The 71647-nt window shown below is 32.1% G+C and overlaps 7 protein-coding genes and 1 long non-coding RNA gene across 13 annotated transcripts; 4 read left to right on the top strand and 4 right to left on the bottom strand.

Annotated features, from left to right (window-relative positions):
- Positions 1-12492: 12492 nt before the first annotated feature.
- LOC107922659 (protein STRICTOSIDINE SYNTHASE-LIKE 2) lies at positions 12493-16666 on the top strand. The gene is made up of 3 exons (XM_041087552.1): positions 12493-12905; positions 13637-13909; positions 16039-16666. The coding sequence occupies exons 1-3, from the start codon at positions 12646-12648 to the stop codon at positions 16610-16612; spliced, it is 1107 nt and encodes a 368-aa protein (XP_040943486.1). The 5' UTR covers positions 12493-12645; the 3' UTR covers positions 16613-16666.
- Positions 16667-20336: 3670 nt separating this feature from the next.
- On the bottom strand, positions 20337-23851 carry LOC121213989 (uncharacterized). Of its 5 annotated transcripts, none has more exons than XR_005909591.1 (5): positions 22973-23851; positions 22637-22683; positions 22394-22532; positions 22233-22324; positions 20337-20629 (listed from the first exon to the last, which is right to left on the bottom strand). It is a non-coding gene; the product is annotated as an uncharacterized lncRNA (long non-coding RNA). The 5 variants fall into 5 exon arrangements; XR_005909590.1 differs by having other exon boundaries at positions 22637-23080; positions 23270-23851; XR_005909588.1 differs by having other exon boundaries at positions 22394-22546; positions 22637-23851.
- A 6255-nt stretch (positions 23852-30106) lies between these two features.
- Positions 30107-31691, top strand: LOC121213988 (zeatin O-glucosyltransferase). The gene has a single exon (XM_041087551.1). The coding sequence runs from the start codon at positions 30180-30182 to the stop codon at positions 31560-31562; it is 1383 nt and encodes a 460-aa protein (XP_040943485.1). The 5' UTR covers positions 30107-30179; the 3' UTR covers positions 31563-31691.
- A 3634-nt stretch (positions 31692-35325) lies between these two features.
- LOC121213987 (uncharacterized) lies at positions 35326-38115 on the bottom strand. 2 transcript variants are annotated; one of them, XM_041087550.1, is made up of 5 exons: positions 37889-38115; positions 37571-37706; positions 37131-37257; positions 36644-37045; positions 35326-35832 (listed from the first exon to the last, which is right to left on the bottom strand). In XM_041087550.1, exons 2-5 carry the CDS (start codon positions 37677-37679, stop codon positions 35694-35696), a joined length of 777 nt encoding a protein of 258 aa, XP_040943484.1. In that variant the 5' UTR covers positions 37680-37706; positions 37889-38115; the 3' UTR covers positions 35326-35693. The 2 variants fall into 2 exon arrangements, with proteins under 2 accessions (XP_040943484.1, XP_040943483.1); XM_041087549.1 differs by having other exon boundaries at positions 37131-37262; positions 37889-38113.
- A 2432-nt stretch (positions 38116-40547) lies between these two features.
- Positions 40548-40934, bottom strand: LOC107921951 (protein DOWN-REGULATED IN DIF1 11). Its single transcript, XM_016851747.2, has one exon. The coding sequence runs from the start codon at positions 40932-40934 to the stop codon at positions 40548-40550; it is 387 nt and encodes a 128-aa protein (XP_016707236.2).
- Positions 40935-42810: 1876 nt separating this feature from the next.
- LOC121213986 (S-formylglutathione hydrolase) lies at positions 42811-48808 on the top strand. Its single transcript, XM_041087548.1, has 7 exons — positions 42811-43084; positions 44226-44343; positions 46060-46107; positions 47140-47336; positions 47561-47659; positions 47759-47824; positions 48465-48808. The coding sequence occupies exons 1-7, from the start codon at positions 42938-42940 to the stop codon at positions 48639-48641; spliced, it is 852 nt and encodes a 283-aa protein (XP_040943482.1). The 5' UTR covers positions 42811-42937; the 3' UTR covers positions 48642-48808.
- Positions 48809-49716: 908 nt separating this feature from the next.
- LOC107921270 (glycosyltransferase-like At2g41451) lies at positions 49717-59013 on the bottom strand. Its single transcript, XM_041087547.1, has 11 exons — positions 58430-59013; positions 57712-57861; positions 57561-57613; positions 57070-57178; positions 56829-56963; positions 56667-56711; positions 52035-52222; positions 51283-51424; positions 50810-50856; positions 50571-50658; positions 49717-50423 (listed from the first exon to the last, which is right to left on the bottom strand). Exons 1-11 carry the CDS (start codon positions 58802-58804, stop codon positions 50169-50171), a joined length of 1587 nt encoding a protein of 528 aa, XP_040943481.1. The 5' UTR covers positions 58805-59013; the 3' UTR covers positions 49717-50168.
- Positions 59014-67412: 8399 nt separating this feature from the next.
- On the top strand, positions 67413-68258 carry LOC107921271 (probable F-box protein At5g04010). Its single transcript, XM_016851143.2, has one exon. It carries the CDS (start codon positions 67435-67437, stop codon positions 68170-68172), a length of 738 nt encoding a protein of 245 aa, XP_016706632.2. The 5' UTR covers positions 67413-67434; the 3' UTR covers positions 68173-68258.
- Positions 68259-71647: the final 3389 nt, after the last annotated feature.

Below are 71647 nucleotides of genomic sequence, written 5' to 3'. Positions count from 1 at the left end.
CCTTATTGACCAAAGCTCCATAATCAATCGGAGTTTTACTATAAGCTGTAGGTTAATATATCTGTTATGAATATCTTATTAAGTGAATGTTTATTAAGATTAATATGAGTTTTGATGTACTTTAAATTCTAATAGTCATTAAAAGTATATCTTTACTTTATTTATGTTTTTTATGTCTATAAATAGAGACTTTGGAGAAGCATTGTAAATATTTTGATTGATCAATAAAATACGCTCTTTCTTTTGCTATCCCATTCTCTTCGTTCTTTATTTTCTATCTTTTATTTTATAACACGTTATCAGCAAGATTCTCTTTTAATTATTTTTCTCCATAAGTCACAAAAATATCTCAAAAATTACTATTCTCAATTGCTTCCTAGAATTGCTCTATTTCTATTGAGGCCTACGCACTATGGGTAATTATTAGAGCCTTTAACCACTCAGGTACACATAAATCTTTAAATTTTTTTATGCCCATTTATGCAAAGAAATTTATATAATCATTACATTGTATGTTTTTCTCCTTTATTGATTGATTTTTGGTAAAATTATTTTATGAAAAAAATATTATTACTTTAAGGTTTCTTTTAAGCTAAGATTCTTTCATTAAATTATAGTATGTATGATATTTGGATGATTTAAATTTTTTAAGATTAAATTATTGTTATTAAATATGCTTGAAATTATTGTATTATATCTTTTAAATTGAATCTATAAATATTCAATTAGAGCATCATAAGATTCTATAACATATATGTGGTATTGAAATTTGGTACAATGTGTATCGGATAACTTTCAAGCATCGTACACGAAAATTTTGATTTTGTTTATTAAATGATTTTTTTACTATTATATTATAAGTGTTATTACGAAAACAAAATTGTTTTACTACTTGTAATAGTGCTCGTGATTATAGCCAGGTTGATAACAATGATGTTACAGAATCTCAGGTATATTTTACCATGATTTATTTATTATATCGTGTTTATTTTAATTGGAGACTAATCATGATAGATAGGTTTTGATTTGAAATCTACGCATGTTTTGTGATGGTGATTATGAAATAAAGAATCAATGGAAGCATTTAGAAGTCTGTCCTACCATATTTGTTGCATTCAAATATAAAGAAAATAAAAGATATAATCATAAATCACTAAAAGTGGGAACATAACAATAAATAAGAGAACAATAAGAGTTTTCAAGATAACTCTTCAGATGGTATAGATAATCTATGTTATCAATTTGATATGAAAGATTATTAGCCACATATGTGGTGTATGCTCAAATATTTTGTTTCTATTAATATTCTTTGAAGAAGGATATGAGAATGTAGTAATGAATTCTATCATTACAGATAGAAAATATTTATCTTATTTGATACTGAAACAAACAAATATTATTTCAATATTTGATAGTACAAAGTTAGTTGAAAGCTCCAGAAGTGTTAATATATTAATATATAAAAATTAAAAAATTTGTGATGGTTAATGCATTAGTTTTAAAAGGTATCCATTATAATGGATATCATATTGAGATTGTGAATGATGAAAAGATTAAATTTCATATGAATCACTATTGTAATAAATATCTATTTTGAAAGGATGAAAAAAAGGGAGGATTGAGTTATTGATTACTCTTGTTATTAAATTGGAATGATTGTTACTATCTCTGTGATATTCTTTTGTCATCATTCCGATTAAGGGGTTGAAAGCAAAATATTTGACTGTGAAAGATCTACTTATGAGCAATAGAATATGGTAATTCTATATAAAGCTCGTTATGGTTGGATGCACATTATGGTTGGATGCACATGAAGTTGCAAGTTTTTTTTTAAACTGTGAGTATAACTCTATAGTATTCAGAATAAGTTCTCAATTAAGATTGTGTGGAGAAATATTATCGATGAGAACTTGCAAGAGAGAAAACTTATGTATGAAAAGTCATTGGTTATGTACCCGTTGTACACCTAGAAAATAAGATCCACTCTCAAAGTTTGTTACTAATAGATTTTGGTTGGATTCAAAGTCTACTATTGAAGTTTAATTTGCTTACTTCTTAATAAAGTCATCAAGACTCAACGCAGAAAAAAAAAGTTCATCTTTAAATATTAAATCAACTTGATATATGGTTTAAATATTTGAGATTGCCTTCTTTTAAATTTTTGATTACATGAGTTACATATTGTTCTAAGCATCTCATTTGGTCATGAAAATGAATATTAATTAATTTATTTATGTTGCTATAGTAGGTTTTATAATTAAATAATATATTTGATTAAAACATATCTAGTATGCAAATTTGTGTTAATAAACCAATGAATTTTATGGTTATTCATATTTGATTTAGTTCAAAGAATTGTTAAAGGTAGTAGTTCATACGTTTTATATTATTCTATTTGTTAATTATTTAGAGAAATGACATGATCAATTGTAAGTGAAAAGCTCTATGAGCATGAACGATTGGATTTTGAATTAAATTTCATGCACGTTTATGATGATGGTTATGAAAGAAAAAAATGCTAATTTTTTATTATGTCATATTTTTATGTTTGAGATGTGACTTTTATTTATATATTTAATTTAGGCTTGTTTCTATAAATGACCTAGCCAGTTATTCTTGGTAGTTAATTGATTATTGCAAAATTCTTGTTAAAAGGGCTTTAAAACTATTTTGAATTGATTTCATATCTCCTTGTGGCTAAACAAAATAACGAGTTATTCACTCCATTGGTTTTGTTCCATTCCCCGAAGTTAATGTAACAATACATAATAATTACCTATTGTCATTACTGACAAATAGATAAGAAGAAGATGGATTATTCAAAATATTGCCAAATGTTTATTCTTAGTATATAATTTTCAATGATTTATATTAATTTATCATTCCTTGAAGCATATGATATCTTTATAATCTTATTGATAAGAAATATGATATATGTGTACATTATTATCTGAATTACTTTTTGCACATTCCTTGAAGTGAATGTCTGTAATAAACATAATAATTTCTTTTTGGATATTTGTAGATTTTGGAATATTCCCTAAAGCGAATATTGTATATAACTGTTTGTAAATTATATTTATTTTGTTGGCTTAGTGGCATTATAAATTTCATATTGATTTAGACATTTCTCATAGTAAATGTCACAATAGTACTTATATGTGGATACAAAGTAAAATGAATAACAGTAAAATTATCAATTTGTCACAATTTATATTGACATTATTAGTAAAATTGAAATGCATGTTAAAGTAAATCGGAAGTTTACTGATACAAATGCATTTAATACCTGGTGTGACCAGTTAGACCATCCTTAATCATATATGATACAAAAAAATAATTGAGAATTCATATGGACATTCATTAAAGAACCAGAAGATTCTTTAATTTAAAGAATTTTCATTTGTTGGTTGTTCTCAATGAAAATTGCTTATTAGAAACTCATTAGCTAAAGTTGAGATTTAATGTCTTCATTTCTGAAGTGAATATGAGCAAATTCATCCACCATGTGGATAATTTTGATATTATATGATTTTGGTATATGCATCTACAAAATAATCACATATGTGTTATCAACTAGCAACCTATCGTTTGCAAGATTGCTTATTTAAATAATTAATTTCAGATCTTGCAATTAAGACAATTCATCTTGCTAATACTGATGAGTTTATATCTTAGTCTTTTATTGCTTGAGTTTGAAATTTTTTTATAAAAGTTTGTTATTTATGTCCATAATGGTTTAGAGAAATTATTGATTGAAAGCCTCTGATTAATGTCTAAACCATTATTTATGAGAACTAAACTATCTATTTCAACATGAGATTATTGTAATTATGTGTTGTACGCATCAAGCCAATAAATTATAAATACTTCCTGTTACAATTGATTTTTAGTCAAGAGGTAAATATTTCCCATCTTTGAACTTTTGTATGTGCGCATATATTCCAATTGATCCACCAAAACATACAAAGATGACTGACTCCTCAAACAAAGTTGGGAATATATATTAATTACCAGTCTTCTTGTATTATTAGATGTTTCGAATGTATTGGAGATTCAAATTATGACATGATTTGTGATTACTATTTTGATTTGATAATTTTCTCGACATTAGGGATGAGAAATAATAACATGTAATGAGTTAGGGGGGAGAGTAATTTGAACTAGAAGTTCAACAAGGATAGCTCATTACTAGTTCTAAATATCAAAATTCTCATAAAAGAACATAATAAATCTAGATGGTCATATAGTGAAGGCAAGTGCTCCAGGAGACACTCAAAACATATCTAATAAGTAAAACTCCAAAAGAGATTCAAGTGCCTAAAATTGAATATTAAAATAGTGAAAATAAAATATCTCGATAAGTTATGTCAATTTAAAAAAATGTGGAATGGATAATAAAAGTGGTCGACAATGGTTTTGTATGCAATATTATTGTTGAAATAATGAAATAAAGGAGAATCTTGAATAAATATATTGAGAAATATAGATATGGAATAGATTGTTCAAAATAGAAAAACGCAACTCGAGTATAATTAAATTCGTGGAGTTTTTGGACCAGTAGTCCAAATATCGAAAGGTATAAAGCCAGTGAGGGTACAAATGAAGTAGTTTTACAAAAGTGGAATAAAAATATCATGTTTTTTGCTAAGTCCTAGCATTGATTATGGAAAAATATAATATTCTTTTGTGGTGGATGCAATAAACTTTAGTTATATTATTAAACTGACAGTTCATAAAAGATTTAACTCGCGTCTAATGGTTGTTGTGACAACCTTTTATGAATCACTATATAGTAAAGTTTATATTAAAATCCTTGAAGGATTTAGAATGCTAGAAGCATATTTAAATTCTCGGGAAATTGCTCATTTTTATGAATTGAAATAATTTGAATATATATGGTAAATTTGACTAAGTGAATAGTAGTTGAAGGAGGATAATAAAATGATCCAAAATACCTATTTATATTTTTGTAGAAGAATTATGATTAAAGTTTCCTATGATTATTATTGAAACTCCTGAAGAGATCAAAATATATTTCCCCAAAATTTTCCCTCATTTATGACTTTAAAAAGAATGATGATATAAATGCTTAGCGATACATTCAAATAGTCATTTGAAAAACTAGTATTCAAGATTGAATACGTAGAATATGAGATATTATGTGATGTTTTTATGAGGGGAGTAAATATGTGTTGTACTCTTTTTTCCTTAACTAATGTTTTGTCTCATTGCATTTTCCTGGTAAGGTTTTTAATGAGGCAACATATTATGCGTATTATAGATATGTGTGCTTTTTTTCCTTCCCTAAGAATTTTTTTCCATAGGATTTTTATCTTAGTAAAGTTTTAACGAGACACATTATCTACGAATGGACATGTAACGAGGAGTCTTATGAATATCTTATTAAGTGGATGTTCATCAAGATCAATATAAATTTTGATGTACTTTGTCGAAACTATTTTTTTGTAAAAGGGGTTGACTTTTATTTTTGAAAACAAAAATGAAAATAGGAGTCGCCACCAATCCTTTTGATGAGGTGTGATCGGGTCACCTCGTAAAATGGTTGTTTTTAATAAACGATTTGGATTTATTAAAACAGCGCTTTTGGTTTACGAAATTTGGAAAAATGAGTTCGGGAGTCGGTTACGTACGAGGAATGATTAGCACCCTCGTAACGCCCAAAATTGGTACATAGTTGATTAATTAATGTCTTAGTGTCGAAAATTGAGAACTTTGAAGAGATTTAAAATACGATCCATTATTAAAATATCGCTTAATTTTTTGAGAAAGGGGCATATTTCACGTTAACCGAGAAAGAGAATTACGTCCCGTAAGTTAGGACACAATGTTTTAAATTCCAGATACGAGAATAAACGCCGTTTTAAAATAAATTTGATTATCTCAGTTTTAGAAAGAAATCATATTCCGTAAGTTAGAACACGATTTTTTCTAATTCCAAAATAATGAAAATTAATCTCGGTTTAAAAAAATCTCCTTTTTGTGCATTGTGTGAAAACGAATAACATTTGAAATGTTGTGTACTTAATTTATTCGGGTATGGTATAAAAACGGTTAAAAGGTTAAAAATGTCATGCTTAGCGAATAATGATAGTGCAACATAAATTCGTAGTGATAATGACATAATAGGCTGAATAAAATATAAAAGATGTAATAGTAATAATAAATCTGATACCAATATGTATAACCAAATAATAGTAATAAATGCGATAATATAAATAACGATAATAAGGGCAAAAATAAAATAAGATAAATAAAAAAATAAAACAAGCCAATTAAATAAAAAGAAATAATAAATAAACAAATAAGAACTAAAAGAGGTTGAATTTAAAAAATGATACTAAGCAAACAAATAAATAAATAAAGAAATATTAGGTAAAACAGTTTTTTTTTTTAAAATGATAAAAATAATAATGATAATAATAATAGTAATAATGTTATAAAAATAAGATAATAAATAAGTAAATAAAACACATATACATAAGACTAGATTTAAGGATTATAAAAGTAAAAGAAATAAAAAATAAATTAGTAAAAGAAATATTAAAATTTAGATATAAAAAAGATAAATAATGGATATAAAAATAAAAATAATATTAACTTAAAGAAAAATGAAGAATAATAGACAGATTAATATACAAATAATAAAATAAATTAATCAAAGGACTATATTGAAATTAGAATGAAATTAGAGGCAAAATTCGTAATAAATTTAATGATAAAATCGAAATAGGACTGAAAATTAATGCGCTTAAAGAATGAGGGGTCATTGGGGAAATTATTCCCTTTCCTGAAACGACGTCATCTGCTTAGGGATTAAAACAAAAAGACAATAAAATCATGGGGTAAATTTAAAGAAATAAAAGAACTGAATGGAAAATTAGCTAAAAAGCGGAAAGACCAGGGGTGTAAATATCCCAGAAGGCGAAAACACACGGATCCCCTTGGAGCAAGTTGGGTCGCGCGTGGATAGGCCCTAAACGGCATCGTTTTGGCGCCTGGGTCACTAACCAAAAACGACGTCATTTTACTTCTTTATTTAAATCAAATTTTTTTCTAAAAAACTTTACTTTTCTACTTTCTCAAAAAAAAAACTCTAAAATGCTCTCAACCCCCTTCCTCTTCTTTAGAATCCAGCCAAGCTTCAGTCGTCGGCCATCGTGGGGCAGCCAGTCACCAGCGATGGCGCCGCCGTCTGCGGTGGTCAGAAATGCCAAAACCCCTTTTTTCTTTCCTCTTCTCGAGTAGAAACTGGATTTGGGGTTAAAATGACCCAAAAGACCATCGAAATTCAGAAAAGAAGAAAAAAATGATAAAACTAAGGGACTTTTCGATTCCCAATCGTCGCTAGTGGGGTTTGTGGCGAGCCTACTAACTCAGCCACCCTCAAGACCGGAGAAACCTCTGACCACGGCATTAAAGGTAACAGATTTCACCTTTTGTTTATTTGTTCAATATTATCTATTTATTTATTTCGAATTAAAAACAAAATAAAAAAAGCACCTTGATTTTCAAGCTTTTATAGCCGGATTAAACAACTTTTAGCTTCTATTTGTTGTTTGTTTCTTCTTGGTTCTTCTGCTGTTTTGCATTGATTTCTCTCTGCAGGTGCCAGACGCGCGTGGAAGAAGCGTGCGGCGGTGGCGACAGAAATAGTGGAGCAGCGGCGGTGGTAGGGCTAGGGGCAACAATAGACTTAGGGGCAGCAGCTAGGGTTTTCTTTTCTGTTTTTTTTTTTATTTCTTTTGTTGGGCTTTGGGCTAGGGTTTAGGTTTTAGGTTTGTGATTGGACAGTGAGCATTTTTTTTGTAATGGACTATTAATCTCTTTGGACTTTTTATTTATTGTTTTTTGTTTTATTTGTAATTTGGGCCTAGGCTAAAATTAGCCTATTACAGCTGCCCCTCTTTGCTTATTGTCGTGTAACGAGAATGGAGCAAAGACTTTAAAAGAGCCAATTTTGCCTAGTCTTTCGAATTTTGATTTTTTGGTGCTTATTTTCTTCAAATAGCCTTATTCCATCCCATTACATCTTCGGGGGGGTAAGGCTTGTGGCTTCACTCCACTCCACTGCTATTTCAGGGAGATAAGACTTGTAACTTCAATCTACTCCGCTGCAACTTCAAAGAAATAAAGTTTGTGTTTTTAGTCTGTTCTACTGCAACTTTATGAAGATAAGACTTGCTATGGTAGATTTAATCCAACTTACTACTACCTCAGAGGTATAGGATTCATCGTTTTAATCCGCTCCACTGCAACTTCAGGGAGATAGGATTGGTGGCTTCAATCTGCTCCACTGTAACTTCAGGAAGATAATATCCGCCATAATTTGTAGCATTAATCTATTCCACTGTAACGCCAGGGAAATAAGATTCGCTGTCTTCAGTTTGCTCCGCTGCAACTTCAGAGAGATAAGGCCGGTGGCTTCAATCTGCTCCATTGCAACTTTAGGAAGATAAGATCCGCCATAATTTGTAACTTTAATTTGTTCCATTTCAACGCCAGGGAAATAAGATTCGTTGTTTTCAGTTTGCTCCGCTGTAACTTCAGGGAGATAAGGCTGGTGGCTTCAATCTGCTCCACTGCAACTTCAGGAAGATAAGATCCACCATAATTTGTAGCTTTCATCTGTTCCACTGCAACGCTAAGGAAATAAGATTCGCTGTCTTCAGTCTGCTCCACTGTAACTTCAGGATGATAAGATCTGTCATAATTTGTAGCTTTAATCTGCTCCACTGTAACGCCAGAGAAATAAGATTCGCTGTCTTCAGTCTACTCCGCTGCAACTTATCAGCCTAAATAAGATAAGGCTGGTGGCTTCTGTAATGACACATTTTTGCCTGGGCCCAAAACTAAATAAACAAGACCCAAAAAATAAATAGTCCAAACAGTCCAAATTATCAGCCTAAATTACAAACCCAATTACAGCCCAAATAAATCAAAACACTAAAGCCCATATGACCCAAAAACTAAACTAATTTCCAGCAGACAAAAAAAGAGGCGGAAACCCTAGCCTCTTTGCGTCTCCGCTCCTCCTACACGCGCCACCACCGCCGCACATCACCACGTTCGTCTGACACCTACAAAAAAATTGAATGCAACAACAAAAAAAGAGAAGCATGCGAGCAATAATGGACAAACGATTGTATCCGGCTATAAAAGCCTAAATCTCAGCATTGTAATTTTTTTACGAACCTTTGATAAATAAAAAATAGAAAAGAAATTTTAAAGGTGATATTTTTTACATTTCAAATTCGCATTTTTTTTCTTTCTCGGTCCATTTTTTTATTTTTTATCCTTTTTTATATACTAAATAAATGGAAAAAAAAATGAAAGGGAGGGCTTACTTGAATCGGCCCACAGCCCTGCCGTCGGTAGCCCTTCGTCGTCGTCAGATTCGAGCTCAAAAGAGGGTTAAGGCCCCTTTTTCTTTCGGCCTCTCGAGTTGAAAAGGCCTGGCCTTTGGAACACGCTGCAAAGCGCTAGTTAAAAATGCCCTTCGCGCGACGCCTGCCACCAGCCACGGTGGCACTACGGCGGCGACCATGACCGGCCAAAGGGGAACCAAGAGAGAGACCAAGAGAGGCTGAGAACTCTCTGCTTTTTTTTTAAATGAGGTTGAACTATTTTTTTCTTCTTTTTTAATATTTATATGAGGCATAATACGACGTCATTTTGGACCTTAGCATTAGTGGCCAAAATGACGCCGTTTTGTATAAGACCCGAGAACCGACTCGGATGTGGCCAGGATCCGCGTGTTTTTCTTGGAGGGGCTAATTGCAAATTCAACCCCTCCGCTTTTGCGGCATAGCAAAATCTGGTCTTCGTTTTTTATATGTTGACCCTACAAATTTTATACTAGTTTCATTTTGGTCCGCGTTGAATAGCTACGCTTTAGGGCTGGGAATATTGCCCAGTCAGTCCCTATTTTCTTAAGCGCGTCCCAATTCAGTCCCTAGCCACCCCTTTTCATTTATTTGTGATTTAAGCCCCAGATTTTGGGGTTCGTTTTCAATTCAGTTCTTAGCCTGTTAATTTTTTTTCCATTATTATTTTAAAAAAACAGTTTTGTTTAATATTTCACTTAATGTTTATTTATTTACTTATTTTCAATTAATAATCAAACTTACATTAGTATTTATTTATTAGCTTGTTTATTTTATTTTGCCATCATTATTGCTATTTATTTGCTTTTTTTTTAAATACTTTCAAAACTTATTTAGCTCCCTTTTACGTATTAAACAACTTCTTTAAAAACATAATAAATTTAACACGTATTCAAATTTGTAAAAAAGGAAAGAAATCTCGACATAAGGAAATATTTTGCGTTTTGGGAATTCGAAAAACCGTACCCTAACTTACAGGGTTTCAGTTTTCTCGTTAAGCCTAAATAGCAAAACATCCTTTTAAAATTCCAAAACACAAAATTTCAATAAAATTTAAAGGCAAGCTTATTCTCTAAGGTTCCAAATATCGTGTCCTAACTTACGGGATATGACATCTCGTTATCTTGAGACGAGTGGGTCTTTAACTTTCTTTTCGATTTATTCAAGCTTTTTTTATAGCATTAATAAAAATGATCATATTTTAAATTTCCTTTCAAATTTTCAACTTTCGACAGTAAGACCTTAAGTAATCAACTAGGTACCAGTTTTGGGTGTATAGAGGGTGCTAATCCTTCCTCGTGCGTAACCGACTCCCGAACCCGTTTTCTAGATATTGTAGACCAAAAATTTGTTTTAGTAAATTTAAACTTTTATTAAAATGATTAAATTATGAGGTGATCCGATCACACCTAAATAAAAAGGATTGGTGGCGACTCTTTTTTTTTTAAAGTCGACCCTGTTTTCCAAAAAAATGGTTTCGACAGCTTCAATTTGCTCTACTGCAACTTTAGGAAGATAAGATCCGCCATAATTTGTAACTTTAATTTGTTCCATTTCAACGCCAGGGAAATAAGATTCGTTGTTTTCAGTTTGCTCCGCTGTAACTTCAGGGAGATAAGGCTGGTGGCTTCAATCTGCTCCATTGCAACTTCAGGAAGATAAGGTCCACCATAATTTGTAGCTTTAATCTGTTCCACTGCAACGCTAAGGAAATAAGATTCGCCATGATGACTTTAATCCATTCCACTGTAACTTTAGGGATATAGGATTTGTGGTTTCGCTGATCTGTTCTCTGAGGAACATGACCTGTAGAATCCATTTCATGGACCTATTTATGCCTAGTGATTAGGATGTTATGATCAGAATGAATCAAATGCTCCTAACTAGATGTATATGAATGATATTTACATGAATGCAGATTGTCATTTTTTGAGAATAATCCTATTTTAATGCTTAGGTTAACATTGCTCATTGTTCATCCAGGTTCTATCACTGACGCATTACCTTGCCTTCTTGTTCAGCTGATATTTTTGATAGAAAACCCGATGAAATAGCCATAATTTAGGCTGTTCTTTCTCAAATGTTTCCTACCCTTAGGTTTGGTTAATTCTAAATAATAGTCCTGTTTCAGGTTCTCATACTATTTAGAAGCTTTCAGAGTAATATGCAGAACTTGTAAGACAGAGGCAGTGGAGCAGCGGTGGTGGTAGGCCTAGGGGCGACAGTAGACCTAGGGGAGGCAGCTAGGGTTTTCTTTTCTGTTTATTTTTTTCTTTTGTTGGGCTTTGGGCTAGGGTTTAGGTTTTGGGTTTGCGATTGGGTAGTGGGCCTTTTTTTGTAATGGACTATTAATCTTTTTGGACTTTTTATTTATTGTTTTTTTTTGTTTTATTTGCAATTTGGGCCCAGGCTAAAATTGGCCTATTACATTATCTATCAATGGACATCCAATGAAGAGTGTTATGAATATCTTATTAAGTGGATTTTCATCAATATCAAGATAAATTTTGATGTACCTTAAATTCTAATAGTGATTAGAAAGTGGATCTCTACTTCATTTATACTTCTTATGCCTATAAATAGAGACTTTGGAGAAGTATTGTAAATATTCCGATTAATCAATCAAATACGTTGTCTTTTGCTCTCCCATTCTCTTTGTTATTTATTCTTTGTCTTTTATTTTATAATAGAATCAATTATCTTTTAAAATTAAATTTTATATTAAAAATGTGTATTTAATAATAGGATATATTTACATTTTTAAGAAAATTTTTACGCATACAATTAATAAAATTAAATCTTATTTATATATATTAAAATATATTTTTTATTTTTAAAAATTTTAATTTTATTAACATGATAGCCACGTCAATATCGTTAATAGTCATGTCACTAAATTAACAGTTAAAATTTTTTTTGATGAAATTTGTCAATTTGAGAATTCAATTAAATGCAAAAAAAATTACTTGATTTTTTTTAAATAGTTGAAGTGAAATAAATAAAAGGAAAAAAACACACTTGTGAATTTTTGAGATAAGCACATCTACAGTGTTAACATGTTTCCTCTTTATATATGTAATAGAGTTTCACATTAGGCCGACCAAAAAAAAAAGATTAAAATTGCAAAAGTAGTGGCATGAAAGCAGGTGTGTTATTGGCAACACATGAATGAATTATTCCTTTCATTGGCATTGCTTTTTGCTCACACCACTTGCTTCTCCTCCTTACTCATCTCAGCATGGCCTCAAAACCCTTCATCGCATTAGCCACCACTGTTCTCTTCTTCTCCCTCATCGCCGTCAATCATTTTGGGAAACCTTTCCACGGCAAACTTGGGGAAATGGAAATTGTCCCAATTACGGATGCCGTAGGACCTGAAAGTGTAGCATTTCACCCACTTGGAGACGGTCCCTACGTCGGAATATCCGACGGTCGGATTATCAAGTGGCAACCAAATGAGCATCGGTGGATCAGTTTTGGCATCACTTCTCCTAACAGGTACGTGTCTTACAAGTTATTGTTTTTCTCCCTCATAAGCAATCTAGTTTACGTTTATCCTCCATCAATGGTTTGGTTAGTTCGGATTTTTTATTTTTCCCGGTGGATGGTTTGGTTTGAATTTCAATTTTTTTATATTAAATTTTAGATTTTAATTTTTTTACTTATCCTAATAATAAAACATTATTTGATAAAATCATGAAGTCCTTTCTTCAAGTAAATAAAAAAATAATTTATAAGTCATTTTTTAATATTAATTTGATTATAGGTTTTTATCATATTTTTTTATACAATATTTAGAATTATCCATAGTTCCTCTTCAACCTTTAAATATGAGAATGATGCGCTTCAACACATTGAAACCTATGGCCTCCTGTACTAACAACAATAATAATGTCAAAACTTAATCGGCTATATAATATTTATTTTTATGCCATTAAAATTAATTACAAATTTTTAACTTATATTTCAAATACAGTATTTTCTGGGTATGGGCGAAGAAATTGATATTATGAGATGTTGTTCGTCTCGTATCATAGCTACTCACGTGTATAGGGTTAGAGATGTCTTTCCCTCGACAAGCTTGTGTGGCTTATATTCTGCATCGCACGCCCACCCTCCAAACTAGTGACATATTATTATTATTATTATTATTATTATTATAGTAGGGAAAAACCAACACTTGCTACAAAATTGTTAGTGATGAGACCGAGATGATGAGTTTTTAACAGAGAAGGGTGTGAAGGGACAGACGATCATGAAACAAGGGAACACATATGTGGACGTCCATTAGGCATATGCTTCCACGAGAGTACCGGTGACCTTTACATTGCGGATGCATACATGGGACTGCTAAAACTAGGTCCAGCAGGTGGCTTAGCCACTCCTATCCCAACGCATGCTCAACCTCAACCGATCCCTTCCACATTCACCAATAGCTTGGACATCAATCAATCTGATGGCTCCATTTATTTCACCCACACCTCTTCTCTTTATCACAGGAGGTACGTACCATCTCTAAAATTCTATCCACTATTAAATCATTACATAAATTGTTCCTACATATATATGAATTAAAGTAATTGCCTAAACATAGAGAGCTCATATAGTAATAGAATAGGACATGACTGTTAACTGCTCTATATTTTGGATTGATTTCTGGATAATCTTCATTTGCTGAAATCATGTAATGATAAAGAAGGGCACCCACGTGTATTAATGCTGGCCAAACTTATCATCTCTTTTTTTTAATGGTTAGATTTATTTAATGTGATTTGATTGGAGATGTACTAAATGGTTAGGTTTGTTTAATGTGATTTGATTAAAAATATTTGTGGACCATAATATATATCAATAAGTGAAAGCTTTCCCTAAGCAACATAGGATTGTTGAACTTGGAATTGGGAAAGCTTGTTTAGGCCACAACTAACCAAATAAAAAAGATTGTGATTTATTGGTATTAAAAGTATAATAAGTATGGGTAATTGAATTTAAGGCTTTTTAATATGAAACTAATCTTATACCTTCTTTTGCTTTCAATAAAATATATTAGGTATTTTTTTAATATATCTTCTTATACCTTTATAATTTGTTTTATGGATTTTAAATTTCCCTCTCATATTTGCATTATTTTCATATGTTTTGCATACATATTCATAATAATTGAAGTTTCAAACTATAAATCATTACACCAATCACACATTAATATAAAAAGTAAACTATCAAAATAGTCACTGAGCCGTTAACGGTGTAATAGAAAGCTAACGTGGGATGTTAAATCATCATTTCAAATAAAAATTTTAGGTTAAATTATACAATTGGTCCTTATATTTTTCTTTATTTTCCATTCTCTTTAGCTTCTCCTTCAGTTTTCCTCTCTTCTTCATTTATTTTAACGTAGGTTTTCTATGTTTTTCATTTGTTAAAACTAGTCCATAAGCTCGCTTCACTCGATAAAAATTAAATTGTTTAAAAAAATAAAAATATAGGGACTAACTTTAACAAATGACAAACATATTAAAATTAACCAAACTTGTATATATTAAAATTGTTTACCTAGGTAGCCAAGAGAGATTCGAAGTTCTTTAACTAATTGTGAAGTTGAATCAAGTTCTTTCACCAAAAGGATTCTTTTGTTTTCTTCTCATTCAATTTAATGTGTCTGCTAAGGTTCTATGATGTCAATCTCTCCTTTTATTATTACTAGATTTTCACTAGATTTCATTCTAAAAATATTTATATAAAAAATTTATGATTTTTATTATTATATATATGTATCTATTTTTTAGACTTATCGAGATGTAAAAAGACATAAATATCTTTAAAATAATATTTGTTACTTTGTAAAATAATTGAGTTTTTTGGTAATTTTTTAATTGAGTTGAGACTCTGTTGAAGGGTGACACCAACTCAGTCAACCTTATGAATGTGGGGAAAAAATAAAATTATATAACAAATATATTTTTAAAAAATATTATAAATAACAAATAAGGCTTTGGTTAAATGATAAAATATAAATTTAGAAAATTAAAGAGACATGGATTCAAATCTTATTATTGTGTATGTTTTTTTATAATGATTTATTTAACTCTTAAATTTACGTTATTTGTCAAATCACCTAAAATAGATAGAAAAATTAACATTTGTCAACTTTGTTGACGTGGCATGCACATGGATGCCATGTTAGCAATTAATCAATTTTTAAAATTTAGAAAATTCAAAAATATGAAATTATTTTTAAAAATTAAAAATGATTTAAAAAGTATAAAAATAATAAAAAATTAATTTTTAAAATTTAATTAATCGCTAACGTGGATTATCACGTGGATCTCATTTTGAGATAATTTGACGATTAATGCAAGTTCAAAAATTAAAAGAGGTAAAATGATTTGTTTTGTAAAGTTTGAAAACCATATAAATAATTATTTTCATCTTTTTAAAACAATGAAACCAACTCAAGAGCTTTAAAACAATGATAATTTATAGATTTTGTTTTGGCAATATATATTATAGATTATAGATTAGAAACATCCAAATCTTATTTATCATCGTCTTCTTCTCCTCCTTTTAACAAGAAAAATAAGTTCAAATGGTGTATGAAGAATATTGAAAAGTGGTACTAACTGTTTTGCAGGAACCATATAGCAGTGGTTCTAAGTGGGGATAAAACAGGAATGCTGTTGAAATACGAGCAAGAAAGCAAACAAATCACTGTCCTTCTAACCAATCTTTCGTTCCCAAATGGAGTGGCATTAAGCCAAGATGGCAGCTTTCTTGTGTTTGCAGAAACCACCAAATGCAGGATCCTAAGGTACTGGTTATCAACACCCAAAGCTGGAAACCTGGAAACATTGGCACAACTCCCAGGATTCCCAGACAATATCAAAAGGAGCCCCAGAGGAGGATTTTGGGTGGCCATTCATTCACGAAGATGCAAGGTTTTGTCATGGATTCTTTCGTATTCAAAACTAGGGAATGCTTTGATTTGGGTATTGCCTGTTGATGTCATTACCAAAGCTTATTCAGTGATGTCGAAGTATTTAGGAAGTGGGCTGGCATTGAGGATAAGTGAAGAGGGTGTTGTTTTAGAAACTTTGGAACTTGAGAGTGGGAATAAAATGAGTTCCATAAGTGAAGTGCAAGAGAAAGATGACCACTTATGGATGGGATCAATTAACATGCCTTTCCTCGGTGTGTATAGGTTATAAATTTTATTTACTTTTTAGTTCCAAAATAATAATATAAATATAAATAACTTGATATTTTTTAAAAAAAATTAAAAATATATAAACTTCTTAAAAATACATTTAAATGTGTGTTCAGATTCAAATATTTCTATAAAACCTCCATTCAAGTTTTTATTAGTTTATATGTTTTTAAATATTTCTTTTAAAATTTATGCTTGTCATGATGTACAGAGAAACTACTACGTGTCACCACTAAATTGGCTATCAGTGCCATGTTTGTACATACTAACGGTGTTAATACATACATACTAATTTCAATGACGAAATATAAGTTTAAGTACAAATTAGATTAAAAAAAAATAGATACCAACTAAATACAAATGGATTTAAACTGCAATATTATATATATTAACCTTTTTTTTTTTCTTTGATTGTAAAAGTCATAAAGGTAGTAACAAGTGTTGGGTGGGATGGTAAACTACATTACACTTTTAGGGAAAAGAACTTAAATTCGAACTTTGAAGATGATATTATTGAAAGAAACAATCACAACTCCGAAAAAATCTTTATGGACCGTAAAATAGATATCCTACCAAAAAAGTTATAAGGGTTAACAATAAGAAGATATTTGGACTTTATTTATTTAGCATGGGGATCATCCCGCAAGAAGACCATTCATTTGATCTTCATGCTCTCGAGCTAGAGATAGATATTGATGTGAGCGAGAAGATTCGCATACACTCTCTTGTCTGGAAAGCTACCATTGTGAAGGTAGCAAAGATCAATCCCCTGAAAAACGTGATTAATTTCTAAAGCATGGCCTTTAAAAGGCACCATTGAGGTTCATGAACCGGAGAACATATTCATGTTCGTATTCGGTGATGAATTTGACAAGATGAACATTTTCAACATGAAGCTATGGTCCGTAATGGGATGGCATCTTAATATGAAAACTTCGCCTCGTGGAGTCCTCCCTCAATGTTATTAGTTTCTCCACGTTGGAATTTTGAGATGAATATGGGGGACAAGATTCTATCCCAAATATTATGTGAGGTATTAATGTTTTTAGCGGCACATTTGACTAAAGTTTTGTTTGGTAAAAAAGAAAATTAGAAAGATGAAAAAATAAGGGGTAGAAAATAGAAGGATGAAAAAAAGTAATTTTTTATTCTAGATGCCTACTTGATAGGGAAGATGGAAAAAGTGAAAGAACAATTAATTTTTTTTCACCATTGCTTGGTAGAGTTAAAAAATGAAAAAAGAAAAAATTAAAACATTTGAAAAATAGATATACACCTCTCTCATTTTCTCTCTTGGGAAGATTGATTTTTATGAATTGGGATAGAGAAATGATAATCTCTCCTATTGTTTTTACCCTAACACTTCTTCCCTATCAAGTATACTCAAAATTTATTTTCTTTCCACTTTTCTACTCTCTCCTTTTATCCAACCAAGCATGCCCTAAAAATAGTGTTAAAATCTTTAAAACAAGAAGTTGGGAACTAGTTTCTCCTGAGTTTGACCTGCTCTAAAATATTGTCTCAACTTATGGCTATTCACAATCACAAGTGCACGTATCATCAAGTGGTAATATACAACAAAATCTTTCAGGGAAGCTGACTTAACTCTAATCGAAATTACGAATGCATTACTCTCTAAGGCTAGTTATCTACCAACCTAATAAAGTGCATGATTATCAACATGGTAGGCTATTGGATTAATCTTAATAATGCTTGATTTGTAACATCCTCAAAACCGCACAGTTTCGAGGCATGAATAGTAAATTTTGAGGTGAATGATAAACTTCGGAATATTTATGTTTAAATTAAGGGTCTTGAAAGGGTGCTGATGGAAATAATTAAGCGATGTAATTATCTAACCATTAATTGCATGGAAATTAAACCCTTCCATCCTTGTTAAAAGAATTGAAAGAATTGAGCCCTATTAAAAGAGTGCTAATCATCTAGACATTACTAATCGCATAATGTCAAATCCTCCGTTATTGCGACCACCACCTCACGACGGCTCACATTGCTGCCACCTTCGAAACCAGAATACGAAGATGAAGACATTGTAACTTACTTTTCTTTCGAGGAAAGTGAAAGGAAGTAGGAAAACAGTGAGCCACTTCGAGAAAATCTAAAATCGCAAATAACCAAAGTGAGAAAGATCAAGATGATCCCTTACGAAGAACTTATTGAAAATTATCAAAATAAATTCGAAAAAGTGAAAAGGTTGACAGCAACAGGAAATGCCAAATGATCTTTTTCACTCTAGAAAGGTTAACAGTAGTCTCCCTCAAAAGTAAAAGTGGGGGTGATTGAAAAATGAGGTGATGGTGAAGTTCTTATAGATAAAAAAGAGGAACATAAAAGGTTTTCCTTTTTAAAGGGTCCTTCACTAATAAAAAAAAAGGGCACACGTGTTATTGGAGGATTGGGAAATATTATATATGTAACCTCTCAAATTCAATTTAGACATTATGACCGAATTTCGAATGTTACATTAGCCATTGAAATGATTAAGTAAAAACATCTGGTTGTAAAATCTCTACTTTGTTAAATTCTCGGAAAATTGAGTGCAGTTGCATAAAGTTAAAAACACCAATTTATTAGGTCATCCATTGTTAAGTTCGATTTATTAAAAGGTTGTGCCATTTGAAACAAAACTCAATTTTATGTTGGAAAATCTCATTTAAAACCTTTGTATTACCATTATGTGGCAGAAAAATTATCGCATTTGATTTTCTTAGAAAATGTCCTATTTTTATTGTTTATTGAGCCGATTTTTAAATTAGACGTGTATGAAGAGATGGTTAAAGCTTTTATTAGACACTAATTTAGTATAAATCCGAATCATATTATCTCATTCCTTATTTCTAATATTATATTAAAAGAATTCAAATGAGTTAACATCGCATGTATCGTCCTAAAAATTCCGGTAAGCATGAATAGTAAATTCAGAAGTTATTCATTTGAATAAAGTAGGACTTAAAACATGATGGGGGCAAATGGACATGGTGGCAACTAAACCACCAAGTGAAGTGGATGGTAAAGTTGAACAAAACCAATGAAATTAGAATAGCATTTAAGTGAGAGTGAATGACACTTATTAGATAGGTGTAAAAGGAATGACGTTGTCAAAAATCTCATTAGTTGCATGCACTACACCAAAACAAGCTTTTAGCGGCGCTTTTTAAGGCCTTTAGCGACGCTAAAAGTATTTGCAAAGCGCCGGAAAAAATGCCGCTGACGACAGTGTCGCTAACTTTAGCGGCGCTTTTCCCACAAACGCCGCTAAAGACCAGGACCTTTAGCGGCACTTTTCCCACAAACGCTGCTAAAGACCAGGACCTTTAGCGGCGCTTTTTCCACAAACGCTACTAAAGACCAGAACCTTTAGCGGCGCTTTTCCCACAAACGCCACTAAAGACCAAGACCTTTAGCGGCGCTTTTCCCACAAACGCCGCTAAAGACCAAGACCTTTAGCGACGCTTTCTCCAAAAACACCACTAAAGGTCACAAAAAAAAATTATAAAAACGCCACTCCATTCTTTAGATTTGCTCCATTCCTATCCTAAATTATTATAAAAACGCCAATCCCTTTACTTGTTTAAACAAATCCTTTAGAATTGTTATCAGTACATCATTCTTTGGTTAAAGATTGCAGCAACAGCAAAAGTGAAATTCCACCAATTAAGAAATGTATAATTTAATTTGAAGACGTATTAAAATGGAAATTCATGAACAAGATAAATGTTTTTCACTATATCTCATGCAGCAAGTCAATTTGCCTTTGATTACATAACATTCCTAAAGAATGTAAGGAACTAAAACAAGTTAAATTTTAAAACACAATCATCACATAGCACATAAACTAAAAAAAGGAAGGGACTTGTGTGTAGCAACCTCAACATGTAGGTTTAAAAGTTGTGGTCATGTTTGGTTGTGCAAAATGTTGGGTGTCTAAGAAGCCACTGCTTGGCTGGGAATCACCATATCTGATGTTTTCCCTTTGATCGTATTCTCCAACCCCCATCTGTAATAATATATAATTGTAGTACTTGTATTCATTAATATAGTTATTGATGCATAAGGAAATGGGGGAGGTGACAATGGAAAGTAGCACTTTAACACTTCAATTTACAGCGATAAAACATCTCAATTTGCAACAACTAAACACTTCAATTTGCAGCACTTAAACACTTCAATTTGCAGCATTTAAACATATCAATTAACAACATTTATACACCTCAATTACAGCGATAAAACATCTCAATTTCCAGCAACTAAATACTTCAATTTGCAGCACTTAAACACTTCAATTTACAGCATTTAAACACTTAAATTTGAAGCACTTAACATATCAATTAACAACATTTATACACCTCAATTACAGCAATAAAACATCTCAATTTCTAGCAACTAAACACTTCAATTTGCAGCACTTAAACACTTCAATTTACAGCATTTAAACACTTAAATTTGCAGCACTTAAACATATCAATTAACAACATTTATACACCTCAATTACAGCGATAAAACATCTCAATTTCCAGCAACTAAATACTTCAATTTGTAACACTTAAACACTTCAATTTGCAGCACTATCAAATTTCGGCATCAACTGACATTGTCCCAACATCCAAAACAAACTTAAAGAAGTATATAATTATCATGTAAAAGAAAATATTCATCAAAGTATCTACCTCTCTCAACTCCTACCCTTAACAAAATTTTGACGTGGGATGGTGGAGTGATCTGTTTTGATAGTTGGAGAATTTACTAAAATTATTAATTATATAAGGATAATTATTTATAGTAAAATTTAATAATTTTATAATTCTACATTTGATTAAAGAGTGATTTAATAAAAAGTACATAAAAAAGCAGCAGAATCTATCAATAATTAAAACTTATATTCTCTTTATTTGGCACAATACAATATAAAAAGCATATATAAATATATGAATGTAGAGGCATATATAAAAAGCATATATAAATATATGTATGTCACAGAAACTATATTCATTTATGTAGAGACAAGTCTTTAATATATAACTATGGAATCATCAAGAAATGCTTCTCTTTTCTTGGAAAAAAAATAAGTATCAAACTTCCAGAAGTTAGATAATTGCTTACTCGGGACCACCGAAACCCATATTCTTTCCCAAAGCTCCATTATACTTCACCACAACAAGCTTATCCAAAATCAAGCTTGATTCAATCGACAGCTCGAACTAAAGCTCGACTTGACTCAATAATTATCAAACTGAATTCAATTTTCATTTAGCAAAATTCAAATAGCTTACAAACAGAAATATCTCATTTGGACACTACTCTAACCCCTTAACAAAAATATATATACATTTTTTTTAAACGTTTGCTTGCATAGCAAATAAAATAAACCATTTGACCTCATAAAAAACTCCACATTAGCATTCCGCATAATAAGAAATGAAAGTACCATTACATGTCATCCACTTAACGAAAAATATTGTAATATCCTTAAAAATTGTTAACTTCAACTATTTCAAATATTGCAATACCAAAGTAGGAAGCAACTATAGGCTAAAAAAAAAAACCTTAATCAGCATCATGTTCGTTAACAGTGACACAGCTTTCCATGATTGAAATTGTACCTGATACGATTTTGTCAAGGATATTTAATGGAAACCTTGAATCTTTTAATCTGTGGATATTTTGAGGATCCAATATCATCTTCAAAAGCCTCCTGCAAGGACAAAGAGTAGTAAAGATAAACTAACCCCATAAAATATAATATTCTGTTGGAGTGACTTACAAGTTCATCTTCAGTGAACAATTTATCAAGAAGTATGGTCTCCAGGAGCTTCGAAGAAATGATGTGACAACCATATAGAACAGTTCTTTTTCACTCTTTTTCTTTTGTAGGAGAGTCTAATGTGTACCCATTTATGCTTCTGCACGACAACTTCTAACATTAGATCAAGAAGAGAAAACTATCAGTAAACAACTTAGAGAATCACTCACAAGACCAAATATTAGGGTATTTAGTAATTATTACCTCAAGAAGCAAGACTGTTATTAGAAGATGTCAGCAGATTTGAGGTCCTAGAAGGGAGGGGGGGGGAAAGAAAAAGAGAGACAAGGAACCTTAAACAATGAAGATTCAACGGAAAACTAGGTAGAGGTTTAAAAACTGCAACAAATGAGAGGGAAAAAAAAGACTCGTACAACATAATGTGAAAGAAACATAACACAAAAATAGAAAGAAAAATGAGCTTTGGGACAGATGAACTGTTCACATTGGGTTTTACCAAATGTCACAATTTTTAGATTTATACAATGCAGGAATATGAATTGCACATCTTTTAAAGAACAGAATCAGCTTGACACGAACTTTGTACATCTCCAACAATGGAAATGAATTTATCACCAGAATCTGAAACTACCCTTTTGCTCAACACCTTCCATATCGCTTGCTTCAACATCTTATAGACAACACCACCTGAAAGCCAGAAACAAATTGTATAAAGAAGCATTATATCGAACAGTTGAAGTGCATTGTTAAGACTAGAGCATAAAGAAAGAAAAATGAGTCTTGCACGATATGTGAGAAAAAAATGACAAGTAAGAGGCGTTTTTGGTAGAATAAATGAAAGGGAGATGAAGACAAAGAGAAGCAAGAGAGGTAAACCTGGTATAGATGGCAAATACAAAACTGGGAACAAACTTACGAGAGTTGGAGAACCAAGTTCCACCGTAAATAACTTCGCTTCTATACGAAGGAATATGAATAACTTCCTTTGAAGTAGATTTGTTACCATGAATTTTAAGCAATAACTTGTTACCAGCAGCAATGAGACCAGCAGTAGCTTGCATCGTCGATTTCCAGCTTCTTCTGGCATCGTCGATTTCTAGCTAAAATATAAGAGAAAAAAAACAATAATAAAAAGAAAGGGGATCTGAGTAAATAATACCCAAAATTAGAAAATAAAGAGGAAAAATGGAACAGAAATAAAAGCGATAGGGATCTGAGTAATGAACACAACAAGATGAAATACACACACAAATAAACTAACAAAATAAAAATATTAAGTCTCATATATTTTCCAGGAAAACAAACGGTAGAACTCGTAAGTAGATTGGAGAGGTTCTGTGCTGAATCGTCTTTGGTACCTCCATTTTCCTCTTCTTTTTTTCATTTTGTTTGCAAAGTTAGGGGTTTTAGGGGGGAAATTTGGGAAAAATCAGCGCCAAATTTTTTTCTAGGTAAAATGAATTTTGTGGCGTTATAAGAAAAAACGCCACTATTGTTTTTTTATAAATTAATTTATTTTTTGTTTTTTATAAATTAAATTTTTTTGCGGCCTTTTTATAAAAAATGTATAAAAACGCCGCTATTGCTTACCTTTAGCGGCGTTTTTCATACAAACGCTGCTAAATTTTTTTTAACAAAAACATGCTGTTTTACTATTCTAAAAATTTTTTATTTTGTTTTTTATAAATTGATTTATTTTTGCGGCGTTTTTATGAAAAACGCCGCTATTTCATTTTGAACAAAATGACACCGTTTTGTTATGCTAAAAATTTTTTATTTTATTTTTTATAAATTGATTTATTTTTTGCGGCGTTTTTTTATAAACGCCGCTATTGCTTACCTTTAGCGGCGTTTTTATGTGCAAATTTTTTTTTTCATTTTGAACAAAACGACGCCGTTTTGCTATTCTAAATTTTTTTTATTTTGTTTTTTATAAATTAATTTTTTATAAATTAAAATAAAAAGTACTCTCAAAATAAATATTGTATATTTTAATAAGAAAACAAATGATAAAATGGTTGTAATTAATTATTAAGTTAGAATTAACTAAATTAAATAATTACCTATATATCCATATCATTTTTATTTCATTTTTATTTTTGTATTTTTTCTTATAATTTGGTCCTCTCCAAAATAAATAATTATACATAAATATCCATATCAATCTATTACTTTTTTTAACTTATTTATTAATTCTATTTAAACTAATATTTAAATATATCAAATGGTTTAGATTACATCTTTTTAAATATAAAAGTATTAATTAATTGTATAAAATTTTATTATTTAACAAATCTCAAGTAAACCTTAACCTTAAACCCTCTAAATTAACCATTCAATACATATAAAATCTATCTATTATATATCTCTTAAATAATTTAAACTATACTCGTAATTTCAATATATGAGAATTATTATTATCTATTTGACAATTATATAAGAACATATTTAAAATATAATTTAAAAAAATAATTAATCTAAACTCAAAACCTTAACTCGACCCCTGAATCCCTAAACCTTAAATCCCTAACATCTAACCCCTAAACCCTACCCCCTAAACCTTAAACCATAATCCCTAAATCCATACTCCCTAAACCTTAAAATATGAACTCCTAAACCGGCTTTAAATCTTAAATTAATCATATATCCTAAACTAAAAACCCTAAACAAATTTATTATTATCTCTTTTACAATTACATAATAATATATTTAAAATATAAATTAAAAAATAATTAACCTAAACTCAAAACCCTAACCCGATCCTGAATCCCTAATCCCTAAACCCTAACCTGACCCAGAATTCTTAACCCCTAAATATTATTTAATATATAAATTAAAACACACTAATTAATTTAAATCTAACCCCTAAATCCATAACTGATCTTAACCTCTAACCTCTAACCCTTAACCCCTAGCCCCTAACACATAAACCTTAAATCACAACCCTTAAATTAGAATCCCTAATCCCTAATCCCTAATTTCATAATCTATAAGCCTTAAAATTGTAACTTTTAAACTGACCCTAAATCCTAAATTAATCATATATATACTCTAAACCATATATATTAAACCCTAAACCATAATGATAATTAAATTAAATATTTTAAAATTAATACTATCGTATCTTTTACAATTATATTTGAAATTAATACTTAAAATTAATACTCTAATTGCATTTGTCCCTTTTCATTCATTTTCAGTTCTTACTCTTGAGTAGGTACTATTAGGTCATTGTTGTGTTCATGTTCGATTAACTAAATATAAAATTATTTTTGGTAATAAAATTATCAATATGTAATATTATTTATCACCATATTTGGTGTTTTATATTACTTTATTTGATTTATTTAATCGAACTATCAATTTAAGTTTTATGATATTTTATTTTACTCATAATTTAATATATTTTTCTAGTAAAGTAGTTTAAATAAACTGTGATTGAAAAATAATAATAAATAGTTAGGAGTTAGGACTTCTCTTTAATAAAAACATTTTGTATTAAACAATATTATTTGTTATCATTTAAATGTAAATTTGACCAATATATAATAAATACAACGAGATATCAATTTTTTCAACTTATAATAAAAATATATAATTGAAACATTACTTGAGAATATATCAAAGAATGAGATAATTGAAATGGTTTTAGATTTTATTATTATTAGCGGCGCTTTTTTCAAAACGCCGCTAAAGGCCAGAGCATTAGCGGCGCTTCTTCAAAAACGCCGCTAAAGGCCAGAGCATTAGCGGCGCTACATCAAAAACGCCGCTAAAGCCCAGAGCATTAGCGGCGCTTTTTAAAAAACGCCACTAAAGGACCGAGCACTAGCGGTGCTTCTTCAAAAACGCCGCTAAAGGCCAGAGCATTAGCGGCGCTTCTTCAAAAACGACGCTAAAGGCCCTAAAAACTCAGAAAACGGTGTCGTTGGGCTTAGGCTTTTTGCGGCGCTTTTCAGAAAACGCCACTAATGCTCTACCTTTAGCGGCGTTTTTATAAAAGCGCCGCTAATGCTCTGGGCTTTAGCGGCGTTTTTTGTCCAAACGCCGCTAAAAATGCCGCTGAAAGCCTGTTTTGGTATAGTGATGGAAGTTACATGTTTGATTAGAGGGGGGGGGGAAGACAAGAAGAAAAGGAGATGATTTCGACAAAAGGAAAATGGATAGGAAAAAAAAACTTCTATTCTTTATTTCAGCCGTATATAATAATGGTTGCAAGGTGTCAAAGGAAGATAGGTGGTAATTTATTTCGAAGACATGTAACGTCCTTTTTGCCTGAAAAGCTAATCATCGGTGGTGAAATGAGGAAAGGGGAAACAAGGGTTTTCTTAAAAAGCACTCATAGTAACCAAAATAAGTGGATCAGTGGGTGTTAAATGTGACATTGAAATGAATTGCCACCTAGCCCACTAAGGATGAGAATAATAGTTGGAGTAATGGGATATAAATAAGAAGCCATTTCCATGCAAAAGAGATAAGTTTTGATCAGCTTGGGGGAAAAGAAAGGAGAAATGGATCTCATTTGGTGCCTAAGAATGATTGGTGAAGAAGCAAGAGACAATTAAGAAGATAATGTCCAAGTGAAGGGGTTGATGTCCATAAAAAGATAGGTGGTATTCAATGAACGTGAACTTCTTGAAATGAGCTACTTGTATAAATTTTAGAATGAATAGAAATTTAGTTAGTTGGTTGTGTTATGTGAGGTTGATTCATATGGAATAGAATATAAATTAAAACCGCTGTGAGCTCCCCTTCGCTTCGCTACTGTGTTATATATTGTTTATATATATGAAACGCCAGTGTTGATGAATGTGACGTTTGACCTTGTACGCAAACTGAAACTATTTTTAGTACAATTATGGATATATGTGAAAATAGTTAACATTGTATGAAAAAATAGTAATATTTTAATTGAATATGAATTACGAATAGCTTTATAGACTGTGCAGTCGAATAGGGAATAGTGTTATAGACAGTATTAGTAGAGATATCTGGCCAAAAGCCTTGTGGATAATACCATAATATAGTGAGGCACCCGTCAAAAATCTTATGGATCATGCCAAGTTGGAATAACATAACACATGTTAGAGAAGTTTTGAAAAATTCGAAACATACCCCTCAGTTGTGGCATCAATTTGATCTAAGTCTGGATGTGACGTAATGTAAATGACATGTTGTGCCTCATTATGGCACCAAGTTTATTATCACCGTTGTGACCTCGTAATAGTAAGTTGAAGCTACAATTCACAGTGAAGTAACATCCTTGAGCATTGTAAATGACCATAAAGTGATATTGATGTCCCACTGTGGCATATGTAACATATATAGACGCTCCGCTCCCACTGTGACAATTTGTTTCACTTTAGTTTACTCAAGAATTGAAATAAAAAACAGTAAGAGTAGTGTGCTTGAGTGAAAATATTTAAAATTATTTAGTTTTTTTTAAATATTAGTATTTTAGAATTGATAAATTCTTTGTAATTGTTTTGTTTGGATAAATGAGTGATTTAGGGAAAATAAGATTTTTTATATTTTACAAATTTAAAAAAAATAAAAGAGGAATAATTATATTAAAAGTAAGTAAAATAAAGAAAATTCAACATGGATATCGTTATATTTGTAATAAATTATAAGTAATTTTAAGGTGAATTACACCAACAGTCACTCAATTAATCTCAATGACAAAATAGTCACTCAACTTTCAAAAAATAACAAATCGATCACTAAATTATCGAAAAGTGACAAATCAATCACCCATTAACATTTTCTATTACAAGCCTAATGAGACATGTGACGTGGCCAATTAACTTGCCACATTGGACGAGGAGCCGAAGGGTCTAATGTTCGGATGAGTTTAGGGTAAAAAAATAAATCGATTGGGATTTAGGAGAAGAAAAGAAAATTGATTGGGATTAACATTTTAGGGTTTAGGGTTGGACGATTGGAGGATTGAAACTTCCAGTGTAAAGGTAAGGTTGAACGATTGAAGGTTGAAGGATTGATATTTTGGGTTTTGGTTTTAGGGAGAAAAGAAGACAACAAAAGATGTCAGTGGTTAGGGTTTATGGCCACAATGGTTAATAGTAGAGAAGCAGTCGATGTTGTTGCATCCACTGTAATTAACGAGTAAGTTTTTGTATTTGGTTTATGATTTTTTGGATTTAAGGGGATTTGGGTTTAGGTTTTTCTGGATTTCTTTGTTGAAAAATGTTGCATTCACATGGGGTTATACACTATGTATATTTATTTTTTGTATTAAAGTGTATGGCAAGTTTAGATTTTTCTAAAGTTATAGTCTTCAATGTGCATATAGATAGCCTTAGGAAAAAGGCAAATAAGTTCTTATTTGACAAATCAATTTTTATTGAATTATTCTAAACTGTGTATGTCATTGAATTATTCAAATATGATTCAAAACATTTTTTAAATGTTGATTCAAATATGATTATTGTAAGTTTGAATTTTTTTCTAAAGTTACTGTCCGTCATGTGAATACTAATAACTTTAGGAAAAAGACAAATCAATTCCTGTTTTTTTTTACCAACAATATCAAGCTTCTTAGGATTCAAATATGACAAACCAATTCCTAGTTGTGAAGAACATTTTTTAAATGTTAATTCAAATATGATTATTGTTTGTATCAAAGTGTACAGCGGGTTTAGATTTATTTGGTTATTGTTTGTTATGTGCATGATATTATTTTGGATTTGTTTGTATTAAATTATTTGGTTATTGTACATATGACGCCAATGGATTTCTTTGTATTTTATTTTCTGCCATGTGTATGATAGAAATTGATTTGTTTATGTTAAATTGTTTGGTTACTGTACATGACAAAAAATAAATTTTTGTATTAAAGTGTATGGCATGTGCACGAAGAAATGGATTTGTTTATATTAAATTGTTTTTGTATTGGTTATTGTATGCCATTGCCTAGGTTGTATTAAAGTGGTTGGTTATTGCCTATCACTGTCTTTATTGATGTTAAATTTGTTTGGGAGGTTTACTTGATGATATTAACGAGAGTGAAGAAGAACTGTCTAATTTCGATGTGTAGTTTTACATTTTTTAATATATTTTTTTATAATTTTCTAAAAATAATTAATAATTTAAATAATTTAATAATTTTTTATAATTTCTAATATCTTTAAAAAAAATTCTACAACTATCAACCGCGTCAGTAATGAACAGTTTTTGACATAATGCAACTCAGGAGATTTAATTGACTACTTTTAGTTGAAAAATACATATATCCTTTATCATATATATATTCCCTTTTACTCATTTAGTATATCATATTATAAGAATATATAGATTGAAGGAATAATATGAAGTTTTGGGTTGTTCAAGAAGTATATAAGGAATAATATAAAATATTTAAAGCATGATGTGTGAGTTTTTAATGCATTGAATGCTAAGAGGGGGAAGCATGGTCAACATACGATTACATTTCCCAAAGAACTTTTCTACAACAACGTGGATTAAATTCACATCCAGAGAAAAAGACGACACTGACATTTTAAAACACATTATGGAATTCACATGGATTATGGCTGACATAATTTGTCCAAAAAAGGCCAAGGACATGGCACACTGAAGCATCACTTTCAGCTTCTGTTTTGTCTAACAAAAATCCCATGCCCATGCCCATGCCCATGCCCATGCCCATGCCCATGCCCATGGTTGCTTATATATAAGTATAACCACCCCCTAATGAAACCCAGATTCATCTCATATATTATTCCTCAAAGAAATAGTTTTTTTTTTTTGGGGGGGGTCCCTAAAGATGACAAACCAAGAAAACTCAGTGATTGTTGTGATGGTGCCATTTCCAGCACAAGGTCATTTAAACCAATTGCTTCACCTCTCTAGGATCATCCTCTCCTATGGCATCCCGGTTCATTATGTCGGTACATCCACACACAACCGGCAGGCAAAGGTCAGAGTGCATGGTTGGGATCCGGTAGCTGTCGCTAGTTTCCATTTCCATGACTGTCAAGTTCCTCCTTTTGCTTCTCCTCCTCCAAACCCCAATGCAGCAATCAAGTTCCCTTCTCATCTCCAGCCATGTTTTGATGCCTGTCATTATCTTCGTAAACCTGTCACTGAGTTGTTACGTATGCTTTCTTCACAAGCAAGAAAGGTCGTTATCATTCATGACTCTATGATGGGATCCGTGGTTCAAGATGTTGGTTCAATTCCCAACACAGAATCCTATGCTTTCCACACTGTTTCTGCATTTTCTCTCTTCTTTTATTTATGGGAATCAACGGGGAAACCACAAGTTAACGCAGAAATGCTTGGTGAAAATGACGTCCCTTCTCTTGAAGGATGCTTCACTGAAGATTTCTTGGAGTTCATTGCTTTGCAACACCGATATCTAAACGTCACTTCTGGGAGTATATATAACACAAGCAAAGTGATAGAAGGTACTTACGTTGACTTGCTTCGCCAACATATGAAAGAAAAGCAACATTGGGCTTTGGGGCCATTTAATCCATTAAAAGTACCTGAGAAAAGCAGTTGCGGTAGCCGACACTACTGTTTGGAATGGCTTGATAAACAGGAGATGAACTCTGTTCTTTACGTGTCTTTTGGGACTACAACCACAATGGGTGATGAACAAATCCAAGAACTGGCAATTGGTTTGAGAAGAAGCAATCAAAAGTTCATTTGGGTATTGAGAGATGCTGACACAGGCGATGTTTTCAATGGAGAAGTTAGAAGGCCGGAGCTTCCAAAGGGATACCAAGATTCAGTGAAAGATAAAGGGTTGGTGGTGAGAGATTGGGCACCTCAGCTGGAGATATTAGCCCACCCTGCCATTGGTGGGTTTGTAAGCCACTGTGGGTGGAATTCATGCATGGAAAGCATCACCATGGGAGTACCAATAGGGGCTTGGCCTGTGCATTCAGATCAACCAAGAAACGCAGTACTAATCACAAAGTTGCTCAAACTCGGCATTACCATCAAGGACTGGGCACGTCGAGATGAAGTAGTGACAGCAGCGGTAGTTGAAGATGCTGTGAAACGTTTGATGGCTTCAAAGGAAGGAGATGAGATAAGGAAGAGAGCGGCAGAAGTAAGTGGTGCGGTGCGCCAATCGGTGGCTGAAGGTGAGGTTTACCGTAAGGAGTGGGACTCCTTCATTACTCATATCATTAGGTAGGTTGTATCATTTATTATTATCAAACTACTGCCACATGATTATTTTCCTTCAAGTATGTGTTAATCTACGAAACAAATTTCTGAAAAGGAAAATTATGAAATAAAATTTAGTGTTTCTTTTTAAATGAAATGACATTCTTTTAACAATATTAAGAATAATGATACAATATACCATTCCATTCGTAATAATAAAACGATATATTATCATTAAATTAAATAAAAAATATAAAGGACTTGTAAATAAATACTAAAGATTTTATTTAAACATTGTGTCACAAGCATTTAAAAAAAATTCACTGTTATATTCACGAACCAAGCATATTGATACCACTAAATGTAACATTTTATATCAGACTGATCATTGAATTTGAGCTACAGTGTGTCGCATTTGCTGTCAGAGCAATTAAGATCAATTCACAATTAAAGAGTATAATTCGTATGATAAAATCAAATTAAATATACATTCCTTAACATACCAATGCAAATATAAATTTCATTTATGTAAGCACCTAATAACATACAACAAATCCACCATCTATTAGGATCGTAAAATATTTCAATTAAGGCACTAGCACATATCTCACGCATTTATCAAACTATGAGAATTATAATTTACATATTCTTTTATGCATATGCATATCAACCATATATATATATTACTACTAGAATATAAAATATAACATTTGATTATAACGTTATTCAACTACCACAAAACCTAACTTATTAGGTACATGCCAAACATAAGTAATATTGGAAACAAACAAACGTTGCTGAGACTGGGATTGTGGATTAAATGCTGAGGTCGATGCTCGAAAATCTCAAATTAAATCTAACATGCGCACAAAGAAAGCAAATAATACACTGAATAAAACACTCAATGGTAATTCTATAATTTAAGAATGTAATATTAGCATTAACAATTCTACCCTAAATAAACATGTATATTTATATGCACTTTTCTACCATACACTTGTAACTTGGAGTTACCAAGCTTTACATTTCGATATGAACATGTTATGTATACGAAACTGACACCAATCTATCCCTCTTCAATGCAATCTATAAAGATATTTCATTATACTTATAATAATAACATTAATTCTAACAAATTTCAATATCAAAACATGCCCTTATCTACCCTATTTTCAATTTACCACTTCTAATATCACCTAATTCATTCCTATACAATCAATTTCAAGTTTAATACAAGTTTATAGAAGCTCAATACTATAAACGAATTAGCTATTGCATCTTATACAAATTACGTGCAATATAAAACAAAGCTCTCTGACTAAAACACAAAATTCTCTTAATCTTCTCTTAATTTTAACGTGATGAAGATTTTAATTTTAGGGTTACAAAAACCCTTTTATAGTCTGAAATTCGTGTGAATATATAATTAAAATATCCCTAGAATAATTAGAATTTAACTAGTAAAATATAACAGAGTTTAACTGAAAAAAGAAACTTGATTTTTATTGGAACACGTTGCCACGTCGCAACGTCCCAAATCACCTCGTCACGATGTCGTCTGTCATCATGACATCGGGAAATTCCTCGTCGCGACATCGTCGCCTATTGGATGTGTTGCGATTCTGATGTCCTCGTGTCGTGATACGAGTAACAGTAAATGGTTAAAAGGGTTTTGAAATACGAGGCACACTCTACAATTGCTGATGGCCTCCTCCAGCAAGTATCGCCACTTTCTGCCACTACTCGCGACACCGATTAGGAAGCATGAACCACTTGCGCACCAAACCAGTTGTGCAAAAATTTGTCTAACATATTGTATAAGCTGATCAACAGTCATAGTTTATATTATATTTTTTTATCTTCGTTTTATACTCTATATTCAAGTTTATGATTACTTCCGACATTGTTGTGTCTAAATTTATAAATATTGATTTGACGTTTATATTTTTGTCTAGGGTATCAGTTAATGTGAAAATGAAAATGTTGGGTATCATTTTAAAGGTGGAAGAGCAAGTGAAATCAAGCAATAAGTAGACAGTAATCACTACCAACCATTACTATAGCATGTCCTTTAATACATCCTCATGCCACCCACCGGCAAAGACCCCCAAGAAGCAGCAAAAGTTAATGATCTTTCTGAGGTAAAGAATCTTTCAATATTTTTAATCATCAAAGACCCACTGAGTTGATTGTTTATAGATATTTATTAACATTTTTTAAAATTATATTTAGTATATTGGTTTTACTATTCAAAAAAAGAAAATAATACATTAATTACGATTTATTTCTCTGCAAACCACAGCTAATATTTGTAACCAATTGTAATTGAATCCTTCATTATTGGTGCTGTTGACATATAATCAGGGGGTTTGGCTCCAAAAAGGGAAAATTGTCATGTAAATCCCTATTAAATTATTAAATTAAAAATCAATTATGGTAAAATTACACCTTAACTCATCAAAAAACGAAAAAATTAAGTTTAATCTCTTAAAAAATGATGAGATCATAAATTGATACATTATAAATTTATGTTTTGATCTCTCAAATTTACTATTCAATTCCAGCCCCTTCAAACATTTTCAGCTTCACCCCTCCATATCATTAAGGAATCTCATTACAAATAAATATTGGATATAGTAGTAAGATATATTGCACTCCCAATGAGAGAATTTAGATTCTAACCTTGAAGATAATATTGATAAGAGGACAACCACGAATCTCTAAATAAATTAATTATATTTTAATATATGAATTAATAATAATTTTTTTATTTGATTCCATATTACTAGTTTTCAATAAGTATATATATTTTTAAATCGTGCTTTTGAACAAATATAGTTTAAAGTGAATCATGTTTAATAGAAAGATGATTAGAAGAGTTCATGGTCAGGTTGGATTCGGATCAGGCCTTAAAAACAGGCCCGTTTGATATGTACAGGCCCAGCTCAATTTAAAAATTAACCCAGATAAAAATGTTAAAATTCTAGCCCGACCTGCTCGTATTAAAATTTTACTAAGATAGGTGCAATTTAACAAGTAAATGTCACTAAAATAGTAGTAAAGTTAACAATAAAACAATAGTTATACAATATCCAAACAATAACAACATAATAGTAAAATGACATTAAAACAACAGCAAACAATGGAAGAACAACAACAAAACAACAATTTTTTTTTTTACAAATTCAAGCCAGGCCAATTTAGGCCCAAGCCAAAAACCTTACTCGAGGCCTAGCTCGTTTTTTAAACAAACTTTATTTTTTTTCCAGTCTCATTTTTCAAGCCTATACTTTTATACAAACCTTCTTACTTTTTAAACGGACCTTCGGGTTGAGCCATTCACTTTTGCGGACATTCGTTATATTATCTGTTGATAGGGGGTACTTGATTCTTTTTATGAAGTTGACTGGATTCTTTGATCCACTGATTATAGATTTATAGGTAGCTAACCAATGTAACACAAATTAATTAACGACGACTCGACTTTGATTACATTTTAAAATTTTATCTCGTGTCACAGATTGGTTAGTGACAGCTCTACTTTGATTTTATCTAAGATTTTGTCTTATGTCTAACTTAACTTAGGTCTCCGTTTATGACACCAACACTAATTAGTACACATATTATTACTTCCACTATGTTTTGTTACATCTTAAATAGTAGCAAAATTCTACTAGTATTGTTTGTAGGGTAAGATGATGCGTTAAATTGCCTTTGTATTTCTAACTAGGATATAATCAGCGTTATAACATTTAAGATATACCTAGAGTTAACGATTAACTAACATCAACTTATAAAACGAAACTCCAACTATCATATAAAAGCTTCAACTACTGAAGTATTTTCATGAAGATTTTACAACTTGCGATTAGCCACATCCTATCAGACCTTTAGCTTAATTCTAAAAATGAAAAACACCAACAGTAAACTATGTTTATACCTGGGATAAAGTTCTTAATCAGTAACTAAATGTAAATTAGAAAACATGATAGGAGAATACCTGCCAGCAGGAAGTACACAGACAACACATTCTCAAGATGTAAGTACACCCTTTTTAACATACCCAAATCTAGGAACTTCAAGAAATGTTTCAGCCGACAGATAAAAATCTTCTTAATCCTTTTGCAGTATCATCCGAGCCAACGGATATAAAAAGGTCTTAAGGTAAGACGGGAAGCTCAGTCTTAGCAAAGGAGAAGAAACTGACACGCCCGTTTTCTACATGACAAAACTTAAAAGGGATGGCACCATGCTTTCTTTCAAGGGCCTCAATTTCTACTCTGGATGGTGGACTGCACCTGTAAGAGAAGACAAGAGAAAAAACAATAAGATATACAGACAATAACATTGGAAATTTTCATGTTAAAGATTGGTTGTGTCATGTTTTCAAGTTGGGGTCAAAATTAAGTGAATACAAGTCCAACGATGGTTAAACTCATAACAGTGTATTTAATGGTTGAACAAAAATTATGCCAAAAAGTAGAGGACTAGAGAAGAGGCTTAATAGAGTCAGGAAAGCTAGCATATAATAACATATGAAGAAAAGCTCTACATAAACTACTTTCTTTTCAGCAGCTTCTGGAAAAGAACTATAATAACAAGATACTCAACTAAGTCAATTTATATCTTAGCTTATAGAGCCTAACCAGTTTTGACAAAAATGTGAAGAACAATATTAATTGTGTGATTCCATATTCAGCTGTCTTTAGAAAAAATAAGGAGTCTCAAGTTGATAGCAATAGAAGAACAGAGAAATTAAGAAAAGTTCACAAAGTATTACTTCTAGTAAATCCAGATTTTAATTTGTTTTTCTTTACCATGATAATTTTGCAGTAAAACCAATGCACCTCAGCCTTACGTGTCTCAAAAATGCAACAATTTTTTTCATTAATGCAAAGCCTTAGAAATTTGAACACAGTCATTTCATGACTAGTTCTTCCTCCGAAAATGTTACCTTGATGTGTAAGCAACATTCGACATCAATGAGAAAAAAAATCTTAAGTGGGAAAATATCCCAACACAAAATATGAATGAAAGAAATGAAGTAAATCTGCATATTCATGAGTGTAGAAGGGTCCTCAAACTCTTGGATAAGCAATATAACCTTACCTACTTATGTATAGAACAAAACTTGGATCACCTGGAGAAGACTTTCTAAACTTGCTGTTTGGAAGATAAACATTAAAAGCTGGACTCACATCTGTAATCTGCATATTATTGAACAACTCAATGACAGAATTCTCGTCTTTCGGTTCCATTTCTAGCATCTCATTACTCTCTTGACTGCCTTCAAGTGAACAAGTTCCAGACTTTATATGTTGACCCTTCACAGACCAAGGAATACCGTGGCGCCCAACTACATAGCCAAGAGATCGTAGGTGCTTATACACCTCAAAGAGCTCCCAATAGCATCCACTCTTCCCATTTGAAAGCTTTTCATATAGTTCTTTTAGAGAAAGATGTATGTCATTTCCATCTAAAACGTGCAACGCCCCTATTTCAATCAAAAACCTAGAAATTTATTTCTAAAAAATTAAAATAAAGAACTAAAACTTATCAATAACGAAAATTTTAAGTCAAGTTGGGTTTCACCTACAGAGTTTCCTCAATGGAGCAATATGTGTTGCCATTGCGAACTATCCCCATAGTCACCCACATCTTACCCTTCTTTTCAACAACCTCAGCCATAGCCAAGTCATCAACCCATCGAGCCTTTGAGATATCTTTCCTGAAACAAATTTTAGTCATATAATTCAAGTTCAAATAATCCAGTAGAATTAACTCTAGATAGCTAGGGCTTGGTATAGTCATTACTAAGCAAATGTGGGTAGACAAACTATATTGTGCCATAGTCAAATGTAAAAAAGCAATATTGTTTAATATTAAATAAAGTATGCCATTTATATTCAAAAAGAAAAATTTGGGTATTGCAAAGAACTTAGGAGTATTTTCTTATTTCCTTTTCCTCATCTTCCCAAATGAAAATAAGTCTTTTAAATTGCTGACATTCAAAATGCAAAGTAACCAAAAGAGTACCTAAACTGTAATTTGGATAAGAACCCAGATGAGTAACAATCCTCTTCATCATCGTCCTCATTTCTGTCTTGAAGATAATCCTCATTGTCTGAACAACTTCCCCAATCATCGCTGCCCATTATAAATACAGAAATTGCTGCAGAAAATATGAGTGTGTGAAAAGCATGGCTGAAAGCATTCTACAAATAACGAAGTAAGCTAAAAACATTCTGGGTGTCGCCACTGGAAATTGAATATAGCAGACTGAGGTAGAGGCGCAAATGAACCACAACTCAAAATCTCAACGACTCAAGTAGAAAATTAGGGTTGAAAAATTACCTTAATAGTTTCCTGATCTATCGGAAACTTGAAGGAAAGGGAGGGCCTGGGTCAGAGACTGGAGGAAGAGGAGGACAAAGACGAGACTGCGACAATAGTGGTGTTAGGCTTGTTTGTTGGCGGCGGAGATGCAGAAGAGAAACGAGAGTTGTCGGGATTTTTTAATTTTAGAAAGAAAAAATTTATAGACTAGGTTTTTGGAAATCTTAGAACTACTTTTTACAAGTTTTCAATAAATCGTCCTTTTAAGGAGGAAATGATTTTGAAAAATTTCTATCGTGACGAAAAATAAATATAATGGGTTGGGCGGCCTGGCTTGGCCCGACAGCCCGCTCGAAATATGGAAGAATTCGGATAAAAATATAGGCTTGAAATATGGGTTTGGGCAAAAAAACGAGGCCCATTTCCTGGGCAAAATTTTTTTGACCCGGGCTCAGCTCGACTTGAATATATAATAAATATATTTATTTTTATTTTTAAAATACATTTCTCATTTCCCCATCTCCCATTAGACATTTAGTATTCATATAATAAATATATAAAATAAATATATATTTTTTATTTTAAAGAATTTTTAAAAAACTTTTTTTATTTTTTTTATTTTTAAAATACATCTCCGAATATAATAAATTGATTGCAAAAAGGACGATGAGGACGATGAGGATCATGTTTCTTCGGTTGTTTTTTAGGATACTTCCTTTATAATTGTTGAAAATTTAATTTAGCTTACAAATTATATTTTGTTATAAAATTAAATATGTTGATTGGTTAATATATGAATATTCTGATTAGTTGATTATATTTTGTAGTTTTTATACAATTTTGGTGTTTACTAAAAGAAAAAACTGAGCCGGGCCGGACTCAGGCTTAAGAATTTTTTTCTGAGCCGGGCCCGGACAAAATTCCAGGCCCATATTAGGGTCGGGCCCTGGCCTAGGACGCGGGTAAAATTTTTTTGGGCCCGGCCCATGATCACCTCCAATTGCCTTATAAGCCATTTTATTTTTCAAATTTGTACATCTGACAGGGTTATAAACGGTATTGCTTAAAATCCAATTTCATAGGCTGAACTTCCTAAGCGACAAAAAGAACGCCTATTAGTTGAAAGGCAAAAAAGGTAAAACTAGCAAATACAGTTCAAAAAACACATTTTCTGTTCACCAAATTTTTCTTTATTTTTTGGAAAATAATGCAGAAGTTTTATCCAAAAATGAACATGTGCGGTACCGTTGTAGACATGTCTTAGCATATACATGGACCAACTCAGACAACAACAACGATGCGCTTGTGTTAGGTTTTTAGCCTAATTATTCAATGATGATAAGAAATAAGAATATATTTAAACCTTTTTGTTATAGCCTATATACACAACAATTTCTTTGCATTCCCACAATGATAACATATATAAATGGGATCCAACAAAATTTAGGGGAAAAAACTGTTGTAATAACTAAACTCAAGAATTCTTCAACTCGTATCTTTGTTTCCATTGTTAGCATAAATCACTTCAACTCAAATAAATTACCAAAAACACCCTATAAGAAAATAGCATCAAAAACATAAATTTTACTCATAATTTTAAAAATTTTAGTGATCAAATTATAGCTTTTTAAATTAAGTAACAAAAATAAAAAATTACTCTGATTAATAGTGTAATTTACACATTGCAAAAACAACAAAGTGAAATTCTTATCCATTAAATCAATTGAGTTTATATTAAAGGTAATAAATGTTGTGTATTATTCCAATTATAATTATTTCTTTTGAAATAATAAAATTTTTATTTTAAAATTACATTTATGTAAAAACATTTACTTCGTTTCTTTCTACTTTTAAAACTTACCGTACGTAGTTTCATCTTAAGGTAACGCCACCGTTACATATACTAAAATGATTAGTATACATTTAATATAGGGTAAATTGTATTAGTAGTCCCTCAACTATTAGTAATTCTTTTGTTACCTAAATGTAAAAAGTTACAAAATGAACATTCAATTATTCAAATTTGTCTTTTTGGTCTCCCAACTATTTTAGACTTTTGGGTGTTTCTATTTTTACGTTAGTCAACTGGTGATTAAAAAAGACAAAATTGGAAAGTTTGATGATCGTTTTATAACTTTTCATAATTGGGTAACCCAAGTTTCGAATTATCCCTTGAAATTTTATTATTGATCAAATTGGTCTCTCTCAAAAAAATTAAAGCAATTTAATCTTTTTAAATTTATAAAGTGAGCAACTAAAGACAATTGATAATAGCATTAATGTTTTTATGTCAATTATACATAATTTTGATTCGTATAGTAACAAATGTAGCTCTAGATGTTTTATATATTCAGTGAAAATGTTACATGTTAAATTTGTTAAATCAAGACAAAAAATTACACTTTAAAGGCTAGATTTATTATTACGTCAATAAAAATGATGTAAAGTTGATGAAAAATATTAATGTTGTGATCGATTATTTTATCATTCAATTATGAAAAATTACAAAGTAATCGCATAACAATAAATTTAACATAATTGTTTGAATTAATTGGGAAAAAATAAGGAGATGAAAAGAAAATAGTGCATGGAAGGTTTGTACTTTGTAGTAAAGCAAAAATATGAAACTTAGTTAATTTATTGAAGCAGTATTAGTTTATTCCATTTGAGAAAACAGTCACATCTTTGATGGAGCTTTTAAGATACAGATATTCCATACTTGATGACCTCTAATATTAAGGTGAGTTACATTAAAACCCAACTGGGGCAATGAGACGTAAAACTGGAGTAAGTCATCGTGGCAGATTTTGCCCATTCCATGCACAAGCTCAGCGCAACATTGCTCTGAAATTTCTTCATCTTCTAAAACGGCTTTCACAATGTTTTCCCCACATTCCCTACTCATCTTCTCGATGCATTCTTCTATGGTTTTATAGAAACCTGGTTCTGGTTCTGGTGGGATTGTAATCATGAACTCCTCTTCGCTTGTTACCATTGAAGCTGCGATTAATATGGATGAGAGCAAAGCAATCACCATGGATAAGTTGTGGTTGAGTTTTGCCATGGTGATGGTGGTGTGGTTACTTTGATGCCAAGAGAAGAGAGACAATCAATTGGTATGAATTTTTAGGTTGGGAGTTGGGGGATTATATTAGATTTGCTGGTTTAATGTTACAAGAAAGCAAATTAACGTATGTAAAATGTTATTATGGGGTTAGTAACTTCAACTGGTTATTATGGGAATTCAACTGAAATTTGATGTTTTAATGCTTTTGAGATGTAACGAAAATGGAGTTGAGAGACAGCCCCAACCATTTCTTTACTGCCCTACATAAATATGTATGTATCTATGAATGCATCAAAATTTTTTTAAAGAATTAAATTATATATTTTTACGATAGTAAAAGTATAATTTCAATATTTTAATAGTTTATATCTTCATAATTTTTAAATGATTAAATCAAATTTTTATCAATTTTTAGAGAGTTAAAGTGTAATTTTACTATTATTAATTTAAAATTTTATAAATTGTAAAAAAGCTAAAGCTCTGGTTTCACCATTGATGACTTTGTTGCTTTATACATTTATTTTGTTTGTGATTAGAGGTGTTTATGGATTGAGTTGGGCTAGGCTTAAATATGATATTAACATATTTTATACTTATCCAAGTTTGGCCCAGCCTAAAATATGGGCTTAAAATTTTGCCCAAACCCAATCATATTTGTAGAAGACTAACCCAAGTACATTTTAGGTCCATCCATATTATTTTTAAAATTTAAAAAAATTATTTATATTATATTATTTCAATATTTAATAATTTTATACATTTTTTATTTATTGAAAATTTTTATATAATCATCTTAACTTTATTTTAATGTTTACATTAGAGTAGTATATATATTTAGTATAGATTTATTTTTTTAATTTGTTCTAAATTATATAATATATAAAAATAACATAATATAAAGTATTATAAACTTAAAAACGAGCGGCGCATTGAATGTTCAAGTCTGAGCCCGACTTATATTTTAAATGGGCCTAATTTTTTTTGCCCAAGTTCATTTTTCGGGCATAATATTTGTATCCAAAACATCTCAAAATTTGGGTAGACCTGGACAGGTAGCTCGGGCCATGGACAAATCTATATGTGATTCAACAATCTCAAAGTTTTTTTTTTGAAAAAAAAAAGAAAAAATAGTCTTTTATTTTCTTATTTTATAACATAAATATTGTTAATAGCCACTGGTGTGAAAAGAAAAAAATATTTGTGAGATTGAGATAGCCCACAACAACTAAGATAAAATTGAAAATACCCTTTCCCTCATATTACTCTTTCGCTATATAATTTAATATTTTAAAAAGAAATTCATATCGAATTGGAAGTCACAATGCATGCATGCATTACTAATGTAAAAAAACTGTGCAAGAATCAAGTAATTTACCCATTCTCATGTATTTGCACCACCATACTAGTTAATTTACTGATTTTTGATCCGATTCAATCGATTTGTTTGTTTGATTCAATTGAAAAAATTATTTAAAATAAAAATTAAAAATAGTAAAAAAGAAGAAGAGAAAATCGGTTCATCTAAACTAACCTCTTATTTTAAATTAATATCCCAATTGATTCTCAATTCGACTGATCGGTCCAAATTTGAAAACAATGCGAATAATGATGACAATATATTCTAGCAAAGGTGTGATTAGGCCTGTTCAAGAATCGAATTATCCTATCTACAAAATTTATGAGGATTTAGATAAAAATATCAAACATGAAAAAGGAAATTGGATAAAAAATAAATTTGTTTAAAATACGTATTGGGCTCATGCTTTAAATTCAAAGCCCAAGTCCGAGCCGAAATCCAAGACGGAGGCCTGATGAATATTTATTTCGTTATTTTATTAAGCAATTATGGACCGAGACCTTTGCATTGGGCCTAAAACTAAAGAATGACTTCTGTTTTAAGCTTTACCAGTGAGCGGTAATAAATTAGAGACACAATCAGGGGAAAGAAAAATCAGAAACATTTTCTGGTAAGTGAAGGAAAAGCAGAGTGAGTGAAGAAGATGGAGACCAAACCCACAGAGATTGGGAGTTCAAAGATGTTTGGAGGGTACAACAAAAGATACAAGCATTTCAGTCCCACCCTCGGCTGTTCCATGACTTTCCATATCTACTTCCCTCCTTCTTCTTCTCCTTCCCACAAGTTCCCTGTATGTTCTTTCCCTTTCCCACTTTTTTCTATCTTTTTATTACTATTTTCATTTTGATTTTTTTTGTAAAGGTTTACTTCATGTTTTTTTAATGGTTATGGTCTGATGGGATGAAGTTAGTAGAAAATTTGGGTTCTACTTTTTTCGGCAATAGCTTCGGAAATACGTTTGCCATTATTGGAATTGGAATTCGAATTTCATTTTTGTTATATATGATCTCGTTGGCTACTAAATTAGTTGGCTTAAACTTAAGTTACACTCAAGTTATGTTATTTATTTATTTATAATAAGAGCTGGATTTGTGGGGAAGATTGTTTTTCTTCTCTTTTTCGTTTAGTCTGCATTTGTGTTCTGATTATGACTTCTCAGATTCTAATATGAGAACCCTAGGAAAAAGTTACCCTATTAATTTCCCTTTTGTTAATTTTTTCCCCTTCATTCCTTTTTATTTTTATTTTCTTCTTTTCTTTGTCCTAGCCCTTTTTCAATTAGAAATTTCAAATTTTATACAATTAAGTTTGAAAGTTTTAATTAGTTCTACAATCATCTTTAATTACTATTTTAATTAACTTGAATTATAACTCAATTATCTTTTAAATTATACTAAGTTCAGTTAGTAAAAGTAAATCTCATTCATGATGTTATATTCAAAGTACATTTATCCTGTCAAACTCTATATATTTTTTTTCAAAAGATCATTTTAAATAGTAGATGGGAAAAAGAAAATACACTCATTCAAATTAATCAGAGTAAGTAATTCTATTGTTTACATCTGTTAACCAAGAAGGTTAAAAAGAAATAAAGGAAAACCACAACATCAAGGTTCTCATTAATATAACAAAAAATTCATGGAGTGCTGTACTTTGTAAAATCGAGGGCTAACTTTAACTTTTTCCCTAAAAATAATAGGGATCTAAATGTATTTCCAATTTTCATAAAAAAAAAGTGTATTCTCAATCAAACCTCAGGGTATTTTGTCTGTCACCCTGCTTTTTATTGTGAGTCCTCTTTATTTGTTTCATTTGTGACATGTCGGGTTTTATTTTTGTTTTGGCTACATTTTGGTTCTGGGGTAGTATTATGATATTTTCTAATCTATGAGATTCTCAAACAGTATTGTCTTGCATTCATCTTTGAGCAGATACTTTACTGGCTCTCTGGGCTTACTTGCACTGATGAGAATTTCATAATCAAGTCAGGAGCACAACGTGCTGCTTCTGCTGAGGGTGTTGCTCTAATTGCTCCTGATACATCTCCAAGTAAGTGGTCAGCCCACTTTAGCTTATTCTTGACATGGATTTTTGGAATTCTGACTAGATACTTCAATATTGATTAATTGTGCTTCTGCTTGTCATTTCTTCCCTTTGATTGAGGATCTGAGTCAGTTCAACCAAGTTATCTTGACCCTACTTATCCTTTTGGTTTTTGTCTATTCTGTTGATGCTGTAGGAATTCTAACAGCTAAGAAATTGAAACAAAAGGCAAACGTAATTGAAATGGGATAGAAGCATATGTGGTTCTGGTTTTTCCGGAATCCTTGTGGGTTTAAAACTCTCTTAACTTAATGATAAAGATTGATACTACTAACCCTCTAGTAGAGTATTATGATAGAACTTGTACTGAAAGCCACATGCTAATCACATGACTATTAAATATTTAATAAAAAGATGCAAAACATAGACTCAAATAAAACAATGTAGAAAAAAACTTAATGATAAAGACTGGTCCTACTAATCCTCTAGTAGAGTATTTATGCTAGATCTCACCTCTTTCTCATTGAAAACTTCTTGGATAACCTCACTTTGCTTTGCTGGAATTTGACTAACTTGTTTGGTAATAGCAGTTGTGTTTCCTTTGTCAAAACCCTCAAATGTATACAGGTCTAAAGCATTACGCTTCTACATCATTATCTACCCTTGCTTCTTGTGGCAATGGCACCAAATCAAGCACATGTCGTGGGTTAAGGCCATATGCAACCTCAAAAGGAGTCTTCTTTATAGTTCTGTTGACTGAATCCCAGCTCTTCACATGGTTTCTGGCTGAGCTTCTCAGCAAGTTTCCCAAACTCTGGTTAACTGCTTCAATTTGTTCATCAGTTTGTGTATAGCATGTGCTAGAATACTTCAATTCAGTCCCTAATTTGTGCCGCAAGGGTCTTCAAAAATGCCCCAAAAACTTGACATCGTTGTTTGAAACATTTGATGTAGTAAAACCATGGAGCTGCACTATTTCCTTAAAAACAAATCAACAATGTGCGATGCATCCGCTGTTCTAGAGCAAGTCAGTGTTTTGCAACTTCTCTTTACTAAGCTGACAATCAAAACACCAACTCACAGATCTCACGCATCGTTGTACATATGTGGCCAAGAATAACGAACTGTCACCGATGCCATTGTTTCGTCTCTGCCAAAATGCCCTCCAAGACCATTCCCATGAAGTTCTCGTATAATTTGTTCACCAAATGACCCTTCTAGAATGCACAGTTGGTTGCCTTTGAAAAGATACCCATCATGCAACCTGTAGGCAATTTCTTTAGAGCTTTTGACCTTTGTAACTCCCTCACAATCTGGTTGAAATACGGGTCTGCCATATATTGATTCTTTAGCTCCTCAAATCGTATAACTTGAGAACTCATCATAGTTAGAATAAATGACTGGCTACTCAAAGCATCTGCCTTACTTTGTCTCTCTTGACTTACCAGAAGTAGAAGTTGGCTCTAGAGCATATACACTATAGACTCTATGGTTTGACCAGTATTTCTCTTCTCTCTCTGTCTTTTCCTTTTTATATCATCCAAGTAACAGAAAGCAAGAATGAACACATTGTCAAGAAACTAACTTTAACTTATATATTTGGATGCAAATTTCTCCAAAATGCCTTTCTTAGTTCAATATAAATTATCGTTTTCAAAATGTCATTTTATCTACTAAATGTACAGAGCTGATTTCCTTTCTTCCCCCCCTTCTAATCTACAGGAGGCCTGAATGTGGAAGGAGAGGCTGACAGCTGGGATTTTGGTGTAGGTATGCAGCATTTGGATTGTTTAAATTTGAATTTCCAGATATCTTTTATGGTAAATCCTAAACATTTGTACCCAATATCAAACTGTTCTATATCTTGTATCTTAATTCTGGAGAACTCTTCCTGGGGAAAATGGTGCCATTTCAGTTTTATGTTACAAACTGAAGCATGCACAATATTTCTTTTAGCAGGGAATCCTGGAAAATATCAAAGGTGAAGGCTTCATTTGGGTGGAATTTCCACTGCACCACTAAGGGTCCAGTGACAAAACAAGCTTCTGTGCGGTGGGAATCCCTTTCCATTGCCATCCAAATGAAGCATTAATTTATTCTATCAGGGAAAGTTTCCTGATAAGAAATAGGATGGTCAATTTTGCTCAAAGGGCATTTGTAGTTGTATGTTTGTATATACATGCACACATACATTTGTAATCACTAGAGAATCCGTGAAACTAGATAAGGGAATATGCTACCAAACTGGAAATTATGTTGACTAGAAATTTTTATTTCCTTTTGGCTTTTCATCCCTTTTTAATAAGAAATCTTAGCAATCTTCTCCTTTTCCCTTTTACGGAATTTTCTGTCAACAAATTGGATTTGAGTGCAAAATGAGTATTAATAATCTTGCTGAGCAAAAGATTTAGATGCTTATTAATTTCAGAGCTAGTTTTGATTTTTCTTTTGACATGACCCAGAAACAATAATTTAAGACATACTTTATTGATTAGGTATCAAGTAATATAATTCTGAGTCACCCCCTAGTATTTACTGGCGATTGGGGATTTAACCACAGAAAAAATGCATCTTTGCAAAACTTTCCAAAGCAATTCTTATTATTGTCTTACCTGCTCCCAGCATTGCTTCCATGTGGGAAACATTATTTTTAAATTTACATGGTGCATTGCTCGATATTTTTCCAACACTGGTTGGCATGAATAGTTGAATATAGATGTGCACGAAGCATATAATTTTGACTAACTTTCTATCTCCTCCTCCCTTAACTTGATTATGTTCCCTTGATTTTTAAAATTTTAGGTGCTGGATTTTATCTTAATGCTACACAACAGAAGTGGAAGAACTGGCGTATGTACGATTATGTTGTGAAAGAACTGCCAAAACTTCTGAGTGAAAATTTTCCTCAACTTGATACATCAAAAGCATCTATTTCTGGTCATTCTATGGGTGGACATGGTGCTCTCACAATTTATCTGAAAAACCTTGATAAGTATAAGGTAGTTGCAGTAGAGATCTTAATTTATTTTATTGACTAAGAATTTCTAATTTATTCTCTAGAGGATGTAGATATGTATTCATCTTCACTCTATGTTCCTTGCTTTTATACGTTCTTTGTGCTTTTTCTTAGAATTTCTAATTTTTCTCTAGAGGATAACTAGATATTTATTCATCTTACTCTAAGTTACTTGCTTCTATCCTTCTTTGTTCTTTTTCTTTACAGTCAGCGTCTGCCTTTGCACCCATTGCCAATCCTATAAATTGCCCCTGGGGTCAGAAGGCATTCACAAACTATCTTGGCAATGACAAAGCTGCTTGGGAGGTCAAGTATCATTTGACTAATGAATGCCCTTCATTTTTACCTATTTTTTTTAATCTTGGGGTGGAGAATAAATCTAAAAAAGAAGGAAAAAAATTGCAGGAATATGATGCCACTTGCCTGATAAAAAAATTCCATAATGTATCAGCTACCATTTTGATTGATCAGGTAAGAGTAAAATCTCTCTTTTTAAGTATCACCCAACACAAAACAAGTGTCTACTTATAACTTTGTTTTCTCCTTTATTTTGAAGCAGTTTAGATGTCTTATTATTCTTCAATCTCATGAGTTGTTCAAGTTTAATAAATTTCTAAGTTATGATAGTACTTGATCCTCTAAAGTCTAAATTTGGAGAATGATATATTCTTTACACCGTTCAGATTTATTTTGCCAATGATATAACAGTGAAGTATTTTAATGTATTACTGCTCTTATTGCTTGTTACCTCCATATATCACAATCTGTTGGCAATGGGGATGGTATTAGGATTTACACAGTTCTTTAATTTGCCAAGAAAACTTGTTCAAGAAAAGAAAGAAAGCCTGCTTGAAAAGTACAAAAATTTAGACAACGATCAGAAACCATTATTCAAAATCCGAAGAAGGGAGGGGTAGCACTACTAAAAGTATCATATGAACTATCCTTTTAGGTGTTCGTTTTCAGTCGAGGACAAGTGAGGGAAGGAAATGCTAATATTAGAAAATATGTTTGCTTTTAAATTCTTCTACTTTTCAATCCGCATTGTTTCGTAAAAGCTGCGTTGGATGAATCAAAATTTTATTTTATGTTTATATGTTTCTGGACGCAGGGGGAGGATGACAAATTTTTAGACCAACTTCTGGCGCACAAGTTTGAGGAGGCATGTAGGAGTGTGAATGTGCCGTTGTTATTGCGGTTGCAGCCTGGATATGATCACTCATACTTCTTCATTTCCACCTTCATTGATGATCACATCCGCCACCATGCTCAAGCTCTTAAGCTTTAAGTTCATGAGGTTTTCTGCACTAAAACAAAAATCTAGTAATCTTAAGACCTTGTGAACAAATGTGGACTATTTCCTTTAAAATGCTGGTCTTTCCATTCACTGTTGTGACTTTCGTTTTAACTTGCAATAGTAATAAAGTGAAATCGTTAGGAGTGCTGTTTGGTTAAGTACTTGGTGATGCCGAATTTATTACTAGTCTTTTTTATTTTAGGGATAAGTTTCAAATTTATACTAATAGTCTTATGGTATTAGTAAGAAAAAGCTCGCCTCAATGTTCTCCTTCATTGAGCAACAACATAAGACTAGCTAGATCCTCTATGCCTCCATTACCATTAAACAAAAGTCGATCTTTAAAGTTCAGGAAGCATTTACAGGGGGGTAAGCCCCTGGTGAAAGATGATAGTAAACCCCGGACCGAAATTCAACCTGACGAGAAAATAGTAAACCCAAGGCCGAAAGTCAACCTGGCAGGGGAGTCGAGCCTTATCCGATACTTTCGAAGTATCGATACCTTAATCAAAATATTTAGAAAACACGTTTTCGAATTTTTATAACACTTTTGAAAGATCATCTTATTAATTTTTTTCTTAATAAAATTAAGGGACTGAAAATATAATTTAATTATTAGTAATTTTGTTAACAATAGATATCCATTCCATTGCCCCCTAAGGTATGGGCCTTTTAAGTGCGAAGTTGAGGTCGTTAAAGCTCGAATAAGTTCAATATGAATTAAGTGCTCGTAATAAAATGGTTAACGTGGTAAAAATGTTTGAGCAAGTTGTATGTACGGGAAGAAGCCTCCGGACGTGGGATGTAGCATCACTGATCTAAGATGATCTGAATTGTAATCTTGAGTTCTCTTGCATCATGATAATTCATGAGAGAACACCATTCTTAAGATAGTCAATGCAGAGTGTGCGCTCTATATTAAGTATCCTACTCTTTCAAATAAGCGATGTAATGGACAGAGTTGAAGGCTGCAATATTAAGCTTGCAAAATTAGTCTGATGCCTCAGCCTGGACGAGTACTTGAATTAAGCTTGCAATATTGATCATTGAAGTGAGGGATATGTAGTACATACAAAATCAAATAGCTTGCAATATTAATAACTTTTTCACAGGAATCAAGTAATCCAGAATGCAATTCTTTTCAAGTTCGTGCTAAAGAATGGAACAGCAATGTGCTGTTCTGTAAGTTAACATAATCAGCAATGTGTTTAGACTAAGTAGTATGGTTAAAAATGAGCGGCTAGCCTAGGCATCATTCGGGAAAGTGTATGCATATCAAAACAAAATGCCACTCTACGCCTTTTCACTATATAATCTACTGTGATTTAACCTGAATGTACAGCACAACTTCGGTAATGATCGCCTTCGGGAATAGCCCAACAAAGCCAAGTAGGTTGGTGCTTCCAGTAACTGCTGTCTCATTTACTTCAAGTTGTCTCATGTATCCAATTTCAACTCAAATCTCAATAACTCCTTGCAGGAACAATGAGGCAGGCAGTAATCACTGAATTTAATCCCTCATGATATTCCAATGTGAAAATCGTCCGGGACTGGAGGAGAAAGTGGTGGGATTGCTGAACCACCAGAAAAGTTGTCGTTGATATCCAAGATCCTTCTGGCAGTTGCCTGAGATTCTTTGACACCAATCTGTTTATCTACGCTAGAAAAGTTGCTACTCTCAACAGAGGACAAGAACTTGTCCTTGGAGAGTGTCTGTGCTGACTGTAATACAGAGCCAAAAACACCAGATTCCCTAAGTCCTTGAATTATGGCCTGTGAATGTATTAAAAAAGGGAAAAAAAAAAAGTGAATGGTTTGAGGATCCAGCATTTCGACCACAAATATTTCACTGCGAAATCAACGAAAGAATAAAACACAAGGCATCAGATAAACAGCTGTACTAGTTTTACTTTTACCCACCATGGGAGTATAAATCCGAGTTAAAATGCCCCTCTTCAAAAGTTTCAAGTTCAATGCTTTATTAGTCCACACCACATGGTGACGGTACCTAAGTCAGAAAAACCATACTATTTGAGGAAGACAAATATAAAGTCTTCATCCTCTAGGGAATGTAAGGAGTATACATCATCAACAATTCTTCTACAGTCTAAAATAGGATATATTTTAGAGTATATTTCAAATGTTAATATAAGCATTACCAGCGAAGCATTTCCTCCTCCGTTGCAGTTGAAGCAATTATGAATGCCTGTATGAAATAAAATGTGAACAAACTCTAAGCAAATTAATCCCAAATATTAGGAATATAAAATGACCCAATATCATGTAAATACATTAGTATCTAAACTTAGAGATAAGCAATCAAGCTCAACATTCATCCATATCAGTAAATAAAAGGAGAAGCCTGACATAAACTAGTAATCTGCCTCTAAAATAGCCTTGAAAATATTGCAAGTAACCCACGACTTTGCACCCAATGACTGGCAAGCCGTAAATTAATTTTCCTAAGACCATAAAGCCATTTATTTTTGAAAGGAATATTATCTAAAAATGGCAGGAAAAATGACACTCACATTGGTTTAATGTATAACCTAAATGGAATACAGGAAATCCTTCAAGTAAAAGCAAGGGCAAGGGAAACTGAAAAGCAAGTTAGGCATCAATTGGAACTCACAGCTCTATCAAATTCTAACATGAAACATTTTTTAACATCCTCCTTCGTAGGCTTGCAGCCACATCGATCACGCCTTGAAGTGAGGTCAGAAAATTTGGTGTATGTGTAATGCAGAACGGCAGCCTCATCCAATTTGATCTCCCTATGATATATTACACAAAATCAAGGTAGTTATATATCAATAAATAAGAAAGGAAAGAAGTGCTTGAAGCAATGAACAACATATCATACAAAAGTACGTATCAATGTTGTCAAAGGTGCAAGGTCCATTACAGGCACATAAAAAGAAAAAAGAAGTATATAATAAGCTTGAAATTTAAGGTTTGTGGATAGAAAGTTAAAAAACTAGTCTTATTTATTGTTTAACTACTTAACAGAAAGTCATCATCAACAAAAGCTCAATGTTTGTTCACTTCAATCTACAAACCCAAAATTGCACACGGATTATATTATGATTGTTATCCAATGTTTCATTCTTGTAAAGAGAGATAATATTATCTTCTTTTGGCAATTAAAAGAAAGCTAATAAAAGAAACAAAAAACTAAAGAAAGCAAAATGTCACTCTTTCTTAAGCTTTTGGCCATAAAAGTGTGTCTAGGCATAATTGTTGTGTACTTGATCAAAGATTCCTTGAATCAGTACAAGGGACTTTAACTATTTGCACTGTACACAATGCCAGATATACATAATAATACATTTAACCATATCAATTTATTTACACAAAATGGATGGAATAGGAGAAATAACATACTTTGGTGCCTTCATGTAGTTATGCCATCTATGTGCACCATGAGGACGAAGATGATCTTGAATACGAGCAGCTGCTTTCCCATTTCCATAGGTTAAAAAGTAGTTTGGATTACCACGGATTGCCCGTCTATAGTTACCAAGATAGGCTTCTATAGGAAGATGATCAAAGTTCTTCTTGAACATTGAGACCTATGCAAAGATAGAATATAGATTCATATACAATAAATGCACATATATGATCATAACTCCAGCAAATCCTATTGATAGGCACATTTGCTAATAATATTCCATCAACCTAATAAAAGTCATGTAGTTATTGTCAGATTACAGTTTCCTAAATAAGGAATATTTGTGTATCAGCTAGGATTCTGTAAATATTTCAATGATTGTTATCCCTAACTTTAAGGCTATTTTTTTAGGGGTCAACATTCCTAGAATTAGTCTATTTCCTAGATTAGAGTTTCCTAAGTTCGGCTCATTATGTGTATATATATTAGTGTAATTTCTTGTGAAAAAATTAACCTGATTTTAACATGGTATCAGGGCCTTTTTTAGCTCAATTTCTGGGATTTTTTTCTTTGTTTGGCAACTTCTTCTTACTCCCGATCAATCCTCAAGCCTGTAGAATTTGTTCAAAAGAAACATGCCTGAAACTGTCGAAACCAGCAATACTAGGGATACCTCAGAAGTCTCTGTGAACAACTCAAACCCAACAAGTGAGTTGTAGAACATCCAAGCAGCCTACAGGTTAAATGGGAAGCCACAGACAACAAACAAAAAATTTTCAGAAAAAAGTGGACAACCAAAGGGACAAGGGCAAGCATATACAGCAAGACACCTGGCTGGAGAAGGGAATTCTCAAGAATCACTTGTTGAGTTCAATAAAGAAGAAATTGAGAAGTTGAAGAATCTATTGGGATCATTGGAAAAATCTTCTTCAACAGGTACTTGTAGTTTGGCTTTTTCAGGTATGTTCTCTTTTCAAGATTCTAAAGTTTCGGATATACCCACCAAAAGTTCTTGGGTCATTGACTTAGGAGCTACAGACCACATGACCCATTCCTCACAAAAATTTGTTTCATATACACCTTGCTCTAGTAATAGAAAGATAACAGTAGCCGATGGTTTTGTGATCACAGTGGCTGGTTAAGGTGATATTGTTATAAACAAAACTCTTACTCTTAAAAATGTCCTCCATGTTCCAAACTTGTTTACCAATATTCTATCCATCCAAAAAGTTACTAAAGACTCTAATTGTAGTGTGGTTTTCTATCCCAATCGATGTATTTTTTAGGAACAGAATACGAGGAAGATGATTGGACATGCTAAAAAAGTAAATGGCCTATACTATCTTGAATAATCCAGTGGACAAGTTAGTGCTCTGAATTCCTCACCATTATCATTCATCCCAGAATTTGTTAAAACCAATAAAGACCAAATTTGGCTCCATTACCTCCGCCTTGGTCATCCATCATTTAGAGTCCTTAAAGTTATGTTTCCTTTATTGTTCAAAGGGTTAACTGTTGAAAAATTCCATTGTGATGTCTGTGAACTTGCAAAACATAAACGTACCTCTTTTCCGGTAAGCAATAAAAGGACATCCGCTCCTTTTACTCTTATTCATAGTGATGTTTGAGGACCATCAACTATTTCAAACATTTCTGGGGTTCAACGGTTTGTATCCTTTATTGATGATTGTACCCGTGTGTCTTGGATATTCCTTTTAAAACAGAAATCTGATGTAAGGTCTGTCTTTCCAACCTTTTACAACACGATAAAAACATAATTTGGTGCTAAAATAAAAAGGTTTAGATCAAAAAATGTAAGGACTATTTCAATCAATTTCTCTCACCATATTTCCAAGAAATAGGCAATTATAAATGAGTCATCTTGTGTCAGCACACCCTAACAAAATGGTGTTGCCGAAAGAAAGAATGGTCACATTTTAGCTATTGCAAGATCCCTTTTGTTCCAAAAAAATGTCCCTAAACAATACTGGGAGAGACTGTTTTAACTGCTACTCATAGGATAAATAGATTGCCTACAAAAGTTCTTGAATCTCAAAGTCTTGTGCAAGTTCTAGCAAAATTATTCTCTAATTTCAATACTTTAAATAACCTTACTCCCAAAATATTTGGCTGTGTCGCCTTTATATATGTACATTCTCAAAACAGGGGAAAACTTGATCTACGAGCTACCAAATGTGTCTTTCTCGGTTATTCTTCCACTCAAAAGGGGTACAAATGCTATCATCCAGCCACAAAAAAATATTATGTATTAGCTGATGTTACTTTTGCAGAACAAGAGAATTACTTTACTCGTCCTTATCTTCAGAGGGAGATCTCATTCACAGAAGATAAGGATAAAGAATTTTTTCTCCTTGATTTTCCAACTCCTACCCAGCCAAACACTCACACTCAGTCCTTGCCTACCAACCAGCCTGCCCAACTCGAAATCATGTATCAGCCTGAAACTATGTAACCCGAAACAGAGCCTAATATACCCAAATCACAAGAAGGGATTCAGGATACTACTCATCCTTTACTGGTTTACTCAAGGAAGAATGCACTGTGCAAGTTCAATCTTCTTTCTCTCCTATACAACCTGCTACTATACAACCCGAGGTAATTGCTGAACCTACTTTGAATACTAATACTGAAACTACTGAAAATTCAGATCAGAGAGACTATGATTTTCCCATTGCTATTAGAAAAGGGACTAGAGCCTACACAAAACATCCATTGTAAGTATTCATGTCTTACAAAAATTTTTCCCATAATAACAAAGCCTTTCTTACTAGCCTAAATTCATCTCCATTCCCAAAACTGCATTCAAGGCATTAAATGATGAAAATTGGAAAAATGCCATGAAGGTTGAAATGGAAGCCCTTGAAAAAAATAAGACATGGGACTTGGTGAAATTACCGAGAGGAAAGAAACCAGTGGGATGTCGCTGGGTGTTCACAGTGAAATATAAGTCAGATGGTTCTTTGGAGATGTACAAAACAAGATTGTTGCTAAAGGGTACACTCAAATTTATGGAATAGACTACCTTGAGACATTTGCCCCTGTTGCAAAGTTGAACACTGTGAGAGTGTTGTTATCACTAGTTGCCAATCGAGGCTGGAAATTACAGTAATTTAACATCAAAAATGCCTTTTTACATGGTGATCTTGAGGAGGAAGTCTATATGGATGTTCCACCAGGATTCGGTCTAAATACAGGACAGGTAGTTTGCAGACTAAAAAAGGCTTTGTACAGATTAAAATAGTCCCCGGGAGCTTGGTTTGGAAGGTTTACCAAAGTGATGCATAAGTTGGGGTATAAACAGAGCCAAGGAGATCACACTCTGTTTGTAAAGCATTCATCTTCAGGAGGAGTGACTGCTTTATTAGTTTATGTAGATGGCAATATAGTGACTGGTGATGATCTAGAAGGAATGGAGAATTTAAAGAAATGCCTAGTAAAAGAATTTTAAGTCAAAGAGCTCAGTAAGTTAAAATATTTTCTCGATATTGAAGTGGCACACTCTCGGGAAGGAATCTTCATATCTTAGCAAAAATACATAATTGATTTGTTGACAGAGACGGGAAGTTGGGATGCAAACCAGCAGAGATGCCCATAGAGGTTAATCACAGACTTGGAGATGCACTAGAAGATACAGCAGTTGATAAAGGTTCATATAAAAAACTTATGAAGAAGCTCATCTACTTGTCACATACTAGACCGGATATTGCCTATGCAGTTGGTGTTGTAAGTCAATTCATACACAACCCCAAAGAATCACATCTTAGAGCTGTGTATCAGATTCTACAATACTTAAAGGGTACGCCAGGCAGAGGAATTTTATTTAGGAAAGGGGAGAAATTAACCCTTGAAGCCTATACTGATGCGGATTATGCAGGGTCTATTGTTGATAGAAGATCAACCTCGGGCTATTGTACTTTCCTAGGAGGCAACCTTGTGACTTGGAGGAGTAAAAAACAAAATGTTGTGGCTAGATCTAGTGCAGAAGCTGAATTTAGGGCAATGACACTTGGGATTTGTGAGTTATTATGGCTGAAAATTATTTTGGAAGATTTGAAGATCAAGTGGGAAGGTCCAATGAAGTTGTATTGTGATAATATGTCTGCTATCAATATTGCACATAATCCAGTTGAACATGATCGTACGAAGCACGTTGAGGTTGACAGACATTTTATAAAAGAAAAGCTTGGCAGTGGCTTAATTTGCACTCCATTTGTGTCCACTGATTGTCAACTGGCAGATATACTTACCAAAGGATTGTTTGGGAAGTTCTTTCAGAAATTAGTAAGCAAGCTGAGAATAGATGATATCCACTTCCCAGCTTGAGGGAGAGTGTCAGATTACAGTTTCCTAAATAATGAATATTGTGTGTATCAGCTAGGATTTTGTAAATATTTCAATGATTGTTATCCCTAACTTTAAAGCTGTTTTTTAGGGTCAACATTCCTAGAATTAGTCTGTTTCCTAGACTAGAGTTTCCTAAGTTAGGCTCACTGTGTGTATATATATCAATGTAATTTCTTGTGAAAAAATTAGCTTGATTTTAACAGTTATAAACCTAGCCAAAGCCAAAACATGAGAAGAGAAATAGATGGAGGAGATCACACCTCAGTAAAAGGTTCAATTATATCATCCCGCTCTACACAGCTTTCCTGAGAAAATTCACATGATATCAACACCTACCGTGTCAACAATAAAAGAACAAACGTACAACTTGACCAACTAAACATCCTTAACCTCTATACCTAAAATATAGCAAGTCCACTCACATAATTTGGGAAGACAACCATATCAACATCTTCAGGCAAGTCTGCCAGTAATTGTCTGACAGAGTACTGACGAGCACTGGAGGGATGTATAAGCTCATCAGTGTCAAGATGAATAATCCAATCCATGCCAGCATCCTATAAATGAATGAAGAAAAAATAGTATGGCTAAGAGTTATACTGAACATGAATTTATGCTACCGAACATACACATTATGCCAGAGATGAAAATGCAACAGCATACCCTTGACATTACAATAGCCATTTCCATGTTAAGAGTTTGCTTCACAAACAACTCATGATTACATGGTTTGTAGAAGAATTTTGCCAGCCAAGTCTCATTCCAGATCCGACTACAAGCAAAAAGAAAGAAGAAAAAAAAGGGCAAGTCAGATTCTTATGACATAGAACGGCTGCCCTTTTTGGACATTGAAATGAAGTACTAAAACAGAAAAAGAAAGCAGGGAAAGGTCATATCCCGAAAATGGTAGACGTAGCACTATTTATTTAAGAGAACATGTCTCTCAACTCAAAATGTGTTATTTATTTCGATTTAGAAGGGTCACCATAATGGTATTTCTATTTTGGTCAAGCACCATGTATACTTTGAATTACTACCTAGCATTGGGTTCAAGAATCATTTAAATTTCGCATATGAAAAAGGAAGTGAAAATAATGCCTTTTAGAACAATACCACAACAAACAATAAGCTATTAAACCAAATCATGTACCAACCTTTTAGCTTGTTGTTCCTCTAATTCTTTTGTTCGGTATATCACTTCCACCCCCTGTTAAGGATTGGATTTTGCACATAGGAACAGAACCAAAGTGAAATAAACAATAGTAGATACTAATAAAAAGGAGTAACAGAGGATTTATACTCAACTGGAATCGATTCTAGGACTTTGGACACAACGGGAGAGGCAGCCTTCCCTTCAACAAAAAGGAAAAAGGTTGAAACTCCAATAACCTTGTGATAAAATATCCATGGTAATATCTGTTCTAAGCCGGCAGCAGTACTTGAAACAATACATATCTGGCATGCACCAAAAAACCACCAAAAATATGGTAAGAAATAGCACCCATAAATCTATTAAGAAGTTAAAAACAAGTACATGGACCAGATTAACGGTTTAGAGATTTAAAAAAGAAACAATTTAGGTGTTTTTAAATTGAAACATTTCCCAGTATTTTGAAAACAAAAACATATGTTTAGCATCACATTTTTATATTTTGTATATTGGGTTTTTGGGTTTAAAGATGTTTTCCTGGAATTGATTTTCCCCTCTTATTTGAATTTCTTTGCATTACCATCTAATTATTTTTTTCTCTATGATCTGAATTTTCAAGCTCTTATGAACAATGAAGACGAATATGAAGTCATTTAAGGTTTAGGACCTAAAATTTACTATAATTCAGATGCATTAAGCTAATCAAAAACCACTTATTCAAATTTCTTGGGGGGAGAAAAGCCGAATCTGGGTCAGTTTTTTTTTTTTTTGAATAATAAATTGTAACAAATTAACATCATAGAATTAAGAATATGAATTTCCATAAACTACATAGCAAAGGGAGACCCAAAAAGCGTATCAAGGCACGAAAACCTTAGGCCTGAGATTGGAGCCGAATTCAAAATTCCAATCCTTAAAATAAGGGAAAGCCGGGGACCGGCTCTGACCCAAAACATCGACGCAATCGGAAACGGAGCGCCGATGGGGGCGAGAGTTTGATCCAGGATAGTCCATGCCGGGAAACTGGAAAGGATCAGGAGACGAAAGAAGGGGGTCAATGAGACCACCTTGCCATTGGAGAATAAAAGCAAAGAAGGCAACGGTTAATGGAAGGAGAGTCAAGAGCAAGAGAAGACGATAATTAAGGGCTTGATAAGATGAAGAGATGGGCTTTGAAGAAGAATAGGAGAGAGCAGCCATGAGAATGAGAATGAGAATGAGATGGAAGACGTGTGTATATATATACATGCATATGCATATGCATATGAAGAATTGAATTTGAAACTGAAGAGAAAGTTGATAAACAGATATTCAAAAGAGAAACTAAAAAAATGAGAAAGCAAAGGGAAGGGAAGAGCAGGCGTTTTTGTCCGTACGTTGGCGTTGTGATTACCGTCACTCTCTTCCCTCTTTCCGCTCCTTTCCCATTTGGTTCTACGTTTTTCATAACCATGCAATTACTTTTCCTTTTTAACTTATATACCTAAATTATGAAAAATCTTATATCCATCTCATTCTCTTCTTCACAAGAAATTATTATTATTAGATACTCTTTTCTTTATTTCATATTTATCCTCTTATTTATAGATTAGAAATGGACTATAGATAGTTCTAAGCATTATGTCAATAATAACAGATATTATCAAAACTTATAATGAAACTGTTAAAAAAAATAACTTAGCTGAGTAGATGATTTTTTTAGGTAGTCAGGGGGTTTATAGTTAAATTAGTACTTTTCAAAGAGATAAATAGATTATCATGAAATATGTTTTATTTTTATGAATAGGGATTGAACTCCGACCACAAATTTATGTCATAATCAATTACTATAATTACTAAATTATGTGCGAAAAGATTTAATATTAAAAAAACATATTTATATTTACCAAATTAAGCAGGTCTAAATACTACTTCAATCAGGCAATTCACCTTAAATACTAACTTGTTTTTTTATTTTATCAAAAAAACTAATTTATATACACTTTCATTTTTTACAAACCTTAGTTACACATCTTTGCATTCATGTTTGTTTTGTCATCTTCTTCGTCAAGTTACTTACATTAAGATTCAACTCAATTATTTAGTGTTAAATTTTGCTATTACTACGTATATTTTATAAAAATTATGAATTTAATCCCTCTACTTTAATTTCATCAATTTTATTTAAGGTATTTTAAAATTGATCTATTTTATGAAATTGTTACATATGTGCTATTTAATAATAAAAAACTCTCAAACTTTTCAACTTTTTAATTTTTTTTCTACTTTTTAATTATTAAATATAAATGTTCACATTTAATCTTTATAATGTTTCTTAACTTTAAATTTTGGGTAAATTACACCCACAATAATTCAACTTTCAAAAAATAACAAAACAATCATTTTAACCATTTTCCGTTACAGACATAACGAAAAAATGACATGACATCCTACTGTGTAAACAGTCCCAATTTAAAACCCTAAATGGGCTAGGCAATAAAAGAAAAAGAAGAAACAAAGAAGAAGAAGAAGGAGAAGAAGTTGCTAGACAATAGACAATTTCATATTAAACTAAACAATTGCAAAGTTATACAACAGTAAAAAGAACACTTGATTAGCTATTTCGATCTACTCCCTTGAAAAAATAAGGGACGATCGAATATTAGAGAACCCAAACAAGAGATTAGCTATCTAACAACAAATTTAGTCAATCACCGCCCACACTGTTATTATTTGTTTTTTGGTTGTGGCTACAAATCTAACTTTAATATCCTCGTCAAGGCACTCATAGCGACGTCATCCTTCAAAGCAACTCCATCTTCTTTGTGAAAAACGCTGGCAATGGAACAGAACTTGGAACGAGACTGGAACAACCTTACTTTCATTGTTTTCTGACTCAGTGAGTCGGATCTAGGTTGGGACGAACCTGGGATCTGAACTCAAACAGTCAGTGGAACCCAGATCTACATCAAAGTTTTCCTTTACGAACCTCATATGCTTATCCGACTTAGATTATTTAAGATCTTTGCTGCGTTTGAGGATCTTAACTTGACCCATGATGAGATTCTTGGTTGGAGCTTTGGGGTGACTAATGGTGGGACGAGAAGGAGGGGGCGTTGAGAGAACGCTTATTACGGTTTCCTTGTGAATGATTCGCTCAGTTACTGTTAGGATTAGGATTATGCCAATGGTTTCGAGGGAGGAGAAGAAAAGGCATAAACATATTGGGCTATTTAAGCAAAAAAGTAAAAATATTGGGTAAATTATTAAAAAAAGCAGAAAAGGAAGGACGAAAAAGAAATAATCACTCAATTTTGTCTCGTCCAACGTGGCAAGTTAACTGGCCACGTCAACAGTGCCATTAAGCTAGTGACGGAACAAGTTAATGGGTGATTGATTTGTCACTTTTCAATAACGTTTTTGACTGTTTTGTTATTTTTTAAAAGTTAAGTGATTGAATTGAAACTATAGTGACTGTTTTGTCAGCTACCTCAAAGTTGAGTGACTGTTGGTGTAATTTACCTTTAAATTTTTTTTAAAAAAAATTTAAGTTACATTTACAAATTGTTATTTGCCTCTCTTATAAATTATTTTTTCTTTTTCTTTTTCTTTTTGATTTCATCTTAGAAAACCTTTAAACTCATGGAATTTCTTTTTCTTTTTACTAGATTCACATTTGTTAATCTATTTCTATGCTTTGTTTTTGTTCCTATGTATGGCATTAGTTTTTTTTATGTTTTTTTCTTATTCATTTTCAATTTTTGAATTGTAGTAGAGATCAATTGAAGATAAATTCAACTTTAATGAAGTTTTTTTATCTCATATCACATTTCAGTCCAAGAATTACATAAATAAATGAAGAAGATAAAAAAGGTTTCGTTTTCCAGATGAGTAAGCATGGATAGAATTTTAGGAGACTACAAAGATGAAAAAACAACTAAAATTTCATGCTTACTCATTTCAGTCCAAGAATTACATAAATAAATGCAGAATGTTTGTGTTAAATCTCAGAATTATTCTTCTTCTCAAAAAAGATTACAAAGACTCGTGGTCAGCATCTACATTTTAATGGACCTATAGAATGCGGATGATTAATTACTCGGCTCGCTCTAGTAAATACCTTAAGAAAGAAAAATAAATAAATGTTTATATTATCTTTATCTATATAATATATAAAAATAAAATCATATTTATAGTCACTATTTTTTATGAAACCTTTGACCCATTTCTTATTCATTTTCTAGAGGTTATATATAGTAAAACTTCCATGGAAAATTTTGAAACTTGCATAATAAAATTTATTACAACTTTAAATATCAATTTTGAGAAATTTCAATATTTTTTTATCTATTTACTAAAATGTATTATTTACTTTCTGTTACAATTTATTTTATTTACTTATTAATTTTTTGTATAAATATTTGTTCTTCAAGTGCTTTTATAGAATTTCATTCAATTTCATTTGGGTGTTGCCCGAATAAGGTTACTAAGTACAACAATTGAAATTTGTGGAATGTTATGGAGAGTGTTTTACAACCTTCGTGCTCAACTTGCCTTCATGTCGGTCCGAGATTTGAAAGTGTAGTCGATGCTTTACTTCCATAAAAGTTGAGTGGGAGTAGAAGATTCGGGTTCTTATGTTACAAGGAACTTTTTGAAGCGATTGCTGCAAAGTTTGCAATTTTTTAAGTTGAAGGAGGCAATTATTTTACATTGATTTTTAACTTGAATATTTATTAATGTTATGTACTTTTTTTTATTAATATTTATATGTTACATATGCATTCTATATTTATTTGCTAGGACAACTAGATATGTTAATGGGTCAGGTCACCTGTAATACCCTAACCCGTCTCTGTCGTCGGATTAAGGTTACAGAGTATTATCGATCAATCGCAAAACATTTAACATCATAATATTAAATAGATTAACCTTATTAAATACCAACCAATCACATGCATTTTGTCCCTAAATCGAGCCTTAGAGGCCCTAAATATAGCTTATAAGCAATTCGGGACTAAATTGAAACAAATCATAAGTTTTAAGAAAAAGTTAAAAATTTCCAAAATAGGGGACACACAGCCGTGTGGAATGCCCCAGGCCATGTAACGTTTGAAATAGGGACACACAATCGTGTCTCAGCTTGTGTAACTCACTGAGTTGGGCCACACGGTCGTGTCGTAGGCTGTGTAACACACTGAGTTAAAACACACGGTCGTGCCTCAGACCGTATGTTGCACATGGCCAAATGACACAGGCATGTTCCAGACTGTGTGCACCTAAATGAACCTTAAATGACAAGTTTACCATTTCAAGCTTACTTGGATCCTAAGTAATTCATTTACCAGCCATTAAACCTATTCAAAATGACATTATACAAGCTTAAAACATGCTAAATCAACCATCCTAAGTGCCTAACCAATGTACCCTCATTGGTACCACAAGTACACACAAGTATACAATAATATGAATCATCAACCAAAACACGTCAATTCACACAACTTAACACCCAACCGATATGCCTATCATATGCACCTCAAATCACAATAGTTCAAGAGAGGCCAATTAGTTATACATTCACTACAAGTTAATGTCAAAAACACCTTCCATCAATCATAATTCATAGCAAATCATCAACCAAACATTTGCCAAATAAACACCAAGATCATGTAATGATATTCATGTTACCAATTTGCACTTAGCCTTACTCTTATTTACATACCAAAACAAAAGTAAGGTCAAAACAAGCCTATTACATGCTATATATTCCAAAAAAAAAAAACGATCCAAAAACTACTAGAAACAGATGGATAGTGTGACTTGATACTGATCCTATCGTCCAACCTTCAAAAGTATCTACAAGAATAGAAATTAACACAAGTAAACTCATTGGAGCTTAGTAAGTTCGATGTATAGAAACAATAAATCATACTGAAGTAAATACACCAATTCAATCAATATTAACTCAACTACAAGTGTTTCCTACCATCCACAATGTCAACCGGTGAATTGCATAGTTCAAATCAAAGTTCAACAATAATCTCCAGGATAATATATATCCATAATAGAATTAATTCTAGATATCATTTACATGTCAAACCATTCCAAGTCATTATATAAGTTATAATACAATAATTTACAATATGATGAACGACTTGCAGATACGAGTACACGAGTAATCCAATTGAAGCACGCCAAACGCTCATAAGAGCTAATCCAACTGATAACACGCTGAATGCTTATAAGAGCTAACCCAACCGTAAATACACCAGATGCTTATACGAGCTATACATTTGCCCCCGTAACACGCCAGAACAAGATAGTATAACACGAGAGTTCGCAACAAATGCTTAACCTCGGTGTACTCTGGAAAAATATATAATTCACACCATATTGATCTCCATTCCAATCCCCACATAACACGCCGTCATTCAATTGTACTCTATCCCGCGTTCATTCGATCCAAATATCGAAATTCAATAACATTTCTCAAACAACTTTACGTCATCAATAAAACAATTAATATCCATGATATCACATTATATCATTGTACGATTCATATAAATATTAAATTATAAACCGTTCGAACTTTTTTGGTTTGTCTTGTAATAGTTGTAGAAATTTAAAAATTATTCTGTAATTTTTTCTTTTTCACGTAAATCAACAGGATCTTGATATGCAATGAAAATCACACAACCAAAGCTTCTTCTCCCTAGTTATGGTGTTCGGCCACTTGACGAAAAAATTGTTTTATTCTTTCTTTAATTTTGTTTTAGATTTAGATTTATTTACAAAATTACAATTAAACATAATTTACTTTCAATTTTTCTTTAAATTTTCACTCCAAAACCGTCCACTATCAAGCAATAAGGTTTAATTGCCTTTGGCCCTCCCACATTTATTAGTTAAGCTATTAAATCATCAAAATGTAATAATTAACAAGTTTTGCACTTTTTATAATTTAGTCATTTTTCATTAATTAGCTACATAAACGTTAAAATTTCTTGACCAAATTTTAATATGACTCTAATTACTTCGTAAATATTCTATAAATAATATTTACGGGCCAGTAGGACGGAAATTTGTGGTCCTGAAACCACTGTTTTGTCACCATTGAAAACCGGGTTGTTACATCACTCGCCTAGGCCTGAAGGTCTGCCCGAAAAGTGGGAGGGTTTGGGTAAAAATATAAGCCTAAAAATTGGGCTTGGACAAAAAATAAACCTCAGGTAAGATTTTTTGGCCCAGGATCGACCTGACCCAGCCCGAGTCTACCAAAATTTTTTTTTCTACTGTTGTTTGCTGAAGTTTTGATGTTGTTTGTTGTTGTTTTGTTGCCATTTTGCTATTATATTGTTACTATTTTATTGTTCTTGTTTGGATATTGTATAACTCTTGATTTATTGTTAATTTTGCTACTATTTTAGAAGCATTTACTTGCTAAGTTGCAACTATCATAGTGTTATTTAAGCAGGCTAGGCCGAGCTCAGGTTTAACATATTTTATTTGGGCCAGACTTGGGTAAAATTTTAGGCTCATTTTTCGAGTTGGGCTTAAAATTTAAAATCAGCCCAAACTCAACTAGACCTAGTCCAGGATAAAGTCTAGAATGAATGGCAATATATATATATATATTTACTTTTTCTCCCTTTTTATCAAATATAACAACTACCATTAATATTGCAAATATTTTAGCAATTATTGACCTCAAACATATTTTTGTATTTGTGGTATATGAATTCTAATATTTTGTTTTAATTTTTATTACATGAATGAATGTAAAATATTAATTGGATTTTAAAAAAATTATAATTTTAGATTTAAATATGAAATTAAAAAAATGAAAAGTATGAAAATGAATGTACAAATAATTCATTATTTATTTAAATCAGTTTAATTATAAATTAACCAATCAACGTTATTTTTTTATATTTTATTTTCTAAATTTTTATAATTAAAAAAATAATATGGAGTATAATAATAATAATAATAATAATAATAATAATAATAATAATAATAATAATATGGAGCAAAATGTTTAATATGGATATAAGGTGATTAAGCAATAAACAAAACTTCTATCACTTTTGTCTCCATGTAAAACAAAATCATCTAAAATATAAATATATGAAAAAAAATGTAATTGAAACATAATAATTTTTAATTTTCTAATATCCAAGGTGAAATTAGGGGTTGGTTCAGGACCACCCCTAAAATGGAAATATTTTATTATTTATTTTCAAAATTTTAATTAGTAAAGGTAAAATTACACTTTAATCCCTCCTTAAAAATATAAAAATTTGATTTAATCCTTTAAAAGTTATAAATATATAAGCTATTAAAATAGTGAAATTATATTTTTACTAAAATAAAAATTATAATTTAATTTCCACCCTTCAAAAAAAATTCTAATTTCACCTCTACTAATATCATTAAGGTAAAAGCTATATATATGGCACACATTGAAAACATGTTTAAATTATGAGCATTAGGTTTTATAGATAAATACTTGGATTATGAAATGAAAAATTTTGATACTATTTATTTCAAAATTTTAGTGATTAATTTTGTAATATTTTAAATTTAAAATAAAATAATTAAAAGTACAAGTCTTAGGATTATATTCCTGGTATTATATATAAATTCTAACTTATTAAAATTCTATTATGCCCATATTTATTTTTCTAGAGCTCTTAGGAACTGCAAATATATATTAAAAATAAGTTAAAAAGACATTTATACCCCATTTATTCTTATGGCTCCCTTAAAAGATAGTTTTATATAATAATATTTTACTTATCCTTTAAACTCATCTATCACTTGTAATGTTAATAGGGATAATAATGGAGTGGAGAGAAGAGGGATGTTGCTAAATCCACCATAACTCTATAGTTGGCACGCTCTCCATTATGAATGTATAATTTTGAAAATTATTACCACTTCCATAGATGTTAGATTCATCCATCCTCGCCTCATCCCGGCTCGCTTCACTTTAATTTTTATTACTTATCTTTAAATTTTTCAATATTTTTATCATCCAAATACTTCTCCACTTATTTTATAGGCCCTTTTGACCTCATAAATTTTGAAGTTTTCAACGGTGGGCTTCTCCAACATCGATGGTTTTAGGATAATTAGTCACTAAATTATTTGTAAGTTTGTGTTTAAATCAGTTAATTGTAAACAAGATATAATTTTGTCGCTAAATTATTTGAAAGTTTTCTTTTAAGTCGTTGAACTATTCAAAAGTTTTATTTAAGTCACTAGGATGTTAGGTTTTTCTTTTTTAAGTTCGAAGCTCCAAGCAGCGATTCTGTGGATCAGAAACTATCGACAAGTAGAAGAACATATCTTAGATCCAATTTGATCTGACAATTAGTGTTAGAGATTGGAGAAAAAAACTATTTAAATTTTGGTTCACAGATTTATAATGTCTAAAGTTGTTTCACGAAAAAAAATTAAATTGTAGAGAAAATGGGAAAGAAAGCTTTCAATTTGTGCAGTTAGTGCAATGAAGAAAGCCATATAACATCAATTTTAACATTCCAATGACTTAAATGAAAATTTTTAATAATTTAATAATAAAATTATAATCCTTTTTAATTAAGTGACTAAAACTAAACTAAAATTTAGTCATAATTTAGTGATTAATGGTGTAATTTACCTTGGCTCTAATTGTTGGACAAAACGATGATAGAAATCCCATCAAACGTGTGCATGACATAAAAATGCACGTGTAATGCTTAGAATCTGTTTCTCCTACCTGACGTGTAAATTAAATTCCATGCAACACCCCATCATATTACACGTGCCCTCCACAGAAGTTCTCACCTCAAACAGCTAATAAAATGAAACCAAAGTCCCTGAATCTACAAGGAAGAAAGAAACCAAAGCTAAAAATGTCTGAGACAAGGTCCAAAAATCTACCACCATGGGAAGCCCTTGTCATGGTTGCTCACTACCTTGATCCTCAAACCTTAGCCCTTGCTTCATGTGTTTCCAAATCATGGTGTCAAGCTATGTCCCTAGATGTCGTTTGGCGGCCCCTTTGTTCTTCTAGTTTTCCTTCTTTGTCTAATCTCAAAATCTCTTATCCTTCCGTCCCATATCATCGCCTCTATGCTACTGGCCTCGCAGCCTTCAAACGGCGTCATAACCCCCCATCGAAACCACGCCTTTCCATAGACAACATTGTCTTCACCATTCAATTATCCACCAAGGGAGTCCCTATCTTCACCATAGCAGAAGTCGCAAGCAAAATGAATAACAACCAAGTGTTCAAGTTCGATGTTGGCGTAAAGCATGGCAGTTTTAAGGGGATTAAAGGTTTGGAAGAGATGAAAGTAACGTGGAACGTGGTGTTAAAAGGATGGGAAGCAATTTTTACAATGATGGATTGGCAAGGAAAGTTGAGTTGTAGGGCGGTGGAAGGGTGGTTCTCGGAGGAGCTTCCTTGCGCAGGGTGTTGCTCCAGCGAAGTGGGAAGTGGGATTGTTGCAGATTTGAAGGTGGACATGGAAGTGGAAAAAGTGAGCGTAGGGATATTAAGGGTTGTAGATTGGAGGTATGTGAGTATTGAAGATGGGCTTAGATATTTGCAGCATTTTCTTTTGCCTTGTCAATGTGATGGCATGTAGTTGACATTGAAACTAAATCCAGCTCTCTGTTTCAATTCAGCAAGCTTTTTGGGTTTTCAGTGATGAAACAACTTTATTTTTATTTAGGGAAGCTGGATGGATGGATGGATGGTTGAATTAATTTTAATTTTAATTTCCTGGCATATAGAATAATATAAAAGAGCCCCTTGGTAGGTCTAGGCAAAATTTAGGCAATGTCAATCTTTTTACCGGCAGTCAATAAGCTGATTACCTCGAGAAGTCGATTATTGGTTAATGAAATTCATCTATTCCAATTCTTTTTTATTTGTTAATTTTATTCCTAAAACTAGGTAGTTGAATTCCAAATGTATTAGATTATATAATTTTAAATATAAAAAATATTAATTGATTATATAAAAAAAACACCATTTTATCATAAAATAAATAAAGATAAATACATCTCACATACTTAACAACAAAATTATCTATAATTATCTATAACAATAAGATGATCTCATAATAAATAAAATTGTATTCATGAAGCATTTAAGAAAATTTTTTCCGTTTCTTATATAAATTATTTATTAATTTTCTAATTTAAATTTTAACATTGTTCATTTGCCTTGATTAAAATTTAAAATTTAAATTTGATTAATAATTTTTTTAATTTATTAAAAATAATAATTTTATTTATTTTTTAATATTATTCATGTAACGGTTGGTGCGCAATATTCTAGTGTCACAATGCTAGAACTTTAGTTTCGCAATCTGTGCGGCCTTTGACGATCATTTCGATGTAAACATGTCAAGTCAACCTAACCAGCAAACAGTTGAGGATTCATAAATAATTCCTCCAAAACACAAATTTATATAGCGAAAGCAAAACAAAAAAAAAAGTTCAAAAAATAGAATAGCCACAGAAAATTTATGGACGAGAGGTGTTCGAGTAAATGCTCTCAATTGTATTACTTTCTCAAAGAATACAAGAATATAATGGATGAATGGATCCAAATGGATGCTTTACAAGTGAGGGGGAGACTCTATTTATTGTTGAACTCCCTCAGAACCACCAGTCTAGATCATGTTACATTGACAGACGATATTAAAACTATCCCTACAATCAAGGGATTTACAAGATTACATAATCAAATTAAATCTAATCTTAACAGATATGACTCCCCTCAATCTTCTAAGATTAGTTTCCCTATTTACCAAGGAAGCCTATGTTTCCATATCTGCATCATCAAACAGGCTTCTTCATCAGTTTTTTGAATCGAGCCAATTTTCGTAGGTCAAATGATTCCCATCTAATCGATAGACCTTCATGGGATGCGCACAATGGTCACGGGCTTTGCACCTTGGCCCGTGACATTAGTCGATGCAACTAGAATTGGCAGGAACAAGCCGCTGCAACCAGTATAGATCGAAATTTACGCTAATGTAGAAAAGAGAAGTGGTCATTTTGATTTATTACTGGAACGGTGAGTGTACAAGCCCAATTTTGACCCAGGGCCCAATACCCTAACTAAACCTACCCAATACCCAAATAACCCATTACAGGCCCAATATCCCAACTAAACCTACCCAAATAACCCAATTCAGCCTAATAGGCCCACCATTAGCAGAAACAGAGACAACAAAACAGTAACCCTAACCCTAGGTGCGCCGCACCTAGGGTCGCCCACTTGCCCTGCCAGTCGCCACCGCCGCGCGTATGCCACCGCCACAGTCACATCACCGTCCCTCACTGGTGTCGTCACTTACAAGACACGCAAACAATAGAAACGCAAGAAAAATAGCAAAAATAACATGTAATTTAGGCTATAAAAAGCCGAATATCTTCATTGTAAAAGGGGGGTTCTGATTTTTTCTTTTTGGAACATTTTAGAAAATAAAAAGCAAAGAGCACTTAAGGTGATTTTTATTTTTTCGGTTTGAGATCTATTTTCGTTTTTTTATTTTTCTGTTTTTCTTCCCTATTTTTATAAAAAAACGAATAGAAAAAAGAAAAGAGAAGGCACCTGAATCTATTTGTGCCGTCGGAGACCCCTCGTCGGCGTTGGATTCGGGCTCGAAGGAAGTTTTGAATCACCTCTTTTTTGGCGGCCCATCGGTTTAAAAGGGCTTCGCCTTTATGCACGCCAAAAATCAGGGTTAAATTGCCCCTTTTGTGCAACGTCGGCCACCGGCTACGGTGGCGTTACGGCGGCGTTACGTCCGGAAACCTCAGCCGAATTTGGGGAAGAGGAAAGGGAAAGTTTTTTCTTTTCTATTTTTTTTAAGTGGTGGCTGAAATGATTTTAAATTTTTTTTTGTTTAAATAACCTAAATAAAACGGCGCTGTTTTGCAACTAGTGGTCAGGTGCCAAAACGAAGTCGTTTTGGCCTTGACTCGCGACCCGACCCGTCTACCCTCAGGATCCGCGTATTTCTGCGGTGAAGGGGATATTTGCGCGCGAGGTCCCTCATGCTTTGAGTGTGTTTCATTTTAGCCCCGAGCCACTTTTTTACTTATTTGCGATTTTGACCTTGAATTTCAGTTCATTTTCAATACAGTCCCTAGCTTGTTTATGTTTTTTTTTCTTTTAAAAAAAAGAAAAACAACAAAACAGTTTTATTTAATATTCCATTTAATTTTATTTATTTATTTTCAATTTTTTGGTCAAAATTACATTAATTTTATTTTATTTATTCATTATTATTTTTATTTGGTTTGTTTATGTTATTTTTGCCATTATCATTGCAATTTTATTCTATCATTTATTTATTTGTTATTTTCAAATATTATCAAAATTTAGATTCATTGGAATTATGTTTATTGTTATTGTATTATTGTTATTGTTACATTATTACTTGCATGATTATTATTTATGCATGTTAGCATTAAGATTTATTAGTATCAATGCTGTACGTGTATTTTATGATGTATATTATGTTATAATTATTTCGAATGTATGTCGTATTATCGTTATTAGTTGTGTATGACCCTTTTTTGTTTTAAACAATTTCTCATTCAAGACAATCAAAATTACGCGAATATTATCTTTATATATTTCATTAGTTCTTACTCAAATTCAAAAGGAAATTTTTTCTAAATAAGGCAATATTTCGCGTTTGGAAATTCGAGAAAACGTGCCCTAACGTGCTGGGTTTCGATTTCTCGTTTAACCAAATAGCCAAATATCCTTTTAAAATTTCAAAGTATGGGTTTTGGAAACCATAAGGTGATCTTGGTTTCGAGGGTTTAAAGTATCGTATCCTAACGTGCTGGATGTGATATTCTTTCGGAACAAGAGATCCTAAATTTCAGCCCATATTATTCGAAAATTTAAAGGATCTTATTTTTAATCTCTTTAAAGTTTTCAATCTTCGACACTAAGACATTAATTAATCAATTGGGTACCAATTTTGGGTGTTACGAGGGTGCTAATCCTTCCTCGTACGTAACTGACTCTCGAACCTATTTTTTTGAATTTTGTGGTCCAAAAGCATTGTTTTAATAAATCCAAACTGT

This window comes from Gossypium hirsutum, chromosome D01 (genome assembly GCF_007990345.1).
Source record: "Gossypium hirsutum isolate 1008001.06 chromosome D01, Gossypium_hirsutum_v2.1, whole genome shotgun sequence".
Lineage (NCBI taxonomy): Eukaryota > Viridiplantae > Streptophyta > Magnoliopsida > Malvales > Malvaceae > Gossypium > Gossypium hirsutum.
This window is presented reverse-complemented; position numbering and strand designations above follow the sequence as displayed.

Bases quoted from the DNA above. Each gene is read 5' to 3' on its own strand.
- LOC107922659 (XM_041087552.1), top strand. From the start codon at position 12,646: ATGGCCTCAAAACCCTTCATCGCATTAGCCACCACTGTTCTCTTCTTC. The intron at 12,906-13,636 runs GTACGTGTCTTA...AGTTTTTAACAG, and splicing joins GGCATCACTTCTCCTAACAG to AGAAGGGTGTGAAGGGACAG. The intron at 13,910-16,038 runs GTACGTACCATC...ACTGTTTTGCAG, and splicing joins TCTTCTCTTTATCACAGGAG to GAACCATATAGCAGTGGTTC.
- LOC121213988 (XM_041087551.1), top strand. From the start codon at position 30,180: ATGACAAACCAAGAAAACTCAGTGATTGTTGTGATGGTGCCATTTCCA.
- LOC121213987 (XM_041087549.1), bottom strand. From the start codon at position 37,689: ATGGGCAGCGATGATTGGGGAAGTTGTTCAGACAATGAGGATTATCTT. The intron at 37,046-37,130 runs GTAGGTGAAACC...ATAAATTTCTAG, and splicing joins TGCTCCATTGAGGAAACTCT to GTTTTTGATTGAAATAGGGG. The intron at 35,833-36,643 runs GTAAGGTTATAT...CTTCTCTTACAG, and splicing joins TTTGTTCTATACATAAGTAG to GTGCAGTCCACCATCCAGAG.
- LOC107921951 (XM_016851747.2), bottom strand. From the start codon at position 40,934: ATGGCAAAACTCAACCACAACTTATCCATGGTGATTGCTTTGCTCTCA.
- LOC121213986 (XM_041087548.1), top strand. From the start codon at position 42,938: ATGGAGACCAAACCCACAGAGATTGGGAGTTCAAAGATGTTTGGAGGG. The intron at 47,337-47,560 runs GTAGTTGCAGTA...TTTTCTTTACAG, and splicing joins AAAACCTTGATAAGTATAAG to TCAGCGTCTGCCTTTGCACC. The intron at 47,825-48,464 runs GTAAGAGTAAAA...TTCTGGACGCAG, and splicing joins CTACCATTTTGATTGATCAG to GGGGAGGATGACAAATTTTT.
- LOC107921270 (XM_041087547.1), bottom strand. From the start codon at position 58,804: ATGTATATATATACACACGTCTTCCATCTCATTCTCATTCTCATTCTC. The intron at 57,614-57,711 runs GTTGAGTATAAA...AATCCTTAACAG, and splicing joins AAGTCCTAGAATCGATTCCA to GGGGTGGAAGTGATATACCG. The intron at 56,964-57,069 runs GTATGCTGTTGC...ATTCATTTATAG, and splicing joins TGGCTATTGTAATGTCAAGG to GATGCTGGCATGGATTGGAT.
- LOC107921271 (XM_016851143.2), top strand. From the start codon at position 67,435: ATGTCTGAGACAAGGTCCAAAAATCTACCACCATGGGAAGCCCTTGTC.